Source organism: Muntiacus reevesi, chromosome X (assembly GCF_963930625.1).
Source record: "Muntiacus reevesi chromosome X, mMunRee1.1, whole genome shotgun sequence".
NCBI classification, from domain to species: domain Eukaryota; kingdom Metazoa; phylum Chordata; class Mammalia; order Artiodactyla; family Cervidae; genus Muntiacus; species Muntiacus reevesi.
The window spans coordinates 114658815-114730903 of NC_089271.1; the positions used below are offsets into that span (position 1 = coordinate 114658815).

A 72089-nucleotide genomic window follows, 5' to 3' on the forward strand; every position below is an offset into this window, starting at 1 on the left:
CTTTTTGAGACCCCATGGACTGTAGCCTGACAGGCTCCTCTGTCACAGGATTTCCCAGGCAAAAATACTGGAGTGGGTAGCCATTCCCTTCTCCAGGGGATCTTCCTGACTCAGGGATCAAACCCATGTCTCCTGCATTGCAAGCAGATTCTTTACTGTCTGAGTCACTAGGGAAGTCCACACCCCATTTTTATTTAAATCCTGTTTACTAACTGAGTGACCTTAGAAGAATTGCTTAAATTACCAGTACCTTGCTTTCCTCTTCACAGTACTTACCTCCTGGTGTTGCTGTGCGTTTTAAATGAGATATTGCATATAAAGTACCTAGCACAGTGCCTGACAGATAGAAATAGCAAAAGCTTAATAAATGGAAGCTGTTAGTTTTTTTTTCTTTTTAATTTATTTTTTTATTGAAGGAAAATTGATTTACAGAATTCTGTTTTTCTTTGTCAAACCTCAACATGAATCAGCCATAGGTATACATATATCACCTCCCTTTTGAACCTCCCTCCCATCTCCCTCCCCATCCCACCCTTCTAGGTTGATACAGAGCCCCTGTTTGAGTTTCCTGAGCCATACAGCAAATTCCCATTGGCTATCTATTTTACATATGGTAATGTAAGTTTCCATGTTACTCTTTCCATACATCCCACTCTCTCCTCCCCTCTCCCCGTGCCCATAAGTCTATTCCTTATGTCTGTTTCTCCACTGTTGCCCTGTAAATAAGTTCTTCAGTACCATTCTTCTAGATTCCATATATAAGTTAGAATATGATATTTTTTTTTTAGAATGCGATATTTATCTTTCTCTTTCTGACTCACTTCAGTCTGCATAATAGTCTAGATTCATCCACCTCATCAGAACTGACTCAAATGCATTCCTTTTTATGGCTGAGTAATACTCCATTATGTATATGCACCACAGTTTCTTTATCCATTCATCTGTCAATGGACATCTAGATTGCTTCCATGTTCTAGCTACTGTAAATAGTGCTGCAATGAACAATGGGATACATGTGTCTCTTTCAATTTTGGTTTCCTCAGGGTATATGCCTAGGAGTCAGATTGCTGGGTCATAAGGTGGTTTTATTCCTAGTTTTTTAAGGAATCCCCATACCATCTTCCATATTGGCTGTATCAATTTACCTTCCCACCAACATGAAAGAGGGTTCCCTTTTCTCCACACTCTCTCCAGCATTTATTGTTTATAGACTTTTGGATGATGGCCATTCTGACCAATGTGAGGTGATATCTCATTGTAGTTTTGATTTGCATTTCTCTAATAATGAGTGATGCTGACCATATTTTCATGTGTTTGTTAGTTATCTGTATGTCTTCTTTGCAGAAATGTCTATTTAGGTCTTTTTCCCATTTTTTGATTGGGTTGTTTTCTGGCATTGAGTTGTATGACCTGCTTGTATATTTTGGAAATTAATCCTTTGTCAGTTGTTTCATTTACTATTATTTTCTCCCATTCTGAGGGTTGTCCTTTCACCTTGCTTATAGTTTCCTTTGCTGTGCAAAAGCTTTTAAGTTTAATCAGATACCACTTGTTTACTTTTGTTTTAATTTCCATTACTCTAGGAGGTGGGTCATAAAGGACCTTGCTTTGATTTATGTCATCGAGTGTTCTGCCTTTGTTTTCCTCTAAGAGTTTTATAGTTTCTGGTCTTACATTTAGGTCTTTAATCCATTTTGAGTTTATCTTTGTGGATGGTGTTAGGAAGTGTTCTAATTTCATTCTTTTGCACGTAACTCTCCAGTTTTCCCAGCACCATTTATTGAAGAGGCTGTCTTTGCCCCATTGTATATTCTTGCCTCCTTTGTCAAAAATAAGGTACCCCTAGGTGCATGGGCTTTCTATCTTGTTCCATTGGTCTATATTTCTGTTTTTGTGCCAGTACCATACTGCCTTGATGACTGTACTATAATCTGAAGTCAGGAAGGTTGATTCCTCCAGCTCCATTCTTCTTTCTCAAGACTGCTTTGGCTATTTGGGGTCTTTTGTGTTTCCATAGGAATTGTGAAATTTTTTGTTATAGTTCTGTGAAAAATGTCATTGGTAATTTGAGAGGGATCTCATTGAATCTGTAGATTGTATTTGGTAGTATAGTCATTTTCACAATATTGATTGTTCCTACCCAGGAACATGGAACATCTCTCCATCTGTTTATGTCGTCTTTGATTTCTTTCATTAGTGTCTTATAATTTTCTGTGTACAGTTCTTTTGTCTCCTTAGGTAAGTTTATTCCTAGATATTTAATTCTTTAACAAATGGAAGCTATTAGTTTTTTAACTTAAGGAGAAACTTTTCTGTTCTGGGACGAATTTCAAATTTGTTTTATTATTATTTTTCTGTTTTTATCAAGCAAGAATATTAGTGTATGTATAAAGTGCTTCTGAATTTTAGCACAAAAGTTCCAATATGGCTTTAAACAGCCACATAATACTTATATACACCAGCACACATACAAATCCTATTGAATGTATGAATTTGAATTGTGTCAGATCAAAGGTATAAAGTCTGATTAGAGTAGGATTCTATTTTATTTGCATTCACTACTTTTCAAAGTATCAATTTTGGTGATAAACATTTATTTTTTTGATACTGGACATGCTTACTGGCATAATTATGCTAAACCTATTTAATTCTTATTTAGGATTTATTCATGCGTATGTTTTTTTTTAAGACAATAATTTTTTTAGCAAGCACAAAGTCCAAAGTAATTTAAAGAAGAAATATAGGCAATATGATGTTGATCTTCATGCTTCCAGAACACAACTGAGTAATAGTAATAATAAAAACTTGTATTTGAATATTGGTTTTATAATTTCCAAAGCGTTTTCACATAGCCTTTTTTGAAATTTAGTTAAATTTCTGTTTCAGTCTCAATAGTGAAAAATCTGATTCCACCTTAAAAATGAAATGAAAAATTAAATCTTTCATTTTTACACAATAGTATTTTTATTTTTACTAAAAGGGCTACACTTGTGTCATGGACAGAAAATTACCCACAATCTCAGTGGTATGACTCTTTTTTTCTCCACAAAATTAGATGGAGGACAGAATATCATTTTCACAGTAGGCATCACACAAATTAATATAAGAGAGAAGAAACAAACAGCTTATTTAAACTTTGAAGGTAATTTAAATACACTTAGTACTTTTACATTGGTAGACGCATTCAACAAACAATTGTTAAACGAATGGCAGGTGGCACTTTCTCATCAAATTAAAAGATTAATTGCAAGATGAAGAGAATATGAAATTTAATTTTTGCCAAACATTTATGAATATATTTCTCTTTCTGACTCAATACAACAGACTGATGCTCAGCTTTCAGCTTTTGCTGGCCAGCTCTTGCCTATCAAATAGGGTACACTTGCTTGCCATTTCACATTCTCCATTCTCAGACCCAGGCTGATCTCCTACCACTCTCCTGTTCAAATCCTTGACACCAGCCCACCTTGACTGTTTATTTTTCCATGGACACAGTGGTAAAGAATCTGCCTGCAATGCAGGAGATGCAAGAGATGAAGTTTCGATTCCTGGGTTGGGAAGATCCCCTGGAGAAGGAAATGACAACCCACTCCAGTATTCTTTCCTGGAAAATCCCATGGATGGAGGAAACTGGTGGGCTACAGTCCATGCAGTCACCAAGAATCGGACATGACTGAGCATACACATCTGACGTGGACACAGTCACACTCCCCCAGCTTAGGGCCTCCGTTCATGCATTTTCCTTTGCTAGGATATCTCCAGCATACTTGTGGAATCCTACCCAATTTGTGTGTGTGTGAAACAACCATTTATTTGTGTTCGTGAATTCTGAGTCAGAAATGCAGACAGGCACAGCAGACATGACTTATCTCGACTCCACCATGACAAGACCTTGGTTGGGAAAACTTGAATGGCTGGGGTGATTGAGTGATTCAGTGAAAGAAATGTCCAGGGATGTCTTCACTCACTGTAAATTGCCCTGCTGAAAATTTCACTCACATCTGATGCCTGGGCTGGGTTGATTGAAAAATACCACTCAACTTGGCTGTCAATAGAATCACCTAAACAGGTATGCCCCATGTGATCTTGGCTTCCCACAGCATGATAGCCTTGAGGCTCCAAAAGTGAGTATCTCAGTAAAAAAAAAAAAATCCCTACCCTTTCTTGAACACCCCTCTCAAATGCATTTCCTCCATATGAACCCTCTCCTTATTTCTCCCTTAACCAGATGTGTTTACTCTCTTTCGAATTTTCACTATAGTTTCTTTGTGCTTTTCCTTAAGCACTTTTCTTATTCTGCCTTGGTTTTAGAGCCATTTTAATATTTATTTTTATGGTCATCCTATGTTCCTTTGTGTTTCCTATGAAAACTTTGAGGGCAAGAACTAGGTTTTATTCATCTATGTATTCTCTAAAGCAACTAATAAGGTACCTTCCTAGCATATTATACATGCTTAACAAATATCTACTGAATCAAAAAGGAAAGAAAAGCTAGTTTCCTAATCCTCCATTAAGTATTCAATTTCTTCAATGTCCACTTTAAAAAAAAAACTCACACTTTTACTTGACATATATGTGTTTTAGAGTATCATGAATTATGTCAAGCCATAATAATCAAACAAACAGAAATACCATTTGGCAGTTGGCAAAAAGAAATCGGGTAACCATTGTGAAGTGGTTATTTCCAATCAACCATGCATCCATGGATGGTTTGTGAACCATGGTTAATTTAATATCCACACATGCTTATTAGAAGTATTCAGCCTCTTGCTATAATCAACTTGTTTATATATTTACAAGTAATGACTTTCTGGTTATTTTAATTAAGAAACCCTTCATTCATTAGAATTCTGTTGACTAACATAATCCCTTCCAATGGGGGAAACTAGTATTTATAGCTGTTGTAGGAAGAGCAGGTTGACAAATTGCCACAGACATCCATGATGAGGTCTTGATTAACCTGTTAATGGATGAATTAAAATAAGATAAACATTCTGGAGAGCAATTTTGCAATATATATCAACTGATATAAAATTGTGCATATCCTTTGACCCAGTGATTTCTCTTCTAGGAATCTATCCTTGACACTTGCACAAAGATAGGAGCATGATATTAATTGAAGCATTGGCTATAAGAACATATATTTGGCAACAACATAAACTTGTATCAATGGAGCATTGGTAAAATAAATGATGGTACAGCTATGAAGTGGATTGTTACATAGCTGTTAAAAAGACTGAGGAAAATCTATATGTAATAACACTGAAAGATATTCATATTTTATTGGTAATCAAAGGAATTTGCAGGACAATATGTATATTATGGTATTATTTCTGTTAAAAACAAGAATAGCAACATGTGCTTATAAATTACAGACATTTAACAGGACCAGAGTTATGGTGTTAAGGTGGGGAGGCGGAGAAAAAACGGAGGTAGAAGAGAAGGCTGGGTTATACTTAGTAGTTCTGAGAATCAAAAACATGTGTCATCAATCTTACTCAACAATATAATTCAAAAATATAAATCAAGGTGCTCCTCCCTTTTTCTGTCAGCCTATCTCCAAGTTGGTGGGCCTCAAATCTCCATTCTCTCTGAGTGACCTGTTTTTTTTGGCTGTACTACATGGCTTGTGGGATCTTAGTTCCCTGACCAGGGCTTGAACCCAGGCTTGGGCAGTGAGAGTGCCGAGTCCTAACCACTGGACCGCCTGGAAAGTCCCTAACTAACTTCTTTCTTGGCAGTCAGTCCAGAGCCAGTTTTCAGGCTATCGATGCTAACTAATCATGTCAACTCTGTCTCGACAACTTTGTCAATTTTCTCTTCCTCTCTTTTCCTTTCTATTTTCTCTACCTGGTAGCCCAAACCTTTATCACCTCACCCCTCAATTATTGCAGGTTCTCTCAGCCTGTTGTTTCTCTTCCCAGCCCACAAACCTTCCCTCTATCTTATACAGAGCTTTCCTAATCCCCAGCAGGGTGCCAGCCCAGTCTTCAGCACTTTCCACTGTTACATGTCCCAACTCCAGAGGATGACTGGGCAGTCGGTACCCTCCCACAGCCTAGCCCAGACTACAGTACCTGGTGTAACTTCCAGGACACCAAAAGATGACGGGCTGAACTTCCGTGATCACGAGGACCTCTCTCTGGAAGGTCCTGCCTGCCCTCCCAGCTCTGCATGCTACGGGTTCTTTAGCACCCACCAGCAGTATTGTGAGAACCCACTTATTTTTATGGGTCCCAGCAATGTCTTCCTCATCATTTTTCAGTAAGTCCCTAAGCTGTGTGGAAGTTCCCTAAGAGTGGAAACCGTTGTCTCTTACACTGATTAACTGATAACATAACCTGAATCTCCTTAGGCTTTGCCAGCCTATGGGTACACTGCTGCTGCTGCTAAGTTGCTTCAGTCGTGTCTGACTCTGTGCGACTCCTTAGACGGCAGCCCACCAGGCTCTGCTGTCCCTGGGATTCTCCAGGCATGAATACTGGAGTGGGCTGCCATTTCCTTCTCCAATGCATGAAAGTGAAAAGTGAAAGTGAAGTCGCTCAGTCGTGTCCGACTCTTCATGACCCCATGGACTGCAGCCCACCAGGCTCCTCCGCCCATGGGATTTTCCAGGCAAGAGTACTGGAGTGGGTTGCCATTGCCTTCTCCGATGGGTACACTAGGGTTCCAAAAATCTATACTTCCCTGACTTTTGTTCCTATCTGCTCATGTAGGACCCTGTCCTCCTCCAAAGTGCCCTTCAGGTATTTCTGGGAGTCTCCAGGTAGCATCTCACCTCACGATCAAGCCTCGGTCAGCTGTCCAGGTCTACTTCCAGGTGACACACACCATTCCGTTCTCCATTTCCTGCTCTCGACTCCTACAGGCACCAAGGCGCCCCACTGGGCACCATTGCTGCTTCCGCTGGATACCACCGTGTTCACTAGGCACTAGCCTCCTGCAGACACTCCTATAATTATATATTTCTTGCAATTGCCACACTGCTGGGAACCTAACAATCTCTCACAAACTTTAGCTGTGGAATGATATTCACTGGGATGTGCTTGGATTTGCTTTTCCAGTGGTGGAGACAGGGTGCACTGATTTAGCCTCACGTTCTCTCTCTCCAATTATCATCAGGACCAGACTGTAGGCATTTGTGAGGTGGTTTTTCAGGGCTCAGGATACACCATTCTGAGTTGTTGAGCAAAGTAACCCTACCTGTCAAGGTTGCCAGCCCAAATCAATGGATCCTGCTCTGATGTGTTTTGATCCTTATATGGAAACTTCCTATCTCTGGGCCTTCAAAGTTCAAATCCAAGTAGGAGTTGATCTCAAATTTCAAGAAAGGTCAGCTCGCACCTCAGACAGAGTTTCTTTGTGCTCATCTGCTCAGCCAAAGAGAGAGTTCCCTACTGCAGTTCTCACAAGGGGAGAATTGGGGAAGTAAAACAATCAAAGAAATGCTTTCTCCACAAAGAGTGGCACAGAGCAGTGCAGCTAGGAATGAATGGACAAATGCATTGCATGCAAGTGTGGTGAAAGGATGGTCAGTTTATGAGTTTGCTTCTTCATGCCTCACAGTCTTACCATGCAAATGGTTCTCAGAGGCTTTGAAGTTAAAGCTCCTGGGAAAGAAGTGTTCACACTTGGAGTTTCAATGCACTAGAGCCAAGGTCAAGTAAACCTGGTGGTGTGAAAGGCCACAGGGAGGCTCCAATGATAGGAAATACTCTATCCTTATAGAAGGCAAAAGGTGACTGCATATTCTTCAACAGTAAAAGACACACTTTCAAATCATATAAATTAGGTTAATTTCCTGTGACAGCATGTCAAGAAAAAAGAGACGATGGTCTGAAATATGTGGCATGCTAGTGGCAGATTGAACATTAGAAGTTTTCAAACTTTTTTACATAGACATCAAATTTTTTCAAGCGATTTTCATATAATTATTTTGGGAATCTCTAGGACACACTATGTAACATGGGTCTTGCTCAAGGGAAATACCATAAATAATTCTACACCTTTACAAAGGAGAAACAGAGAGTGATTATTTTCCTAATCAAAGGATCCTCATCCCCTTTAGAGTAATATGAGATTTAAGCTATGCAAATATATTTTCTCATAACTTTGCTTTTTGCTGCTTTTATTTTTATTTTTTAAAACCCACTTTTATGGATCCTTTTTGGATTAAAAAGTAATGCTCATCACTTAAGAGCACTTGAAAAAAAAAAAGAGCACTTGAGATTTGTATGACAGTTTGTGCTGGTCAAGACTTGCCCCTCTCCCATCCCTGCTTCATTTGGTTCTGGCAGCCCTGTGAGGGAGGTGGTCAGAGCAGGATTTCCCACCTCTATTTTTGTTTCATCTTTACTGTGTTTACTGGGCTTCCCTGGTGGTTCAGCTGCTAAAGAATCCACCTGTAATGCGGGAGACCTGGGTTCGATCCCTGGATTGGGAAGATCCCCTGGAGGAGGAAATGGCTACCCACTCCAGTATTCTGGCCTGGAGAATTCTATGGACTGTAGTCCATGGGGTCGCAAAGAGTCGGACACGACTGAGCGACTTTCAGTTGAATACTTTACTGTGTTAGGGGGTTTACTACACTGTGAACCTGTTCTTGCTGTAAAATGTCAAACTGATTTCAAATCTAACATGTAAAACTCTGTTACCTTGTACATGACACTCACAAGTTCTCTCCATCGAGTTGAATGTATTCTAACACTTCATAGAAAAACTCACCAAGGAGGGGTAGTATATCCTATTTTCAGCTTAGAGAAGTGAATCCCAAACCTCACTGGGCATCACAATCATCTGAATTTGCTAAAAATATGGATTACAGAACCCCACCCCAAACCTACTGAATCAGCATGTCTGACAGTGAGAAACCTTGGGAGAACCAATTTCAGATGGCAACCCAACTCCTGCCTCAAGGAGAGTGTTCTACTCTCTCCAATTCCTTCAGTTCAGGCTGTAATTAAAAAAAAAAAGATTATTGGAGTAGAATTGATTTAAAATGTTGTGTTACTTCAGGTGTACAATAAACTAAATCGGTTATACTTACAGGCTTCCCAGGTGTCTCTGTGGTAAAGAAACCACATTAGAGACCTGGGTTCAATCCCTGGGTGGGGAATATCCCCTGGAAGAGGGCAAGGCAACCCACTCCAGTATTCTTGCCTGGAGAATCCCATGGACAGAGGAGCCTGGTGCACTACAGTCCATGGGGTAGCAGATGTGTCAGACACAACTGAGTGACTGACCGCAACACATATATTCATTCTTTTTTAGATTTTTTTCCTATATAGGTCATTACACAGTATTGACTAGAGCTCCTTATGCTATACCGTCCTTGTTATTTATCTATTTTATATATGGTAGTGTGTATACGTCAAGCCCAGTCTCCCAATTTATCTCTCCTCCTCCCTTTCCCCCACCCCGATAACCATAAGTTTGTTTTCTACAACTGTGATTCTATTTCTGTTTTCTAAAGTAAGTCAGAGAAAGACAAACATCATATAATATCACTTATATGTGGAGTCTAAGAAAAAAGGCACAAATGAACTTATTTAGAGGCTGTAATTTTTAACAGAACTTGACTGAATGCTTGAAGGGTGACATAGAAATGACTGAGGTAGTTGCTTAGAGCTAGTAGTTTATAACTTACAATCCACATTCAATTTCTAGCCACTTACTGGCAGTATCTTCATAGAAGGTGCCAGCTCAAAATCCACGCCAACAGGAATCTTTAGGAATTCCCATGCCTAAGATTCCAGATCCAACTCCCCTTGTTGTCATTGTTGCTGTTGTTCAGTCACTAAGTTGTGTCCGACCCCATGAATTTCAGCACGCCCAGGCTTCCCTGTCCTTCATTATTTCCCAGAGTTTGCTCAAATTCATGTCCATTGAGTCGGTGATGCCATCCAATCAGCTCATCCTGGGTCGCCCTCTTCTCCTCCTGCCTTCAGTCTTTCCCAGCATCAGAATCTTTTCCAGTAAGTCAGCTCTTTGCATCAGGTGGCCAAAGTATTGGAACTTCAGCTGCAGCATCAGTCTTTCCAATGAATATTCAGGGTTGCTTTCCTTTAGGATTGAATGGTTTGACCTCCTTGCAATCCAAGGGACTCTCAAGAGTCTTCTTCAACACCACAGTTGAAAAGCATCAATTCTTCAGTGCCCAGCCTTCTATATCGTCCAACTCATACGCTCCAGCCAAAGGAGCAACTCCTCCTTTCCTGCCATCTAAGGTCATTGGTCCACTTTCCCACCCCAGAGTGGTTGATGCTGAGATTCTTCATTTCCTCTTGGGGAAATCCTAGTTCATGGTATCTCCAGATACCATAACCTAGATAGATGATAAGGAGTCCACCGTCCATTTCCCATAGGCTGGCACAGACACGTCTCTAGTGACACCAAGCGAGGCCACCTTTCACCTAGTCTAGCCCCAGGCTCAGCTCATCACAGCCTCCCCTCCAATTTAAGGCTAAAGAAAAATCAAACCTGCACACCTCCTTTGCTTCAAACTAATCTCAATTCCAAGTCTATTGTGAGAAAAACCTCAGTGCAAAAAAACCACACCTATCTGCAGGGGGGCAGGGAATCCAAGCTTAATCCAGCTTTAGAAAAAGGGAAATTGTCTAACTCTATTGGAGAGTAGTTTGTTTAAACCCAATTTACATCACCAAACAGATTGATTAGCATCACACTCTGAAGTAAGTTTCCTCCTAAACAAAGACTGAAGGCTTTTATGACAAAAGGAGCTCACTAAGGCTGAGTTCTCTCAAACAAAGCCAGAACCTGCTACCTTTGGAGTGCATCTTGTCCTCCAATCTAATACCTTATCAGCTCAAATCCCTCTTCTTCCAGGAAGCCCTCCCAGACCATTCTGGGCCACCTTGTTGTCTCCTTCTAATAAATCTCAACAGTTACTATCAATCTTATTTACCTGGCAATTGGTTATACATTGCATGATCTCTAGACCATTCTTGGGACTTCCCTGGTGGGTCAGAGGGTAAAGCATCTGCCTGCAATGAGGGAGACCTGGGTTCTCTATACAAGACTATTCTTGTAATTTTGCTTTGAACTTTTGAATTCTTTTACCATTTGAAGTGAAGTGAAGTGAAAGTCGCTTCAATCAGTTCAGTAACTCAGTCGCGTCCAACTCTGCCACCCCATGGACTGCAGCACACCATGCTTCCCTGTCTGTCCTTCACCATCTCCCAGAGCTTGCTCAAACTCATGTCCATTGAATCAGTGATGCCATCCAACCATCTGGTCTTCTGTTGTTCCCTTCTCCTCTTGCCCTCAATCTTTCCCAGCATCAAGGTCTTTTCCAATGAGTCAGCTCTTCACATCAGGTGGCCAAAGTATTGGAGCGTCAGCATCAGTCCTTCCAATAACTATTCAGGGTGGATTTCCTTTAGGATTGACTGGTTTGATTTCTTTGCTGTCCAAGGGACTCTCAAGAGTCTTCTCCAGCACCACAGTAAATTCTTTTGTGCTCAGACTTCTTTGTGGTCCAGTTCTCACATGCATACATGACTACTGGAAAAACCATAGCTTTGTCTAGAGGGACCTTTGTCGGCAGTCATAGCTTTTCTTCCAAGGAGCAAGCGTCTTTTAATTTCATGGCTGTAGTCACCATCTGCAGTGATTTTGGAGCCCAAGAAAATAAAGTCTGTCATTGTTTCCATTATTTCCCCATCTATTTGCCATGAAGTGATGGGACCAGATTCCATGATCTTCGTTTTTTAGTGTTGAGTTTTAAGCCAGCTTTTTCACTCTCCTCTTTTACCTTCTCCAAGAGGCTCTTTAGTTCCTCTTCACTTTCTGCCATAAGGGTGGTAACATCTGCTTATCTGAGGTTATTGATATTTCTCCCAGCAATCTTGATTCCAGCTTGTGCTTTATCCAGTCCAACATTTCTCATGATATAGTCTGGGCTTCCTAGGTGACACTAGTGGTAGAGAATGCGCCTGCCAATGCAGGAGACAAAAGACACTTGGGTTCAATCCCTGAATTGGGAAGATTCCCTGGGGAAGAAAATGGCAACCCACTCCAGTATTCTTGCCTGGAGAATCCCATGGATAGAGGAGCCTGGTGGGCTGCAGTCCAAGGGGTTGCAAAGAGGCAGACACAACTGAAGCAACTTAGCACTTAGCACACACACTCTGCATATAAGTTAAGCAATTAGGGTGACAATATACAGCCTTGACGTACTCCTTTCCCAATTTTGAACCAGTCCGTTTTTCATGTCCGGTTCTAACTATTGCTTCTTGACCTGCATACAGGTTTCTCAGGAGGCAGGTAAGGTGGTCTGGTATTCCCATGTCTTTAAGAATTTTCCACAGTTTGTTGTGATCCACAGAGTCATAGGCTTTGGCATGGTCAATCAAGCAGAAGTAGATATTTTTCTAGAATTCTCTTGCTTTTTCGATGATCCAACTGATGTTGGCAATTTGATCTCTGGCTCCTCTGCCTTTTCTAAATGCATCTTGTACATCTGGAAGTTCTTGGTTCACATACTGTTGAAGCCTAGCTTGGAGAATTTTGAGCATGACCTTGCTAGCATGGGAAATGAGTGCAGTTGTGCAGAAGTTTGACTGTTCTTTGGCATTTCCCCTCAATGGGATTGGAATGGAAACTGACCTTTTCCAGTCCTATGGCCACTGCTGAGTTTTCCAAATTTGCTGACATATTGAGTGCAGCACTTTAACAGCATCATCTTTTAGCATCCAGCTCAGCTGGAATTCCATCACCTCCATTGGCTTTGTTAATTGTGATGCTTCCTATGGCCCACTTGACTTTGGGCTCCAGGATGTCTGGCTCTAGGTGAGTGATCACACCATCGTGGTTATCTGGGTCATTAAGATCTTTTTTGTATAGTTCTTCTGTGTATTCTTGCTACCTCTTCTTAATATCTTCTGATTCTGTTAGTTGAGTGTTGAGTGGATGGCAATAATCTAAAATATCCTGTTGCTCCCCAAAAAGTCTTAAGTTTAGATCATTTGTTTGGTCCTCACAACAACCCTATACGGCAGGTGTTTGTATTATCCCCATCAACAAGGACACTGGAATTCAGAAAGGCAAGCAGATGCACTGAAGTCACACAGCTGGCTCAGACAGCAGCAATTCTGATCTGACTCCCCAAAATGTTCTCTTAACTATTATCTTAAACTACTTCCTCAGGAGTCTATTTTGACTGGACCATTGGATCTGTGGAAAGGTGTCCTGCAAAATAAGATCAGACCTAAGCGAGAAGGGCCTTATGTATCAAGCTACAAAATTTGTACTTAATTTGCCAAGCAATGGGGTGCCATTGAAGGCTCTGGAGCACAGAAATGACAGGATCAGTGTTAGGCGCTAGGAAGATGAATCTGACAGTAGGGTGTAAAACAAGAGTGGTGAGAGCCTGAAGGGGGTAGGGGAGTTGAGGAAGATCGTTGGTCAGGAAAGACAACAGTCCAGGTGAAACTGTCCTTAGAAATTGAAAGGAAGAGGCAGATTTGCAAGAAAGAAGAGGGTACTAGTCATGAAAAATCGAGAAGGAATGTCAACACAACTCTCCTCAGTCAATTTCTGGAAGGAAAGAAGTGAAGAAAAGGTTAATCTCTCAATATGATACAAAATGAACATAGTTTTAATTGGCACCCTCTTCCTCTCATTTCTTCTAATTCTTATTTCCTTTCTCCCCTTGTGACTGAGCTACAATCACCTTACATGGGACTCTTGCCTTAGGTGTCTCAGTTTTTCCTAAGGAACACAAACATTTAAAAGTGAGAACTGTGATTATTCCACCTTGGAGCAGAGCCAAGCAGAATTATATCTTCAGGGCTGAAATACAGTAAAACATGCCCAGTGTTTCTGCTTGGTTCAGACACTTCCGTTTGCATAATGCCTGGGACAAAAATATTGAAATTAAAGGCGATATCGTGTGAATCAGGAAACTCTTTTAAAGACAGTATGTTCCAGAAAAGAAGAGATATTTAATCAAGTCAGGAATTTGGACCTAACCTAGAAGTTTAAACAAAAAGAAAGAAAAGAATGGCATATGTTTCTATTTCCTAATGAGGACCTAATCACTAATTTGAAAGATAGCTAAATCCCCAAATTAAATTTTTTTTGGAAACCAGATGCAAACAGGAGCGTTTTCTCTCCTACTCACTCTCTGCTGTTTCCTATCAGCCCTCCTGCAACTGGGTTTTTCTCGATCTCCTTTGATTGTTTTTATTTCTATTTCTCTAGAAAAGTGCCTGGTTAGATGCTACTCAAACAAATGTTATCCTCTGACCCCTAGTGAGAAAGACCCACTGGGTACCATGTTTTTACACATCAAATACATTTCCATAGCTTCAAATACTTGGAATTACTAATGTTCCCATAATGCGTTAGAGACATTGTGGTGGTATTGAAACCACAAGAAAGGAATATTATTTTATTAAGACAGGATTGGAGATGTGCTCTTTTACTGAGGGAAGAAACCACCACAGTAAAAAGCACATATGCTCTGCTTCTCTGATACCAAGGAACCCCGAGGAAAGCTCTTCACACAAAATTTGCATAGAGCCTGGTTCCACAGCGTGCCCCTCCAAGCTCGCCCTTTCCCCATTTCAGGAGTCGAATGGTTAGTACCGAAAAGGTTTTACACAGAAATGGGAAGTTCTCCTATTTACTGCCTTCTGAGAGCCTTACTGTACCGTGCCTCTATTTGGTGTGCATAGGATAATAAAATCCATGTGTGAATGTTTATATTTTAAAGATGTTGTGCTCCAATATGTTCTGAGTTAGGGCTTTTGAAAATACGGTATAGATTCCACACAATGCTAACTGAAAGGCTAATCTTCCCATTGTTACACTTTAATTAGTGAGACCTGTCATTACAACTTTTTATGATGAAAAGTATCAGGCCTTTTATCTTACTTTTAAGCCCTATTCTGAAAACAGCAGAAAAGGAACTGAAAAGACAAAGGAAATTGCATTTTATGGAACAATAAGGAGAGTCTTTAAAAATTCAGGGAAGTTCACAAACTGCCAAGGAAAACTCATTGGAGGCAGCAGCGCTAAGAAGGGGGCCGTCAACTGAGTATGCAATATTAGCAGTCAGCTAACTCCCTAATCCTCTTCAGAATCCAAGGGACAAGAAAGAATAAGGACATTTCATAACAGCAGCCTGTAAGGGTGGCCTTTCAATTGCATCTCTGAGTACGTAGGAATTTAGAGATGAGTTCCAAAGCTATTAGAAAAGTCTTGGTTTGTCATACCTGTGTTCTCTTTAACATCAGGTTGGAATCAAATGACAAAAATTTATCACATCTTATTGACAATTTATTACATCTATTTCAGCATTTGCTAAGCTAAAAATTGTTCTGATAGCCCTAGTAGAAAATTTGGCATTGAAAAACACAAAAAGCAGTACTTTAATTTTTAAAAAGTCTAAGAAATTGGAAGATTCACGGAATTAGTTTAAAATTAGGAAGCACAGAGTTCTTAGGAAATGGTAACTTAAAAAAATAAAAATAAAAAAGCCAGAGCCCACAGACAAAAATAGAGCTTTCTTTCTGATTTTGTACAATTATTTTCTGCAAACCCTATTTACATAAACATGATTGTAATTTGTCCTCAAGATAGTAAATGTTTGGTAGGAATTAAGGTGCTGTTTTAAGAAAATGTGCATGTTTTGAAAGCACATGGGACAAAAAGACAAAGTTGGGAATGCACTTTCTGGTTTTCAGAGAGAAAAATAATTGGTTGCTGCCAAAATACTTTTCCTTCACTCTTTCAGTATTATCTACTTTGGGGTAGATTCAGTTGGTTTACTTTGTATCCGACTTGGAAACCAAAGCTTTAAACTGAGATAGGGAGAGGTTTTCTAAGTAGAATAGGAAAAAGAGCAGTAGGGTGGTTCTGAAAAGAGGGAAGATGCTGCCTTACCAGTTCCAACACTCATGCCAATTCATTCCCTTCATCCACTCCCTACCTGCTGGTAAAAGCTGGATCCTATTTCAGAAACCCAGTTCAGTGCACACTCCAATTCCAGAGCTCTTCTCAGTTATTTTACGACAGGAGGTCCCAGTAAGGAATACAGAACTAACAAGCCACCACCAAACCAGGAAAGGTCAAAAGAAGACACCACATGTCCAACCACCTCCCAGAATCCTCCTTGCTGGCATCCATCTTGACTGAGCAATGGCGAGCGACCAGGAAGGACCCCGAGTCAGAATGATTAGCCAGAGACAACCCCAAGGGGATGAGCAAAGATGGTAATACACCAGAGGAGAGGGTGGTCACTTCTTTTTCTGTTGCAGGAAGGGGGACCCCTCCCAGCGCCGGAGAGTGGGCTTTTGTCTAATACTCGAAAATGAATTGTCTGAGGAGACACAGGTGCTGAGAAAGCAAGAGACTTTATTGTGAAGGGGTGTCTGGGCAGAGAGGAAGAGGGTAAAGGGATCCAGGAGACCTGCTCTGCCAGGTGGCTCTCAGTCTTGGGTTTTATGGTAACAGGATTAGTTTCTGGGTTGTCTCTGGCTAACCATTCTAACTCAGGGTCCTTCCTGGTAGCTCACCATTGCTCAGTCAAGATGGATGCCAGCAAAGAGGATTCTGGGAGGTGGTCAGACACATGGTGTCTTCTTTCGACCTTTCCTGGTTGGTGGTGGCTTGTTAGTTCTGTCCCTTACCAGGACCTCCTGTCGTAAAACAACTCACGTAAATGGTTACTGTGATACCTGGCCAAGGTGGGCAGTTTTAGTCAGTGTGTTTCCCCTAACATTTCTACCTACACCATTACTGCCCCCATTTTGTCTAGGCAGCTGGGGAAGGAGAGCCAAGTCACACCTTCGACATCTGTACTTGGGTCACCAAACACTATGATGGTGCCATCAATTGACTACATTGTGGGTTAAAGTTCAAACAGAAGAATTTTAAAAGAATTTTAAAATTTTAAACTAATTTTAAAATAAATAAACTTTCAGTAAGGTAATCCAAGGACTCTATCACTGATTTCTAGAGAAAAATAAACTGTGATTTTAAAATAACCTAAAACTTCAAAGGTAAATTTTGGAACAGAACTCATTTCCAACTCATTTGTTGGAAGAGCCTGTCTGGAAAAGACACAGCAGAGATCACGTGATGGCTTAGAAAATGCCAACAAATGAAATATCTCGACTTGCCACATTCAAATGGGTATTTTCTTTAATATAACAGAAAAAAAAAAAAAAAACCCTTTAGCACCCATAATGCTACAAGTTAACTTTAGATTTGGTTTTTCCTTCCAGCTAAAGTTGTTGTAATGTCTGTCTAACAGAAGCATAGGGAAGGTGAAAGAATTATTGTTCCTACTCATTACAGAAAAAAGCAAGGGCATTATTTTCCGATTCAGGAAGTGCTAAATTCTTAAGACAGCACAGTATTTATAATGTTACCATTTTTAATATGTCATGATCATTGACACAGAAAGCTGCAGAAACCTGGAGGAGGACTTTTGGCATAATGAATGGGAAATGATCAGAAATACAAAAAGGCTTGGGTTTTGCATTTAAGTTAAATATTAAATCAAACAAACACATGCTGAGGAATCTACCCCCTGCTTGCAAATACCAATTTGTCCTCAGATCTACATCTATGTGTCTCTGAATGGTTGGCAATTCTACGTTGGCAAAATGAAGTAGAGAGAATCGAGACAATTGTCCACGCTGAGAATAATTTGTTGCCTTAGACAAAAATAATTTTGGAGTTTATTAATTAGGCAGGCCATTCTGATATACTGAATCTTAAAAAACCACTAGTGAACAAGTAAATAAATTGGTAGGAAAGAGTTTCAATAGTTTTGCTTTTTACCATTCTCTGGAAAACAATGGTTCTCACACTTTCATACATATCATATTCAGCTGCATTGAACACTTGTTTTATTTAAAAAAAAATTTTTGGCCACATCCTACAGCTTGTAGGATCTCAGTTCCCTGAACCAGGGGCCCTGTCAGTGAAAGTGACTTGACTGGACCAGCAGGTAAGTCCCTGAAACCACTTGTTTTAAAGGCATATCCCTAGGCCCTGACTCCGAGAACTTTGGTTTTGTTTATCTGACAGGGTCCAAGAAATTTTGATACAGGGGATCTGCAGGCCAAATAGCAGGCAGCCCCATGACCCTCAATTCTGTGGAAATACCTAAGTAAGCAAAACTAAAGTGTCAATTAAGTTACATAATATATTCCATGCAAACAAACTTTGAATTATCCATCCATTTAGTCAACATTCATTTACTGGTTGGACACGGTGTAAGCTGGGCACAGAATAGGTGCAAAATGCAGTTTCTTCAACACCCAGCTCTCTATACGACTTCCTGACACCCCACTTCACTTTGTCTGTATAAACACAGTTGTCCCTGTACAGTGCCAGAACATCCAGTAGATTTAATGAATCAACCAGGTAAAACACACAGTAACTTCCCAACTAACACTGAATGTTTTCTGAAGCAACAAAGTTTTGGCTTTGATTAGATGTAGCCACTCTCTGAGTTTTAGAATGCTTAAAATGCAAGGAGGAAGGTAGCGAAATCTTGCCTGAGAATATTCTTCAAAGCTTGAAGCATAAGAAAAAATGACTGTCTCTTGAAAGGGAAACAGGGGGACTGCGAATTGTTGATGGGCAAAGAACATTATTGTCACTGTATACCCTTCTGAATTTCTCATCATGTATGTGTATTATCTATTAAAAAATAAACATAAATCTTACATTTAAAAAAAGGCTTTATAACCTATTTTAGCTAAAGATGCTCTCTCCTGATTCTTCCAGGCACTTCAGCTTTGAACACCCGACAATGATAACACACACTTTTAATCTAAATGAATGCTATACGTGTGCACGCACAAGCCACAATTCCTTTATTAAACAACACATATGCACCAAGTAAGTTTCAATTAGCGCAGGCTACAGACTCCATCCTCTCCCACCCCAACAAAAAATGCCCCGGGCCATACATTTAAAGAAATGAATGCAAATTGAAAACAAATGCACAATTACCTTTTCAAAATGATTTAATTTTAATTAACATATTTATATTGCATGTGGATGTTCAATTTAAAACCCTTAAAGGAAGCAAATTTAGAAGATTTGATAAAATATTATGTATGAAGATTTTGCATTTATCAATTACTGATTCATTTTCTGATTTAGCATTTGCCCAAGAGAAAGCATTATTGGTTAATTTATAAATTCAAAGTTGTTTTTAGGTTTTTCTTTTCAAGTAGGGAAGCGATTATTGTCCTGCGTTCTGATTTTCAAGTACCATATTCCAACTATTCACTTATCCAAAGTGATTACAGTGCTAATAGAAGCATTTGGGTTTAAATTCAGTGTTCAAATAGCTGTATTATGCAATTAGTCAATATGCAATTACAGGGAATCTAATGGAGCCAGATGCATGCAGTCCAGACACATGCAAACTAGAGATTAAGACTTCCTCAGTTTTATGCATATAAGCAAATTATGCAGTTAAACAGGCCTCACTAAAGAATGAATTGCATCTGTTTTGAGCCAGCTGGACTATGTGAATTTTCATTTCACCAGTTCAGAGAAATGCCTTAAAACTCTGAAGATTTTCAATGCTGTAATAATGGTATGAAGTTTCAAGTACCCATAGCAAAGACAACAACAAAAAGGATGTCCTTAATGTTTTTTCTAAAGTAGAGCTTCTTTCCCCTCCCCCACTCAATTTCTTTCGTACGGATGTCTTATCAGAAAGTCCTGTGAAAACGCTTCCCTGCCGTCTCATTCACAAGATTAAATCTAGTGCCTTGAACATAAACGTTGTGTTTCACTGGAACATTCAATGGAAGAAGCAGCTTCATTTCATATCCTTGATATACCCGCAAATCAGGCTCAAAAATCATGGAAGGCTCAGAAATGATCAAGGAATAGACGCCTGATGGAACAGATGCACAGATGCTGTGCTGGAAGAAAAGACAAATGCTGAAGTGCATAATGATTTTGAAAAGATTTCTTTATCAAACATGTCATTTGTTTGAAAGACCAGAGTTGTTGGCATCAGATGTGGGGTATCAGCTTGTTAGCAAAGTGAAACATGATGGCTGCTAGATACTGGCGATTGATGAATCAATTGAAATCACTGATGTTGCTCAACTGAACATCTTCATTTAATATGTCAATGGTCAGACGTTAACGGAACACCTTCTGTATTGGGTTATCACCACAACCAATAAGACGTCACATCTCAGCGGATACCCTGACTAAATATTTTTGTAAAGAATAGTGAAATCTCTAAAGAAATCTTATCAGCTGGCCTAACCAATTACACATTCTGTGGATGATTAGCTGCAAAAATAGAATATGAGTGTAGCTTTTCTGTGTAAGATTCTGGCTGGGTAACATTAGTGAATCATTTGTAAACAATTTCCATGCACTGGATTTATATCAAGATGTTAAAATGCATTTATTTATCTGTACTACAAATAGGTTCCTATTATCGACTCTGGGACATTTACAGAGGGAATCTTTAGCAATAACATTTTTCTCATTTCTTTAGTGAGGTTTCTGATGACCCAATATTTTTTAAAAGGACTTTTAACCCAAAGTACCACAAAAAAAAAAAAAAAAAAGTAGGCACTTCAATTCTTCTCTAAGAAAAACCTAAGAGAGTGTTCTCCTGCCCCACCCCCCACCCCCCTTTCCTGTTCTATAGGAAAAGGCTGGGCTGACTGGATTTTTGGACTCCAGAGTGATCACACCTATAGGAGGGTCCATCCAGGGGAGGTGCCACAGCATTGCACTAGACATCAGTTTTCAAGTCGGTTCTTTAACATAACCTTGTTCTTACTCGGTGACAACAAACCAAAACTCAAAACAAGTTTACCACCACCTTGGACCTGCCCTTCTAATTGGGCGGGGTCAGGAAGAAAGATAGACAAAGGTGCTAAACCAATGAAGAAAGGAATAATGAAACGTCCCCCAGGCCTCTATACAAAAGCCATTATCATGCAGCAGTACAGACTCTCTGGGAAGCTCCAAGCCCCCAAAATCCGTGAGAAGGAAAGAAATACTCGCCCGTCAGTTCCTCTGGGAAGAGCTTCGTGTGTTGGTATTTCTGTCTTGTTTTACTGCATAGACATATGGCTGTGAAAAATACATTTCATAATGCTGTAATAGAGACTTTCTACATTTTCATTTAAGTCTCAATTTTATTAACATAAAATAATCAGAGTATCCTTTAAAAGCATAATAAAAAACAAAAGTATGGCTGTAATGACTGGTGGCTGGTGTTCGCTTTGTATCTGAAGTGAGGCCATCACCTAGGGAGTCCATAAACTCATTCTAAGGATCCTGACATTGGTCAAACATTTTGGGGACTCCTCTCTGGGAATTGCCTTCAGAGCAAGCTTCCAAGCCCCACAAGAAAATCAGCCTCATTACTCTATAGTCACACCCGCATAATACTAACATAAATTTAGTAGAGGGAAACTGAATAATTTAAGGCATCATAAGATTTAATCTTTTCCTTAAATGTGAATGCCAATTTTCGCATTGTAAAATTGTCATTTAAATATAATAAGAAGCTGTTGACTAAAGTAAAAAATTCTGTCAAATTAACCATTAAATTACAATGTTTACAGATTTTTTAAGTACACAACTTACTTTTAATCTAAGAGTTAAGTGTATTCGTTGGAAGATAATGAACAACAGGCATTTAATAACATTTTAATTTTGTGTTTAAATATTCATAGCTATGTTCATAAACTCACACGCCTGATCTAGTGATTATGCTTATGAAATGCAGTATTTCTTAGATGCCCTAAGTCTCCATTTATTTTCTGAAACTGCATTAATTTGCACCCCAGTACAAATCACTATGTTTTTAGTAAAATATTCCATAATATTAAAAGTACAAAACCACCCCAAAGCAATGAAACAATAGCTACTTGCAAGAGGAAAGGAAGCAAATTAACATTTGTCCAGGCCCTACTCTGTGCCAGGCTCTTTATGGACATTTTCTTGCTTAATCCTTAGAATAACCCTAGGAGGTATTATTATCACAGTGCAGTTGGCTCATGCACAACTTGGTAGTTTACCTTTCCAAGGGTTTTTTTAATAATCCCATTATAACACTCCACTGCCTGTCTGAAAGAACACAGTTCTTGTTCTTAAAAACAAAAACAAAACAAAAATTCCTACTAACATCTTTCTAGGGGGATAGAAGAATGTCAAGTTCTAGGGAGCTAAGAATCACAGTCTTTCCTGACTGGACTGTACACCTACTCTTGATGTAAATGAACAACAAAAATCAGAGGGAGAGGAGCAGTTTTTCCCTCTACTTAAAAAATTACAGTATCATCAGTCTACTTAACAGAAATTTTAATAAAATTGAACCTAAAGAACCAATAGCAATATACTCTATCAGGCTGCAATTTTACAATACCTCATCATGGCATAATCACGTCAAATAAATAGAATGATGGCCACTCAGAGATCACATTAGATTACAGATGTTAAATTTAAAATGAGAAATCAAGTATCTGGAGTTTGAAGAATTTCTCTGAAGTGTCTTCATCTTCTCTAACACTACAGTTAATTAACAACAACTTGTGTTTTAATAACACCTATATTGCATGATTCTGTAAGTGTTCTAATCAATGGTTGCCAAGTTGTCCACCCCAAGAACCACTTTGGAGCTTCTGAATTATATCCATATAATGTGCTATGCTGCAACGTCCCCTTTCCAGAGGCCCTCCTTTCTCTTTTAAGGTTATTTTCAGCTTTGTCTTTTCCTCTCTCATCCAGATAGTGGTGTTCAAATGCTCTTTTTTTTCCCCTCCAAACTCCTATCTCCAGTCCTTCCTTCTAATCATCCCAATCAATCCTTGACTCTGAATTTCTCCCCTCCCAGCACCTGGCCCTGAGTTCCTCCGGGAAAACACTGTGAGCTCAAAACGGTTGGGGTTTGTTCAGCAGGTTGGGTTTTTTCCCCAAGTTTATTGCTCAGTGAAAGCCAAGCTATATCATCAAAGATGTGAATAGAATATAAATTGTCCCAATTCAACAGGTTAATCAAGGTTATTTGATCACTGAGGATTTAGTTAGGGGCTATGGTTGTCACTGCAATAAAACAATAATCACAAAAAATAATTTAAATGGTTTTATTTAAGTCAATTGTAGAGATTCTGGATGCTGCTTTTTGAACACAAACAAGAAATTAACAAAACAAGCATTCATATTTCTAGTTTTAAACACTTTAGTTACACATGTGGAATGCAGATATTTGAAAGAGATTTTCAACAAGGTCAACACAATGCATGAGATAATACACACTGAATTAGGCTAGTCTTCACCTCCATCTTCTAGTTTATGATCCTAAATTGGTTGGAGGTGTGTGTGTGTGTGGGGTGCTTTTTTGCTTTTTCATTTCACAAATGATTGCTCAACACAGAATGAAATACACCAAAGAAGAAAATAGTCTTTTTATACCTAGGGAAGAAGCTACTACTCTTAAAATGATCATTTCAAGGTAACAGACATCCAAATTGATGTGGTTTTCTTTGAAACCTCATCAGTAAATCATTTCTTGCACAGTAGGTTCGGCATTAACCCTGCATTTAGGATAGGTAGTGTTATGGAGGGCTGGCTGCTGCATACCAACGTCAGTATCAAGTTCTTCGTCAGGAATTAGAGACTGTCCCGGATACCAAGCAGGACAACACTGGCAAAAAAACAAAAAGTGAACTGCAGATAGGTCAAAACAAGCTACATTTACTCTTAGAAAAACATCATAAAACATTACTGGATATGTTGTTTTAAATGCTAGCGTATAATAAAACACAATGGAATCTTCTATTTTTAACACCTTATGCTCAAATGGTCTTTACATAGGTTGTGTTTTAATAAAACACATTAGACAACATACACATTCTATCAGAGAACAAACATAGAAACTTGCCATTTGGTGAAGGCTATTCTTCCAGTTACTATAGGGCTCACATTTCTCTATTCATCAGATCAGTAAACAGGTTGGACTGTCATCACAGTAAAATATACAAAATTGTTTGCTCTATTAGACGATTTTTAAAGAAATGTTTTCTTTAGTTTCAACAGATTTTTGGCAATAAGAATCTTATTCAAAGAAGTTTTGCTCCTGTGTTATTATTAGTCCAAGTCCTCTGAACATTCCCCCCTTTAAAGGCTTCCTGCGAACTTAGTGTTTTTCAAGCTGTAAATTTCAATAGTGATGGTAGAAACCAAACCTCAGAGGGAAAAGCAGTGCCCTTTGGAGTTATCATTCAAACAAATATAAGAGTTCTACCAATCTGTCATTCGTCCAGTTTAGAAGAAATTCCATTCATGTAACTCTTAGGAAAATCAACCACAGTTTTACCATATCAAATGACCCAAAGAACACCGCAGGTATCCAGGGGAGATAGTTCACCAGTGCATCTTTAGCTTGATTCCAAAGTCAATCTTAGAGACGTTCTGAGCACTGCGGTTCTCAGAGAGACAAACCGCCTACCCATTGGCTAAAGATTTTTCAAGTTAATGAACTTTTCATTTTCCACACTTTTGGTACCAAGAGATTGAGCCAGAAAAAAGCTCAAATCTCAGGGTTCAAAATACAGCATGGAAAAAGAAAGTGTACAGCAAGCACCATATACCTCCTTTGCTCTCTCAAAGATGTCAATACTCTATTCCAGTCAGGGGGTGGGGTGAAGAGGCTGAACCCTGGAAGCAAACTTCACCCAAAGGGGTAAAAATTTGTTTGGTGGCTATTTCAAAACAAGTTTCCAAACTGCAGAAGGGACTCCAGCCCCTTTGACTTGCAGGAACCACACATAAGAAAAGGACAGAAAATACTACAAGGCAGGCTTATTTTAATTGCCCAGGGGTTTCCAATGCAAAGCACGACAACTTAAATGCATATTCCAAATTCTTGCTCCAAAGCCGTCTTCTTTGTGCACTGAAAAGGAGGAAAGACAACCCCATCAATTGTTCTCTGCAGATAAAGGCACTGTTTTGCAGATTTCCCCCCAGATCTGGGCCAGCTTTGCTAATGACCTGCCCACCCACCTGGGGCCCTTCTCAAGGTGGCCCTCAGGAGCTGGCCCACACCTTCAGGAGCCCAAATCCTTGCCAGTGGGCAGCCCAGAAGGCTATCTTTTCGTTTAGCTGTTGGCCTCCACGAAGACGCAACCTGAAAGAATGCGTGCCGCTTATTTTCCTAGAGGAGACGGGGGTCAATAACTACATTTTTAAAAGCCCACATTTTTTTCCCCTCACGAAAGACATCTGCTGCATTTTCCCTGCAGAGAAAACACGGACTCGAGATCCCAGAGCTACCAGGGGTTCTTTCACACGCCAGCATTAAGGCGGTTTAAGCAAAAGCTGAATGAAAGTTTTCGGAATCATGGCCTTCCCTCCCGCCCCTTTTTCCTAAGACCACCAGCTGTTAACAGCACACACAAAAGCTCACACAGTGCTATTTTTCATAGGCCCGCGTTTAAATGAGATATGCAGAAAACCGGGCCTGAGCAACGTGGAGGGTTCGAACTCGCAATGGCTTATCCGTGCGGCTAATCCAGGGCACCTGGTTTGGAAACGGTGCCTCCGTGCTCCGCTCACGCGCCCCGCCATTGTCCTGGAAGAGAACAGTGTCCACTCCTTGGCATTTTTCGCGACTCGAAGGTGCTGGGGGATCCCGACTCGGGCACGAAGCTCAAAACGGCATCCCCCACCCCCGACGCGCCGGGGGAGAAACGCTTTTAGTCGGGCCCGGAGGGTGGGGAGGCCTCGGGCAGATGTCAGGTCCAAGCCCCCCCCGCCTCCCCGGGAACCCCAGCCCCCAGAAGGCTCGCCAACTTCCCACGCCCAGGATGCCCTGGAAGAACTTCTCCGCTTCCGTTTTTGTTTTTTTTAACAATTTTGCGCTCGGCCGCCACGACCTACATTCTCCCGCGAGGCGCTCCGAGCCGAGGAATAAAAGGGAGTTGAAACCACACAACAGTTCGGCAGCCCGCCGTCAGCGCTTTGCTGCGCTCCGCGGGGGTTCGCATCCGGCCGCCATGTTTCCGACCCGAGAGCCGCCCCAAAACCAGCCCCCCTCCCCCCTCCGTCCGGCCCTCCGCCCCCCTTCCCGGCCCGGCCGAGGCCGCGGCGCCGCCGAGCCGCTTTCAACTCTCCCCCGCCGCCCCCTCGCAGCGAAATCTGACTCGACGGCTGCGGGTTGTGCGCCTGCGCGCAGCGCGGGCTCGGGGCGCGGGCGGCCGGCGGGCTCCCGGCCGTGGCTTGAAAAGGCCGGAGCGACGGGGCGCGGGGGAGGAGGGGGGCGGTCCGGGCCGGAGCCTCCGCTTTCCTCCCAGCGGGCCCCCGCTCCGGCCCCGGCGCTGCTCTCACACGTGTACGCTAAAAACCCACTTCAAAGTCTTGTTTTTGGCGCGGGGGCGGCCCCCTCTAGGCCAGCCCTTGGGCCCTCGCGCGGGCCGCGAACCGGGCCCCGAGCCCTGCCGGCCGTTCCCAAACCCTGGCGCGGCGATGAAACCGGGAGGGCCGGAGAGTGGGGACGCTCGCTGAACAGCCCTGGGCGCCGGGATCGGTCTTCGGGCGTGCGAGTACCTCCCCTCCCTCCCCCACCCCACCGCCACCGCCACCGCCTTCAGAAAATGAATGGAACACAAAGTTTGCGGCCAGCGCTGCGCTGTGGCCTTCGGAGCTCACCATTGTTTGGGCTCGTATTGACCCCAGGTCCGGATTAGGCAGCGGCTGATTCCTGCTTTACAGCCCCGTCGGCCTAATGAGGCCGGGAGGCGATGGGGCGCGAAGCGTCCTCGGAGCCCGGGCGACCGCCGGCTTACGGCCGCCAAGGGCCCTGTAGGTGGAGGTCAAAGGGTCAGCGGGCCGAGACCGCAAGAGAATTGACCCTAGGAAATGAGGTCCCCTCCCCCCAGCCCCAGCTTCGACCGGGCCTGGCAAGAACTTGCTGTGTGCATAGGGACCCCGGGCGCCCCCACGAGGGGCCTGAGGACCCCGAGCGGGAGCCCTGACTTCCGCGACGTCTCGTCCCGGGTCAGAGCCCGACTAGACTTGGGTCTCGAGGGGGAAAAGCAGCCCGGCTGCGGCGCTGAGATCCCGCGCTTCAGGAGATGGGCAGACCGGAGGCGACTTTCAGAAACTTAAGGGCCAAGGCCCTTAGGCATTTTTCGTTTGTTTTGGGGGCTTTATAAGGGGAGAAGGAGCCAGGGGCGAAGAGACAGCGGGCGGCGAGCAGGGTGGGAGGGGCGAGGAAGTCCTGAACACAACTTTCCTGGGAGGCTTTGTGAGCAGAGGTGGTCCCTGTTAGTTCTTCAACCTCCGCGGTAGTTAGGACCCAGCCCTGCTTAGCCTGGACCCTGATCTTTAACCTTCCAAACTGGATGAAGTCCAGGCTTCTGTCTGCGTGAAAATAGACACCTTCGTGGAAATCTTAAACTAAACCACCCATTTTGGAAAAGATAATGGACTTTTTAACAAAGGTCTTACCAGGTGCAAGAAGTAAAATAACCGTTCTCTTACTAAGAATCCAGTTGACATTCATGTTTTCCAGCTTATCTATCTTTAGGGTTGCAAAAGTTTTTGTTGTTGTTGTTGGGCGGGGGGTGGGTGTGGGTGTGCGTATTCTTTAAGAGACTTACTGAAAATTAAAGAATATGTACTCCCAGAGTCAGATTATAGAAAGAAAATCTGTCAAAAGTTTTCTACTAAAATTAAGTTTTCTTTGCAACAAATGACAAGGGCAGAGGGATAGACTATTTGCAAGATAACAATGCTACATCCATATTAAAGGATATCATGTAGAGGGGCAAAACTTTCACATTATCTTAATATTGGTTATCATCATTGTTAATTCACATCTTCCCCTCTTAGGACACAATGCTCTACTGTAAATTTTCATGGCAGAATAATTTCAAGCCTTGTAAAGAAAGATCAAACTCTTAATGTCTCCTAAGGAGATGTCTGTTTAATGTATTTAATGGGGGGTGGGAGAAGCAAGATTTTGAAATAATCTTGCATACAACCCATCACTTTACTGTCATTTAAGGTTAGGTTAAGTTGGGGGTGGAGAGAAAAATCATAGAGAAAACAGTAAACTGTGGAAGTTAAATGCACATTTCAGAAGAAAAACATTATTTAGACTTCGGTTGGAACACATGTAAAGTCAATTTTATGAGTACACACTTTGTGAAAACTTGCTGAGCATTTAAAATGCTTTCTGGTTTGAAGTGAAGGAAAACTCCTGAAATAGGAAATTGGTCCAGCACCCTCAATGTCAAGGTCAAGACTAGAATGTCTGGGGGTAGGAGCAGTAGACTGACCAGGTTACCTGCTCACACTTGTGAAGGCATCCCGATCATGGCATTCAGGCCTTTGCCTTGTCTACTGGTAGAGGAAAGTGGAAAAAAAAAAAAAAAAAAAAAAACCATTCTCCACAAACAAGAAATCACATCCAAAGCAATGTGCAATTAGAAACTGTCAATAACTAATTGTCTGTTGACAAAGATCAGTAGATAACTTAAAACAGACTGTTTCAACTGTATCCAAGGAATCAAAGTTTCTTTTAATCATCAGAACTTCTCTTTCAATTTAAGGTTGATTTATTTGAACATGGAAAAAAATCAGGCACCAAATACAAAAATGTTATAACATAAATAGATGTGCCAAGACTTTATTTCTTCAAAAAGAACAATAAACAAAATTCTAGAATTCAAAATGATTATGTATAATACCAAACTGACTGCCACCAAAAATCCTAGAGTACTGCTCCTTCAAGAGAGGGAGATACTTAAGCCTATTCATTACATTTCTAAATTCTTTACAATTCCTTATCTCCACCATTCTATTTGCTGATTTGCAAGTTGGTTATTCATGCAGAGATTGGGCTCTCAATATTAAACAGCACCCTAAATTAGTAAAAAAAAAAAAAAAAAGCCCTCAATACTCTACCCACTCCACCCCCCCCAAATAGTAATGTTTCTTTTTCATATAACAACTGTAAAAAAACTGTCTGTCCAAATGAGTTGCTTTACTTAAGATTAAATAGATTGTTAATATTTTATCACAAAGCAAACAACCATTTTTCATTGTTATTGATTTTAATGGAAACAATGCTCTTAACATCTTTGCCTACAAACCATGAACTTTTAAAAATACATATTTTGCAAATGTTTTTTCTTTCCATAATATTTCAGAACAGCTGCAGTTATTACACCGCTATAAAAATGTTATGAATAATTGTGATAATTACGAATTGAACTATATACAGCAAAACAAACCAACCTGTGCCTTCCAAAATTGTAAATGGACTATGGTTCTTTTAAGAAGCACTTTCATCATAAGTAAGCATGCCTCGACTGGCCTTACTCGTCATCACTGTTTCAGACATATGCTTACTTTTGAAAATATATATAGTTAGATTTGATAGGCAGATTAGATACGTCATAGATACAAACATATATAGGTATATGGGTGATCTCTCGATAGAATAGACAGACATGCATCCTGCCGCAGTGTTCATTTTTATGTAAGATAATAAAAAACTAAGGGACATAAAACTCATTAGGTTACCTTAGGTTTATATATGTAGGGCAGGGATGATTAAATCCAGCTTCTCAGTCTTTGAAGTACAAGATTGAGATGTCATGGCCACTAACTGAATTGATCAGTAATATTTGATTTGCATGCCGAAAATCCAGGACAAACACATTTAAACTCGCAGTTAAACAACCATCTGAGCTAAAGAAAGGAGGGTCTTCCCAGATGGAAACTGACACTGTAAAGAATCTATACTGCAATAGAAAAATAATTTAACAATTAAAAAAGGGATCTGAGTGAGTTATAAATACCAACAAACAAGATTTCATTTGTTCACGTCTCCTCTTTGTAGAAGGAGGCTGTTACAAAACAAGAGAAAGGAGTCAGTGGTTCAAAAATTGTAAATTGTGTTCTTCTTTCAAAACAATAAATTTTAATGCTAAAGCGGTTATAATCAAAAGCTGTACAGAATTTGTTAGAAAACATTTATCCATAAATATTGTTCAGTTCCCGGCATTTGTAGCAATAATTAAATTACAAACGATAAATATGGCATCAATGGATATGTATTTACAAAAAAGAAAGTTATTACAAAAGGCAATTGTATACTAAACGTCACAATTTGTGTAGAGTAACATCACATCCTCAGCCTGAAAAAATACTGAACAACAGTTTCGACCCCATTAGACAAAAATACATTCACAAGTGTAATGCTTTGAGGAAAAGTTCAAGACATAACAGGACTTTGGCACGGTTTAAGACTGTGAGAGTTTAAACAATCACCACTAAGGCGAAGATTTTTCCGTCAGTTTTAGCATCACCACCACCAATAAGCCTTCCATAACTTCCTCTCAAGAAACAGGACAAGAGTTAAAATGAACTGAAGGCATTTAGGGATGGGGTGAGCAGAGAGCAAGTGAAAGGGGAGGAAAAAGCAGTGAGATTTTTTTTTTTTTAATCCTTCAAATGCCAAAACATATTTTCTAATCCTGAGAAAAGGGCATGGCTACTTTTGGATCTTGCCCCAAAACCTTCCTGGACAATTGCAATTAACCAGATGTAGCCCTATATATGGTCTCTTGCCTTAAAACTCCATTTCCATCTGATTGGTCTCAGTTTTCTTTTTAAAATGCATTTGGTCCATTCTATGGTTAAACAGGGTTTGTGTTTGTCCTCAGACGTACCATTCGTTAAAATTGGGAGGAAGTCCAGGGTTGTGGCTGGTGCTAGTTTGAACTGCAGAAGGGGTTTTAGTGGTATCTTTACTGTTTGCAGAAGCTATAGCGGGTGGAGTGGAAGATTCATAGCCTGAACTGGCAGCAGGGGAGGAATCTGACCCTTGAGATTCATGAACCTAAAATTAACATGTATATATTATAATGAATATAATTCCAACTGGCATTGTGCAAGCAAAAACAAGAGCACTGTAAGAGCAAGACCGCCCAGTGACCCACTTAAAATACTGCTGATTTGAGGGTTTTGTTTTTAATTTCCACATTACCGATGTGTAAGAAAACCCCAAGACATTCGTCAAAAAACCAGTTTGAGTCCAAAGATTGGCATTGTGGAAAAGGAATAAAGTACTCTAGTTTATTCATGCCCCTTCAGAAATGTTTTCTCCGCGGCTGGAGCGGGGTAAGCTCGTAGTCTTTGGGGCCCTATAAAATACTCCGGGCCCAAGTCTCGCCAAGACCGCTCTGGCTTGGGAAAGCAGGTACAGAGAAAAGTGGCACGGGCGCCCTGGGCGCTGCGAGGGCTCTGACAATTGCGTGGGAATCCCCCCTCGCTCCTCGGCCCTATTGTTTTACCGGAAGCCGAAGAAGAACGGAGCCCCCAGCACCCCCGCCCCCCGGGTTCGGCGCGGGCACTCTCGGTTCTCAGCTCGGGTTGAGCCGGGGAGAGGCGGCCACTGCGACCTCCAGTCCCGGCGAGCTCGGTTAGAGCTTCCCAGTAAACAACTGATCTTTCCCTCCGCTTCCTCCTCCTCCCCACTGTGCTCCCGCTCCCCCCCCCCCACCCCGTCCTCCATCCCGGTCCCCCAAATGGGTTCAAGGTGTCAACACTGGAGCAAATCGGATTTAACGTGGAAGATACAGGGTTGGCAGCGCGGGCGCTTCCGTTCCGCGGCCCGATGTCGGGCAGAGTGTTTATAAACCGCCGACCGCTAATAAAGAGGTAATTACCTTCATGTGCTTGCGCAGGGAGCTCGGGTGCGTGTAGGACTTGTCGCACACTTTGCAGATATAGGGCTTGTCCGAGGTGTGCACATGCATGTGCTTCTTGCGGTCGCTGCTGTTGGCAAAGCGTCTGTCACAGCCTTCAAATTCACATTTAAAAGGTTTCTCACCTGCAAAAGGCAGAAATGCAAAGGGGGTGGGGGGAAATAGAGTCAGGGCCAGGAGCATCCTCCGGCCGAGCAGCGGGAGACAGAGCGCCCGGCGGTCTGCCCGGAGAGGGAGCGCCGACTGGGGGCGGCCGTGGCATCTCTTTTCCCTGGAGAAAAATGGAGAGCGCGGGTTGAGCCTGCTAGGGTGGGGAGTGGTGGTCGGGGGCGGGGGTGGGGCAGGGCCGGCCCAGAACCAGCCCGTCCCTTTGTTCTCCAGCCGGAGGGCAAGCCCCTGGCTCCTCCAAAGTTTCCCCCGAGTTGCGGTACCCCCCCCACCCGGCCCGGGGCCTCCGAGCGCTGCCACGTTCAGCCGGTATCTCGGCGTAGCAGCCAAGCCCGGGAGGGACAATGGACCGGGGACGGGACAATCCCTTTTAGTTCCTTCTTTGTACCTTTTAATTTGCCTCTTTCAAATGCATCGGTTTTGCTAAGCCCAGCATTAAAAAGCTGAGGTCGTCGTACTTAACGTTCGAAAAGAGAAAACTATATAAATCCAGGGGGCTCCGGACAGTTTTACAAGATGCTCTGAACAAGCCACGAAACTGGGATGCCTTTTCTACGTTAGCGTTCCTCCCGGAGGACTGAATTGAACCTGGAACTCCAAATAAAAATAGTTTGACAAAAGTACCAGTCATTTAATTAGGAGATGTGCCAATCAAGGGTAAAAAAGAGCGGAAGTAACCGAAAGTTAGTTTACATTAGCATTTCTATGGTTGCCTCCCCCGACTGGGTGCCGAGAGCTAAGTCGCTGGTGAGCAATTTCTCTGCACACGTTCGGAGTCCCTCCAGAGTAACCCAGAAAGAGACAAAAAGAGGCGGCGCCAGTGGGTTCCTGGGCGCGAGAAGGTTCCAATTAGTTCCTGAGACCGCAGAGCCGTCTGCCCGGGAAGTTAGAACTGGGCAAAAGCGCCGCGGGGCGGGGAGGGCGAGAGGTGGAGGGACCGTGACAGCGCTACTTCTTCCAACCGCCCCGGCGGGGCGCCGCCTCTCTCTACGGCCGCCAGCCCTCGCTCCCTCGCGGGGGAGGTCGGCTCGGCGGCGCGCGGCCGCGGCGGACCCAGCGCCCGCCCGCCCTCCTCCTTACCTGTGTGGGTCCTCTTGTGGATCTTGAGGTTCTCGGAGCGGGCGAAGATCTTCCCGCAGCCCGGGAAGGGGCACGGGAAGGGCTTCTCGCCCGTGTGCACCCGAATGTGATTGACCAGTTTGTACTTGGCCTTGAAGGACTTGCCCTCGCGGGGACACTCCTCCCAGTAGCAGACGTGGTTGTTCTGCTCTGGGCCCCCCACATGCTCCATGGTGACATGTGTCACCAGCTCGTGCATGGTGCTGAAGGTCCGGTCGCAGCTCTTCTTGGGCCGGCTCAGCTGAGCCTCGTCGATCCACTTGCACGACAGCTCCTGCTTGATCGGCTGTCGCATGTAACGGAAGAAGGCGCCGGGCCCGTGGTGGGCCGCCACGTTCACGCCCATGTTCATGTTCATGGGGCTGTAGTTCGGGAACTGCGCGCCGGCCGTGTAGGGGTCCGTGCGCGGGCTGGCCACCGGGCGGTACGGGTCAGCGCGGCCGAACAGCTCTCCGCGCAGCCCCAGATGGACCTGGTTGTTGTCCACGTGCCCGGTGGGCGACGGGTGCCCAGCGCCCTGGTCGTGCAGCCCAGGGAAGAGCAGGTAGCCGGGGGGCTCCGAGATGCCAGCCGGAGCGTGCAGGCTACTCGCCGAGCCGGCGAAGAGCCCGTGTTGCCCGCCACCCGAGGCCGCCTCGCCGAGCCCGGAGCCGCGCTGACGGAACAGAAAGTCGCGCGTGGAGTTGAAGGCGGCGGAGGCGGCTCCGCCGTAGCTGGGCACCTGGCTGGCGTGGTGATGGTGGTGATGGTGGTGGTGATGATGGCCCAGGGCGTTGGCGTAACCCGAACCCTGCGGCGTGAACGCCGAGCTCTGGCCAGAAGACAGATCGTGAGCCGCCGCGGGGCTCAGCTTGAAGGCGGCGGCGGCGGCGGCGGCGGCGTGGGGCGAGTCCCCGAAGGGAGTCAGCCCTATGCCCGCCGGCTCGCGGTTGGGCATCTCGTGGTGGCGCGGCGCGCCGAAGCTGCCCACTCCCAGCCCCGGGAACTGCGGGCCTCCGTCCAGGAGCATCGTCATGGGTGATTCTTTTTCGACACCAGCGATCTCGCAGATGTGATCGAGGGTGCTTAAGAAGGAGAGCTCCACAAAGTCGAAGTCGAAGAGGGGTGGCGACGGTTGGACACGGTGGTCGGGAGATCCCTCAGGCTGAAGCAGGGACTGCAACTTTCTGTCGCTGAGAGAGTCTCCTGCAGAGGGACAGGAGGGAGGAGGGGAAGTAGAAGGACCTGGAGGGGGGAGGAGGGGGGAGAAGGAGGGGGGAGAAGGGAGGAGAAAAGATTCTGGAACTAGATCTGGTTTAACAAACTAACAGACGCGCACAAAGAAAAATAAGCAAAATAATAAGTGGAGGGCGGAGTTTGCCAATCCTGTCCCGGGCACCCCACCTCTCCCCGAGAGCGCAGAGCCGCGGGACCAGGAGGCTCGTGCCTCCCGGCTAGGGTGCGCTTAGAAGCAGAGCCGGCTCGCGGCCGGCAGGCAGGAGGCAGGAGGCAGGCTCGGTGCTCGCCGCTCGCCGCGCCAGTCCCAGCCTCTTCGCCTCCAGAGTAGTGTCCTTGGACTGATAAAGTCAATCACTCACTCCTCTCACATAAACCGAGCGGGAGGCCGCGCGGCGCGCGCCAATGGGGAGCCAGCTGGCCCGCGGTCACCTGACCCCCGGCCCCGCAGCCCATTGGCCGTCGCCACGCTGATTGGCAGCGCGGAGCGGGGAACATGGCAGCCGCGGCCGAGCGGCCGCAGCTGATTGGGCCATGGCCGGGCGCCTGGCAGGTGAGGCGGCGGTGGCGGCCGGGAACCCGCGAGTGGGCTCCGCGAGGCTAGCGCTGCCATGGGGGAACTGGAGCCAGGCTCGAGCCGGCGAGCGGCAGGGCGGAGCCGGGGCCTCTCCCCGGCTGCCCCCTCGCCCGAAGCGGGCGAGCACCCCTCGCGCCCGCTTTACCCGCTTTGACCAAATGAATGATCCTTGCCTCGCCAGGATCGTTCCAACCGTCGGCTGGCCGCTGGACGTCCAGTCCTGCCTGGGCGCCCCCACCCGCCGCCTCACCACCCCGAGAACGTGCCCCCGGGCGCGGATCCCGGGGCTAGAACACCCGTTCCACTCTGGCGGCTCATTAGCCGCGTCCTCCCCACGCGCCGCTGTGGGTCCTGTTGACCCAAGAGGCCGGACCCAGGCCGGCTGGCTCGCCGTCTGTGAACCGAGCGCTACCGGCCGGCCGAGGCCCAAACGAGGAGCAATGGTTAGAATTAGAGCCATCTCCGTTACTTCCGTCTGAGCCAACCACTGGCTCTTCAGTGTGTGAGTGGTGGCTACAGGATACTGTCCTCGCCACTGTCCCCACCGTCCTCCCACATAACACACCAGACACAACACAGCAAACACATGTGACACAGTAAACTCGCACACACCACGCTGAACACGCTCTCAGCCAAACACAGCAGTAAGCAGGCACAACAAACTACACGCAAAAAGGGAAACACACACAGCAAATTAAACACACAACAGTATACACACACGCACGTATAACTGCAAACACACCGAAGCACAAACACTAAACAACGGACAGTTAGCCTGGCACGCCGAACACGCACACAGCATGAACTACACAGCAAACTCACTACACACACATTCACACACACATACACACACACCGGATCAGTGCCTGTTTTCAAACCACTGGGCTAATCAGCTTCGAACTCTCAACATTTTCAAATGCAAAAGTGGGGGCGGGAATGGGGCTTGTGAGGTGGAATTTTCTTCCCTCTGAACTGCCAGGGCTTTGCCCTCTTCTCCTCCTACCCGCAGAGGCATCCAGTCACCTCGGGAACTTCTTACCCTTAAAGATTGTCTTCCTAGGGTTGTGTGTGGGATCAGGGCCCCCTCTCCTGTCGGGTGCAAGGTCTTTCTGGACATAATGACCAGGTTCAGACAGGGCTATAAATCCACTCATTTTTTTGTTGTTGTTCGGCAGGGCATTTGCAAAGAATGTAAGAGAGCGAGAATGGCCAAAAAAAAAAAAAAGAGAGAGAGAGAGAGAGGTGGCTGTGATTGTCACACCCCGAGGAGCCGAGCCCCAAAGTCTGCGCCTTGAGGCAGCCTCACAGCCTGGCCGCCATCTCTCCGTAGGAAACAGAACATCTGATCAAGTTCAGAGACGCTTGGAGAGACCGCCTCAAGCAGCGCTTTATAAACTGCAGCCTTTCACTTCCTGCCCCCCATTCCTCCTGGCCTGGTCAAGACTTCACCTTCTTTCCTTGCCAGTTTGCTGGGGGGAAACCCTGCCGCTAGCGCACTTGCCGTAGTCACCCCCTCCCCTTCAAACTCGCCCCAATTCTCTCTCTACATCAGAGCTCTCTCCCCAGGTTGGAAGGTGAGTTCACTGCTGACTTAAATGATTACAGCTACTGAAAATAGGCTCGCCAAGACTGGTTGCAGAGTCGCTCAACAGCGGGTTTCTTGCGGGAAGGGTGGGGTGGGGTGGGGTGGAGGGGAAGGTTCAGAGAAGAACAAATAAGCCTAAATTATGCAAATGAATTCCCTGGAGTCAGCTTTACAAAAAGGGAGGATAGCTTTTCTTTCTCTTCCGCGTTTCTTCTCCCTTCCCCCTATATATCCTTCCTTCTTTCTATCTCTCTTCACTTCCCACCAGCCCCCACGGACCCTGGGCGCGCAGCTGGTCAGAAAAAGTTTGGATCTCCTCCGGCGCCAGCCCGGAGGAGAGCGGGGCTCGGGGGCTGCGGAGAGGTGGCTCTCGAGCCCTAGCCCGGCCAGCGCTGATGAGAGGGTTCCCGGGGAGCCCCGCCAGGTACCCCGAGAATCAGGGGCCTACGCGCGTTTGGGAGTCCGGGTCGGGGCTGCGGGGGCAAGGAGGAGCCGAGGAAGGAGGGCGGCCGAAGGCCCCTCGCCTGCCCCTTTGGGGGGAGGGGTCCCGAGCGCAGGGCGGGGGATGTTGCCGCCGCTGACCTACCCAGGGCCCACTGTCCGTCTTCATCTGACCACATTCCGATAATTAATTGCCTCCAGCACGTGCTCTGTAGTCCCTGGAACAAAAAGGCATAATTCAATTAGATCATCAACCGAGAAGTGGGGAGGGGGGATGCTTGTTAAGGGGCCGACCTGAGGCGGTTCAGCCAGGCCAGAACCCCGGGCGGTGGAGCCCTTCCTGGGGCAGCCCGGCCCAGCCCGAGTGTGCGACTCTTGAGGGGGTGTCGTTGCTTGGCGGGGCGCAGGGACCCCAGATACCCCCAAGAGGACGAGACTGGGGACTTTGTGAGCTGCAGGACAGAGGCAGGCCATTTCGAATTCTGTTTCGGTTGGTGTGGGTGGAGGTTTCCTTGGGCGGGGAGGGGGAACCCTGACCCTTGGAACACGTTAGAAAGCGAAATACCTCCAGATATAGCAAGTTACCGCCTAAGAAAACAACTAACGCGCCCCCCCACCCCCGAAGCAAACCACTCCTGTTAGGCAACAACAATAATAATAGGCAAGGTTCTCCTGATTACCTGCAGCACCAACCCCTCAACTCCCTTTTCGGAGGAGACCCTGGGGACAACTTCGGGGGACAGGGGGTTTTAGGGAGCTGAGTCTGAGAGGAGCGGAGTGGTGGCGGAAAGCAAGCGAAGAAAAGTTTTTTTCTGCACACAGGCTGGGGAAAGACAGAAGAGAGCTCTGGCTTCGTTTCTCAGGTGGAGTAAGGAAGCACTGGACAGGGCAGGGCGACTGGAACCCAGGGGTCGTGGTTCTTATTTTACGCTAGAACCGAGGCTCCCTCGGCAGCGTTGGCTTACTGGGGTTTACATGTGTATTAGGCGGCATAAATTAACCAATAAATCTCTTTTATGTGTCCCCCAGTTGTATGTGGTCTGGTCTAAATATCCACATGTCTGTATGGATAGGAAATATAATGGGATCCTTTCCCTCACACTGAGTTCAAACAGTAAATAGGAAAGAGATTTATTTTCATGCCCAAATCTGAAGCAATAAATAAAATCAGAGAAACTGATCATTGCTAAACGAGAAAAGCTTTTGAGCCAGAATTTTAGGATCCATCTTGGAGAAGCAAGAGGGAAATAGAACGTCCAGACGGGCCGTAGGGACAAACTGGTTTCTCCATAGAACCCAGAGCCCCACTTTGCAGCACTTTTCTCTTCGATCCAGCCTGCTAAAAAAACAAAACATGTACAGCAGTTGTGCTATGGGGCAGAATTTCCTCTTAAAACACAACCTCTGTGGCGGACATGAAATTATCCCAAGTCGGAGATGTAGCAGTTTTAAGTCCAAAGGAATCACTGCGGTCTTTTCTTCTGTTTTGTATTTAGAAAAGACTTGCAATCTAACACTCGGAACATTTTAAAGACCCTTTAAACCCAGCAAGCGGATTTCCGTTCTGCCAATTTATTTCAATAAATGAATCTTTGAATCCAGGAAGGGAATTATTCCAAGACACTGAATTTCGTGCCCCTGCCTCTTTCTAGCGAAGCACCAACTGTTTCTCGTTGAAACATGTCCTTGAAACTCACCATTACAACATTTTCCCCCCTGGTAAACGACACTTTCTTTACATCAATCCCACTCCCTCTTTAAAAAGAGTCCCAGGTTTTTTTAAAAGAAAAACTGCAAATCGCAATTTTTTTAAAAAAATGAAGGGAGAAGAAGGCTGGGAAGGGAAGTTTTTAACTCCTCTTTATTTTTATGCTAAGATAAAGCTCTTAATTGGCTTCAGGGGCCAAGCTAAACTATCGATCTCGGGAGCTCTGGGACTAGTGGACACTTTCAGCAACCGCTTATTTGAGGTCCAGATTTTATTGGCTACATCAGAGTTTGCACTACCCTCTCATCATTTCTCAAAAATTTTTTAAGTCCTAAATACCTTTAAAATTCAATGTAGAATGAACAAGTAGATATTGTTAACCAATCCTTTTAAAATATCTGTTTTGTCTTTGTCCTCTGCGGTCCACAGCATATCACTGCCCAGTGTAATGAAAGGCAAACCAGACAGGAATGAGACATTTTCATTCATCGTACTTGTCAATCATGGCTGTGCAGATAGATAGACAAATGATAGATATTTGAACTTCAGAGACACAGGCTTAAGTAAATAGGATTGAACTTGGAGGAAGGCAGGAAGTTGAGCTGGAGATATCAGAACCTAGTTTGAGATTATGAAGAGAGCCCTGAAAATACAGGAAATATAGTGAAAGCCTAGGCAGTGGGCAGTGCTCTGTCACCAGCTAAGTCTGAGTGTGAGGCTCATGGTGAGTCATGGTCCTGGCCCACCAGGTCATGCAGTCAATGAGTACCTTTACTGCCCAGGCTCTGAGGTACACTCTGGCTCTGGGTACCAGAAGGACAAGTCACACTGGAAGAAGACTTCCCCTTCCCCAAAGGGATCAGAATCATTTGTAGGTGGGAAGCACTGAAGCGAGTGGAGAGGGAGACCCAGGCAGGGGTAGAAATACACAATGATGCATTTGATTTATGATTCCAAGTCCGTCCCCAGTGAGCTGAAGAGATGGAGGAAGAAGAATGGATTGGGGGTGCAAAGCTTGCCTGACATTCTAGAGCTCTCATTTATGCAGGGCCCCAAGTTTCTTCTAGGTGCTAAATGCTCCGTTAGTTCTGGTAAATGACTTCAACTCCAGAACAAGTGGAAAGAAGCCTTGACTATCCTGGGGTATTTACTTATTTATGTCCCTGCTTTGAGACAGGGTCCTGCACTCATGGTGACGGGAAGGGTACCTCAGGACCACATTATGGTTTCTGGCACTGACTCTCATCCTTGGTGGTAGGTGTGGGGCCCCCACCTTCCTAGCTCCATTTCCCTAGTTCAGGCCTAGTCCACCATTCCCCCTTCCTCCTCCCCTTCTCCCTGGGGGGGCAGATGCTGCATTACCTCAGTTATCTTCCCTTTTGCCCAAATTGAGAGTGAGAGTTCCTGCCACCTAAAAAAAGGCTGTCCCGGCTTATTCAACTCCCAAGAAGTTTTATATAGTTCAGGAATGGCATTTGGTAAAATCGACTTGCTTGTGATTTTTGCATGATTTGGAGTCATTCATCTAGCCCTTTTCTAGTGAAGGGATAGGAGGAAAGGGCTTTGATAGTAAAACATGGGGGCCTCCCTTCTCCCCTTTTTCTTCCCCCCACCCCCAAGCAAGACAGAGTAAGGGTAAATTAGACTAACTTTTAGCTTGAATGTGGTTTGGCAACTTGCAAGCCAGATCTGGCCTGTTGTATTTGTATGGCCCCAGGAGCCAAGAATTTTTTTTTTTAATCTTTAGAGGGTTAGAAGTAGAAAAAAGAGGAGAGGGAAGAGGGTGGGGAGATTAAGCTACAGAGACCAAGTGTGGCTTGCAAAGCTAAAGTTGTTTCTATATGATGCTTTACAGAAAATGTTTGCTTTCCCCTAGACTAGAGGTTGGAGGTCGCCAGTGAAGAAGCTAAGTATTCTTAACGGGTGGGTTTTATCCACCATCACTCTCCTACTTTTCATTTTGCATGACATGATTTTTTTTTTTCAGTCTCATAACTCAATTATTTCCAGGTATAACTTTGGTTTTGGAGAAAGGCGAAAAGTAAAGAGTCAAGGGAGAATGAACCAGAAGGAAAAAGAGGAGACAAGAAGAGAGGAAAGAAAAAAAGAGTTGTGAATATCTCAATCTGTGACTGTGTGACCTGTGACCCTGAGGGTGGTTTTATTGTCTTTCTTCTTTGGCTAGAGATACATAGTTTATTGACCCTTTCCGCATGACTGAACCCTGAGGGGCAACTGTAGCTGTCAAACCCAGCGAGGCATGTGAATCCCGGCTAAGGCCGTTCCTTGAGCTGCCTGCCTTCAGGAAGCCCGATGGAAGTGAAGCCAGTTCCCCAGACCCCAGGGGCTCTGAGGAGGAGAGCTCAACTCTTCACCAATTCAACTGGCCCTCCTCAGCCAGGGCCTGGACTTCATCCCTCGCCTTTTTCTCTCCCAGAAATGCTCCTTCCAGTTCTCCCATGGACAAATGTCCTCAGCCACTACACTTGGGCAAGGATTTTAGCGCCACTTCCTTGAATGCCTCTCCTTTAAACTATAGGTTAATATAAAGATTACAGGATGCTCCCACAACCTTGTCTTCTTAAGTATGCCTCTCCCCTCCTCTTCTTTTCTCCCAGACTCTAGCACTATCAGAAATTTCTCTTCAAAGTTGCAGTTCCTCCCTGCCCTTAACCTTTGTCCTTTCAAACTCAGTTTTGGTAGATTACACTTCAGTTTTTGAACCTGGCACAGGCTGGCAGAGTCAACAGTTCCTCCAGACACAAGTAGTCACTGCACTCTGGTAGGGCTACTAGGTCTAGCAGAGAAATCTGGGACGCTCAGTTAAACCTGAATTTCAAATAAGCAGTTATTTATTTTTTTTAAGTATAAGTATGTCCCAAATACTGCATGGGAGATATTTACACTAAAATAATCATGGGTTTTTTTTTTTGGTCAGAAATTTGAATTTAACTGGACGACCTGTATCTAATCTGGTAATACTATGATTCAGGCATCTGACCTAGATGGACCTGAAAGTGAAAGTGAAAGTCTGTCATTCATGTCTGACTCTTTACGACCCCATGGACTACACAGTCCATGGAATTCTCCAGGCCAGAATACTGGAGTGGGTAGCCATTTCCTTCTCCAGAGGATCTTCCCAGCCCAGGAATCCAACCGGGTCTCCCGCATTGCAGGCAGATTCTTTACCAGCTGAGCCACAAAGGGAGACCAAGAATGCTGGAGTGGGTAGCCTATCCCTTTTTCCAGGGGATCTTCCCAACCCAGGAATCCAACCGGGATCTCCTGCATTGCAGGCAGATTCTTTACCAACTGAGCTATCAAGCAAGCCCTCTAGACGGGCCTAGATGACCTAAACTGTCTCAAGCCTGAGCTGTGGCCTGACCAGGTCTCATGTGCCTAGCAGAGTGGAGAAAGGACTTCCTTGCACCTAGGCTTTTCCACAGGCGCCATTTGTGGAAAATCAGCTTAGGAACCTCCTAACCCTAGCAAGCCCAAGAAAGGCTGGAGTGACATTCCTAGTTCAGTTAGGGTGCCATTTCTCTTTAATCGGGCCAGGAGCCATCTTAGTGAGGCTCTGTGCAGGGATTTGTATTTAAAATGAGCCCCCTCCTGGCCCTGCAGAGAGAAACCCTCAGCTCTCAGAAGGTGAGGGGTTGAGGTGGATGGAGGGAATGGGGGGAGCGAGGAGGGGAGGAGGAGGGAAGTGGTAAAGGAAGGGGGTACAGAGGAGGGGGAGGGGTGGGGAGGAGGGGAGAGCCGGACACTGGGACTAGAACCTTCCATGGCTGCTGCTCCCAAACTGCGCCCCCAGGGGCTCCTGCCTCCCTTCTCAGAAAAGTGAAAGTGAAGTCGTTCAGTCGTGTCCAACTCTTTGTGACCCCATGGACTGTAGCCTACCAGGTTCCTCCGTCCATGGGATTTTCCAGGCAAGAGTACCGGAGTGGTTTGCCATTTCCTTATCCAGGAGATCTTCCTGACCCAGGGATTGAAGCCGGGTCTCCCGCATTGTAGGCAGACGCTTTACCTGGGCCACGAGGGAAGTTCAGAACATGTCCTTATCCCCTCGAGGAAAACCCTGTGTACTACTGACCACCCAGCCCCAGATATAGTTCCATGTTACGGAAGGACCCGGAGGCACAAGGTGCCGCGAGCTGATCTCTCGCCATCCCAGCTGGACTGGAGGCCGCGGTCCACTGGTTCATCTTTTCCTAATTTCCTCTGCCTATGTGCACCCGAGGCCCCCTCCCCAGGGTCCAAGTTCCAAATCGACCTGGCCCCCAAAGTCCGCTGAGCCTTGCCCTCTCCCCACCCCCAATCGCCTGGCCAACACACACACACACACACACACACACACACACACGCTGGCGCATGCACTTTAGTCAACACCAGTGGTGCAGAAACCACTGTGCAGCCTTCCAGGGCAAAAGATCGAGTTTTCCTCAGACCAAGGCCCTTGAGAAGCACATTTTATCAGCAGACGGGTGCTTTCCTTCCCTGTTTCCCCACCCCACCCCATACTTCTTGATAGAGGTTCTTATCGATTTATGTATAAAGTGAAGCAGAATAAACATGGCTAGAACATTCTTTTCCTCACTACTGGTTCCACAGGCCGAATCTGTCCTCAGTTAAGTGGGCTTGAGAACATTCTAGAAGCCCCCCCAACACCTAAATATCCTTTTCCCACTTTACAAAAAGCTCAGTCATTCTTATTTCTTACATCTCCCTTCTTCAAGAAGTAGTTGTGACTCAAGACTGGCAAGCCTGCACTGACTTTTGATACAAACTTACCTTCTGGGTGGTTTATATAGCCTGTAGCACTGTGAGCATTAGCTCACACCAGCCTCCCCTCTCAGTTTCTAATACCCCTCTAGGAGGGCAGGGGACCTCTTTAGTTTATGCACCCAAAAGCTGTAACTCCAGCCTGATCTGTTACTTTTGTGGTTCTCTAAGAGTTACATTGCAGGTTCTAGTTATTTTTGCAGGCATCATATCCCCTTAAATTTGGAAGAGGCAGGAGTTGCCCACCCTCTGCCCCAGAAACAATAGAGTGGAGCCAGGATTCCCAGGATTGGAAACAGTGGCTCCACATTGGAATCTCCTGGGGATCTTTGAAATACTCAGATGCCCAGACCACCCCAGAACTTATGACTCAGTTTAGGGAGGTGTACTTCCTGGGCTTACTGGGCTTCCTAGGTGGGGCTACTGTTAAGAACCCTCCTGGGGACATAAGAAATGCAGGTTTGATCCCTGGGTGGGGAAGATCCTCTGGAGGAGGGCATGGCAACCCACCCCCAGTATTCTTGTCTGGAGAATTCCCATGGACACAGGAGCCTAGAGGGCTACAAATCCATAGTTCGAAAAGAGTCAAACATGACTGAAGTGACTTAGCAGGCATGAACCATAGTACTATGTTTTGAAGCTCCCCAGGTAACTCTAATGAGGGAGCCACTGAGCTGGAAGAAATCAAGACCATTTGATCAGGAATTTGTTTGCTTTGGGGCCTGCTCCCATTTATCCTATTGCAACCAAAGAGCTACACTTACATTGTCACAGAACAAAATTTCCACAGGAAGACAGTGAAGGATGGAGCTACTTGAATAACAGGGCTATTTGAATCCCACTTCTCTCCATCTTACCCAGTCCAGTCCTGACCTCCTTCCAGAAGAAACAAGGAGTAGCTGTGGATGGGGAGGTATTTCCTCTCACTTGGAATGTTTCCTCAGGAATAATTTCTTCGCTTCCCCCTGCTGCCCTAGGTGGACTCCCCACGACTGATGAGGGGAGCCTTATGGCTCTCAGGTTCTAAACAATTACAAGAAACTGAGCTGTGCAGGATTGTTCAGTTTGGTTCAGGGTCCAGGGACATCTCGCTGAAGTTGTAGAAGGCAGAAGGAGATGGGGGCAGGTGGATGAAGTTCAAATTGCAGAGTGATTTGAAACTTAACTTTTTTTTTTCTAAGAAAACTTTTTTTTAAAGTTCACACATGTAGCACATTAGCTGGTTTAGCTTCATATTCAAAAAAGTTACATATTTCCTGCTATATGCAAGACACTGTCTTAGGTGTTATGGGGGAGATAAGAGTAAATGATACTATGATACTGCATTGTGACTCTCTTGCACATGGACCAGCAAAGCATTTTAATACTCTAAAAACAAATGCTGGGATTTGAAGTTTTAGAAAAGGTATTTCATGATTACTATATTGATTGCTTGAAAGTTTGGGGGTAACTATTAGTGCTTCTTTATTATTTTTTTAAGCATAAAAAATATGTTTGGTTATATCTTTCCAACTCAGATACATTACTGGAGTTTGCTGGGATGAATACCCAAATGAAACTTTTATAGAAGTGCTTATCTTTTTGTGAGAAAAAAAAATGAAATCAGCTTTGAGTTTATTAGTTTAATTTGGGGAGTGGTTTCTTCCATTGTATTCTTTTGTCCTGTCCTGCAATATAAAGTCTTCAAGTTCAGAGACTTCATTTAATATTGTTTACCATTCTGGCACCTTTAAAACAATTTTAAAGACCACTTTGTAACAAATGGGGGCTTATTTTTATTATTATTAATTTTGCAATTCCATAACTCTGTGAAAGAGAGAGCGAAGGAGAGAAAGAGAGGGAGAGACTAGCTATAGGAAAGTGCTTTATAGCACAGTTCCATACATAAACTGCATTTCTTGAGCTATTTTGTTCTTCAACAGCTGTAATAGGTTCAAATCATTATTTTGAGTATAAGGTCTCAAAAAAATGGGGAGGCAGATGGCTCTGAAAGTGGGCTTGTCGCTACTTTGTCATTACACATGTCAGTTAATTTTTGTTGATTATTTTTTATAATGTAGACCCATCACAAGTAATTTAATGAAAGAAAGAACCTTCAGAGGATAATACAGTGGAGACAGCTTGTTGTGCATATGCTATGTAATATCAAATTTTCTGATTCATAGAAACCACATATTAATTATTTTGATGATTATCGAATGGTCTTTGCAGTTGTTTTTACATTTCCATCCAAACATCATACACTGTTTGTGTGTGCTAGTACTTGGAGAGAAAGTATATGATTTTAAAAGGAGTTTTTCCTGTTGAAGATCATGAATTTCAGATAGTTACACAAATCCAAATATTCAAACTCTAATACTGAAAAAAAAAAAATTGATGGGAGAAGTACCGGATCTTCCCCTTTCCCGAAGAAAGGCAACACTGCATACCCCCTTGAATAGGCAAACAGGCTACAGAGGTATTCAGTCACCTATGCTGGATTCTGTCTCATTTCATTGAGCAGAAAGAGGTGAGAAGGAAATTTTCCTCTAAGCCAAAGTGGAAAGGAGGCATCCCAGCCCTGTGGTGGCTCTCCTCATCCCAGTCCCTGCAGCCGGGATGAAAATCTTCCTAGTTTCAGTAGAAGGAACAAATCTGGTCAGGAGAGGAATTATTATGACCAGTTCATCAATTTAAGGGGTTGTGTTTGGGGTTTGTCTAGAGGGCCAGATCCACAGCTCTTCTACCCCCTCCCACTCCAAGGTGTACATTTTGAGTTTTCTGGTCTCCCGACAGAATGAACAAACAATGCCCTCCGAGTGTAAGGCTACCAACACGCCTACATGACTGCATCACAGCCAGAGCTGCAAATACTGGTGAGATTGCTGCACGGGCCTGCTCTGTGTTCAGCTCAAGGGCTGGGCTGAGGAAGAAGGTGGAGCTCAAGTCTGCAGAGCTTCCCAAGAAGTAAGCGAGTGTGTGTGTGTGTGTGTGTGTGTGTGTGTGTGTGTGTGTGTGTAAGAACATGCCTTGCTTAGCTTCCCAAGAAGTAAGCGCCAGGTGTGTGTGTGTGTGTGTGTGTGTGTAAGTGTGTGTAAGAACATGCCTTGCTTAGGCTCACAACACATCCTACCATTCGCTTCTCCGTCGCCTTTCTTGAGGCGCCACTTAGAACAGCGCCTGCGGCGCCCGCGCTTTCAGTGAGCAGGATGCTGGAGAAGTCCCCTCTTCCTGTTGGTCAGGACAGAGGATCCGCTACTTTGGGACCCAAGGAGGGCGGAGGAGCCGGAAGAAGGAGGCCGAAAGTCGGGAGTGGGCCGAGACCCCAGTGTTTCTCCTGGTGCCTATCGCTCCCCGCTACACCCGCCCAACCTGGAGACCCGGGAGGGCCTCGGAAGGGGGGACTTCGGCCCCTAGCAGGGGCAGGAGATAATGATGCGGGGAGACCTCGGGGGAGGGGGAGGAGGCTGGCGCAGAGCCCGAGCGACTTGGACGGCCTTCGCTCCATTCTGTTCCCCGGAGAGGGAAACCTCCTCCTCCCCTTCCTCTCCTCCCCTTCCCTTCCCTCCTCTCTGCCTCCGTGGGGCGCTCAGGTCCCGCTGCTTCCCTAAGCCCCAAAGCCTCAGCCGCCCAATGCCCCGGCCCAGAGGGCACAAGGGCCTGCGAGCCTGGTTCTGGGGCCGGCCGGCCCTTCCGTTTTTCCTACAGGGAAGCAAGGGGCGCAGCGCCTCGCCTCCCTTCCCTGCCTGCCGCCGCTCGAGAGGGGCTGTTTAATTAAAGGGGAACCCGCAATGTATATGTCTGATAAAAGCAACGCGCAGAATAAACTAATTAAAACATTGTGTTTGCAACACATTGTATTCCTCTCTCTGCCTTTTTTGATCTTCGCTGTGTTTTAAAGAAATGTCATCGCACCATAAAGCGAGCCGTGAAACGCTATTTCCTTATAGAGTGCGGCGCTTTTCAAAGGCTAGTGTGATATATTTTAGAAAAGGGATCCCGCTGTGAAAGCTTGCGTGTCTTCCCTTTACCAAACTAAGCTCTTGTCAATCACACCGAGCCCGGTCCAATCACCGAGATCCTTTTTGGAAAGCAGCTCATCCCGCTGTGCTTTTATACCGCGCTCCGCAGCCTGTTTTGATGCATTTTTACCAGCACGTCCAGGGAAATGAATGATGAGGCCGCGGACAGTGCAGGCCTGGCTCCCTGAGCGCCCGCCCGGCCCTAACGAGGCGCCGGCGCATTGTGCGTGGTCCGGGCTTTCTCACGTGGCGGCCACTGCGCGGGGCTGTCCCGACGTCAACTCGGGTCAATGCTGGGGACCCGGCTTGTCATGGCCGCGCGACAGCTTCCACCCGGCAGCCGCGGGCCTGGATCGGCGAGGCTCAGTAGCCGGCCTCCTGGCCCGTCTGGCCCGGGAAAGCAAGACCAGGCGCTGCCCCTCGACTTCGAGGAGTCCTGGGGCCCTGTTGATGCGCCTCCCCTGCAGAATGTGGGACCCAAGAGTGTGGGGCGGCGGAGGCACGGCCGGCCGCCCCCACGAAAGAGGTCTCTGGCTTTGTCCGGCTTTAGCATAGGACACTGGTTCCCAGCAAGCCTCGGGTTTCTCCTCTCTGTCCTCTTGCCCTGCACCATCACATCCAGAGGTTCCGGGGACTCCCGCAGCCCCCTTAGAAAGGCCGCTCCCGCCCCGGAGGGGACATCAATCCACTCGCGCCCCAGCAGCTCTCAGAGAACCCCAGCTCTGAAAGAGGGGCTCGTCTAGGGACGCCCACCAGTAGGACCGAATTGGTGGCCTCGGACCGGGCAGAGCCTACAGTGTCCAGTCGTGACGCTTACTCCCCAATGGACCACGGAGCCGCGGGGCTGGCGCGGATGGCCCCTAAAAAACAAATATAAACTACTAAACCACTGCCGAGAACCCACGAGGACAAGGGCCTCCGCCCGCGCCTTCCCTGGATGCCAGAAAGGGTTGGCAGGAGCCGCCCAGCTCCAGAGTCCCAGAGATTTCCCCCCGACCCCCCAGCATTTAGTCAGCCTCTGTCAGGGCTGGGGGCGCGCCCCGCCGGGGTGATGTGGAAGCTTTTGATCTTCACATTGGCTTTCCGGCTCCGGGAGGGGAGACGTGGGAGGAGGCTTTGTGGTCCTCCTTTCCGGCAGCGCCAGAATCGTTGCCTGCTTTTGTTTCCAGTTCCACTTCGAACTTGAACCAGGAGAGTGAGGTTTGGCTAAGGTCTCAGCGGATGAACAAGTGAAAACTGTTTGAGATTGTATGCATTTGTAGAATAGACCAAAGTCTACATTTCTAAATAGTCCAGTGTGAGTCCATTCGGCCTCTCTGTCTCTCGCTCGCTCTCACACTGATGCCGACCCGCCCTAGTCTCCGATTACAGGCGCCCTCGGTGCTCCTGTTCTATTTCCAGGGGACTGCGACCCTCCCCTCCCCAGCGCCCAGGCGCACCTCTTTCCACCACCTGCCAGTTTCTTTTGAACATTCCCCAAAGTGCTTATTTGTTCGAAGGGCCCTGGGTCCATCCGAGAGCCGAGGGCAAGGAGAGAGGTGCCCAGGTTCCCTGAATTTTTCCTCAACGCCCTGGCCACCAACGAGATCTCTCCTGTTGGAAGGGAAATCTCTGCTCACCCGGGTCCCTTCCCAGAGGTCTCCGTGATGCCCAGTTCCTCAGGCTGACTCTAAAACGAGGGGAAACGCCCTCAGCCCTCCCCGCCTCCCCCGCCACCAGCCCCCGAGCTGGGCCTCGGGTTCTACACGGAGGATGGGATGCAGATCAGCTGGAACCTGCCCGGCGCTCCGAGGCTCCCGGGGGTACCAATCATCGTCTCCCCGCGGCCCGCCCGGTGGAGTGCAGGCCCCGCAGGTCGGCAGCTTCTCCAGAGTTCCCTTCCCGGACTCCCGCAGGTGGGGCCGCCGTGCGGAAGAGGGACGGCCCCGTCCGGGTAAGGACGAAAGTTGGTGCTGCTTGCTGCCCTCCGGGAGGCCTGAGGAACCTGCCAGGAAACCTGTGTCTTACTTCGTAAGACAAAGCGTGGGGTTTTGCCACAGCCTTTGGTGAAGTTTGCAAGTGTGAAGGTGGCCCCAGTGCAGACGCCGCGGGCCGCAGAAAGCCTATGGACCGGGAAGGAGGCAGGGACCAGCGTTTCACCTGCCTCGGTTTAGCCAGGAGACAGGAGCTGGGGTTTTGCCGTGACTCCCGGTCCACTCCAGTCTGTCTCTGAGCTGCAGATCATCCTGAAATTTCTGAATGGCTTGATGAAATAGGGAGCGCCCATGAAATCTTGGTATAGATGTATATACAAAAAACAAAAGAAAATCCTGGAAATAATGGATTCTTTTGATGTGAAGAATTGCTTGTCTCCATTGAACCGGTTATTACCCTTCTTTTTTTTTTTTTTTAAAAAATTGCATCATGGCTCCAGGAATCTGGGGTGGACGTTTAGGTTTCTACTTCCAGGCATAAAGCAGTTCAAGAGTGAACTCTCGACGGCTGTTAACAGGCAGTTTGCCAACAGCCCCCGACAAGGAGATGAGGACTCCCACACAAGAAGGCAACAAACCGCAGTCCGCTGGGACTCCGGTGGCTTCCAGAACCCCAGCAGAAGAGCCTGAAGCAAAGCCGGCACCCAATGTGACTCGAGCTGCTATTGGCTGCCACCCTGGGCCCCGACTGACACCCACTCCCGCCCCCCACCCCGGCCTTGCGCGAGTCCCTCCCAGACTCTCTCCGTGGCTTGTTGGGTACCAGTCCTTGCTGAGGGTCCCAGGACCAAGCCAAGAAGTCCAGATGGAACACAGGACCTTGCAGATAGCATTTACCTCCGACAACGGCTCCCTCCCTGGCTCACAGAGCCCGACCCAGGCGACCCAGAGAATATGCTGTTGTCTTAGGGCAAACCCTGAGCAGCAACTGGCAATCAAGGTCCGAGGCCAAGGAGCTTCAAAGATTTACTGCCGCTAGAACAAGCGAGGTGGCCTCTGCCCTTTTAATTTAGTTCTTCCCTTGGAGGGTGGTGAAGGTGTAGGTGTGACAGGGTGTGTGATATCTACCTTTGAGAGAAGGGACAGTGTCCCACATCATTCAAGTTGGAATTACAACCTGGTTTCCAGTCTCAGCTGGGCGGCTCCTACAAGTTGGCTGACATGGGGACAACCCTGGCTCCTGTCCAGGCCTCCATTTCTTCCCTTATAAAAGGAAAGGTCCTTCTAGGGCATCCAACAGCCCCCGGCTACCCCCCATCTTGTGATAGACGCAGTCTCACCACTTGTTTGTTGGGCAAATGAATGGACTCCTGCCTCTCCCCTTTACCCACCTCTCACAAAGTCTCCTAAAAACTTCCTTTGAACCCATCTGTCCCCAAACGAATTTTATCTTCTACCACTTCGTCTGTCCCCTGAGCCCTGCCCACGCGGGAAGTTTTTCCCTGGAGCTGCCAGAGGTTGCTGGGGTCTTGGCGGTGCAGCGCCCCTCACCTCAGTCCCTGAGCCGCACGATCCCCAAGGACAGGGCTGGCCGACCAGCAGTAGCCAGGGTGGAGTGGGTGTGCATCCGCAGTCTGTCTTCCCTGGACTTCCACCTAAAGGGGCTGTCGGCGCGCCCTCTCTGGGGGCCAGAGGGGCCCTTTGATCCCGAACTGCCTCTTCAAAAGACGAGGGCTTTAAATGTGTAGGGATCCTAAAAATAAGGCTAATCAAGTTCCTGCTAAGAAGCCAAGGCCGTGCGAAGCGGTCCAGGACCGTGCAGACGCAGACCTCCGACTCGCTGTCCAGAGCTGGGTTGACATCGCTGTCTGGCTGTAAGCTCACGGGTGGAAAACACCAGACACAAATAGCTCCCTTCCCGCACCGCGTGACCATTTTCTAGGTTGGACTTCTTCTCTCCACAGGACACAGAGAGGCGATAGACGAAGATTCCGGGGTCGGCTGAGACCCCAGCGCGGCGAGATGCTGGTCCGCAGCTCGGGGCCCCCCACCACTCGGGCTGTTCCGCCGCTGGCCCGGCCGCCGCTCTCCAGCCCGGCTTCCCCTGCCCCAGCGCCGCGCGTTGCATCCACAGCCGAGAGGCAGGTGTGTGGAACGTGTCCTTTGCTCTCTCGGGGTTGAGAAGTAGGAACCCGCACGCCTGGGGCAAACACTTGGTGCTCTGCAGGGAGGCCTGAGAACCCTCAAAGGTCCCGGCACGACCGCTCCTCCCACCAACCCCAATCTGGCTCCTTTCTGCTAAAGTCTGGTCACAAAAGAAAGAAAAAGCCATCCACTGGCTCAGTTCTGTTAGCCCAGTGCACCGACTGGCCCTTCTGCCCTTTGCGCTTATAATTTTTTTTTTAGACTCCATCCGTGTGAACTGGTTACCCCCCACTAACACCTGCTGCCAGCCAGTTCAAAATTGTCTCCTCTTTCAGCTTTCCCACCTCACCTCAGACTTTCCAGTCCTTTAAGAAAATGACTTCGCAACTTTGAAAGACATGGTGTTCGGAGTGCTCCGGGAGAGCAGGGAAACAACGATTTATTTAGCACTTACCTTGGGACTTCCCTCGTATCTCAGTTGGTAAAGAATCTGCCTGCAATGCAAAAGACCAGGGTTCGATTCCTGGGTTGGGAAGATTCCCTGGAGAAGGAAATGGGCACCCACTCCAGTATTCTTGCCTGGAGAATCCCATGGACGGAGGAGCCTGGCAGGCTACTATCCATGGGGTCGCAAAGAGTCGGACAGCATTTAGCGACTAGACCACCACTAAATAAAAGGCGTTGAAGGTAAATCTTGTCAAGAAATTGCCTCCATAACCCTCCGAAGTTGGTACTATTATCCCCCATTTTACATATAAGGAAGCTGAAGCACAGGGCCGAAGGGAATTGCTTCCAAGTGTTTAGAATCTAATAGACCCCTCCCCCATCGAACTTGACCCAACTGTGAAGCCTTTCTTAACTGGCTTTAGTGGTCCCTAACCTGGGCTTTTCCTCCTGAGCCTGGAAGGGAAGTGCCAAAGTTAAAGAGGCTTTGGGTGGGAGCCACAACTGCCCACCGAGTCTGCCCTCAGCAACTGCCTGGGACGAGGTACAAGATTTATTGCCCAGTTTAGCCAGCTGTTTAGCAGCCCTGGGCCTTGGGGGAATCCGTCCACCTCTCGGTTTCTCCCTCATTTGTAAATTGGGATTCATGATAATCACCGACCCCTTCAATTGGGTCGACGTCAGAATCCAGGGAGTATGGCTGCGATACGATCAAGTGCCAACGCACGGCTACCATGATCCGACGCAGGGAGCTGGGCCGGACGCCAGGCCGCGCCCAGGAGGCGGAGTTGCGAGGACTTCGGCTGGAGGGTCCCCCGACCTCCCCTGGAGCCACCTCTGGGGCAGGACTCGGTCCCAGCTGTCCCGGGCCGGGTCCGCACGGAGTCTCGGGGGAAGTTTCGGGGCGCACCTGGCAGCCTGAGACTCGCCGCCCCCGGGGGGCCGAGGCTGAGTTCGGAAAATGCTTTGCGGCCCAGAGCGCCCAGCTGGCTATTTCGAACTCACTCGGAGCCACACCCGGCTTGGGTCTGCGAAGTTCGGGGTCAAGTGTAAACGGAAGTGCTGACCCTCGGCTCCGGGAGAACAGTCCAGAAAACTTGTGCGCAGGTAGGGACTTCGGGTGTGCAGGCTCGCGCCCCTGCGGGGCTGGAGCTCTCCGCTGGAGCAGCCGGCTTGAGGGCCCCGACTCCGGGTTGGGGGGTAGGCACTGCATTTGGATTTTGGAAAGATTAAACTAGGAAAAGCCCCGGTGGTGCTGTTTTGCTCACTGAACTATCTTAGGATGAAGGGCATGGGGTGAGGGGAGAACTAGTGACTGAGGGAATAAATACTGCTCTGCTGTTGACAAGCCTGCCAACCGCAGGCCCTGAGGGGATTTGGGACAAGACCTCAAGGGCGCCCTGGGAGCAGCAGTGGCCTTGGCTGTTAGTCTTCTTGGTTTGGGGGACAGTGGCCCATCCTGCTGTACCTCAAAATGTCCCAATCCTTACAAAGTTTTAAGTGATTCCCACCTTCTGGGCAAGCTGAAATTATGGGGAATCCTGTCTAATCTCTCCACCCCCACAGCAGACAACACAGCTCTCACTCTCGCTCGCTCTCTAACTCTCCGGGTCTCTCTCTCTCTCTCACTGTTTCTCTCACACACTTCACTCATTTAGTCTCTTTCACAGAAGTCCTGTAATCAGTGCACAGACTTTAGTCAAGTAGTTTTAGAAAGGTTTGATTCTCTATGTCTTGCCATTAACTAACTTTTTGAACTCGATTCTCTATTTCTTGCCATTAACTAGCTTTCTGAACTCGGACAAGTGATTTAAGACCCCAGAACCATGTCAATGTATGGCAAAAATCATTAAAATATTGTAATTAGCCTCCAATTAAAATAAATTAATTTTTAAAAAAGACCTCTGAACCTGAGTTTCCACATCTGTGAAAGAAGATTAATAAAGGTGCCCATTTTTATGGTCTTCAGGTAAATTAAATGAAATAGAGCCACATAATAGTGACCACTCAGTGATAGCTCTGTGTGTGTGTGTGTGTGTGTGTGTGTGTGTGCGCGCGCGCGCACTCGGGCGCGCTGTGCTTAGTCGTGTCTGATTATTTGCAACCCCATGGACTGTAGCCTGCCAGGCTCCTCTGTCCATAGGATTCTCCAGGGAAAAATACTGGTGTGGGTTGCCATTTCCTTCTCCAGGGGATCTTCCCATCCCAGGGATCGAACCCACCTCTCCTGCCTGCATCTCCTGCATTGGCAGTCGGATTCTTTATCACTTGAGCCACCTGGGAGGCCAGGTGTAAGCTACTAACCTAAATAAAGTAATCTCTACAGTAGCTCCCCCTGTAATGTGTTGAAGCAGGCAGAGTGGCTAGAAGGAGTTAATGAGCTTCATCATCTTTGTGGGGTGTTGGAGATAATGGTGTGTTGTAGGAACTTACTTTTAAAATCTCTTCCAAACATGAATCTACGACTATAGCCCCTATCCTGCCTGCCATCATACCAACTTAGGACAGATGCTTTTGTCTCTCAGATCCCCACAGAGCAATTTCATTGCCAGCTGGAGATGCCCCAACTGAGCCTCTGTCTGTTCAGACTTAGCCAGGGCCAAACTGGCACCCTCCCTTTATATGCTAGGGCAAGTCTCATCTCTACCCAGGGCAGCCAAAGACCCTGACCCAAGGCGATCTGGACCAGCAGAAAGACTCTGCCCCTCCCTTCATTTCCATCCCAGTGTGTTTCCAGGTGAATGAAGATAAGAGGATTATCGGTAGCAGTCTAAAATGTGTGGGAGGAGCCACAAAATGCAACCTAAGTAATTGGAAGTACCAGGTGGAGAAGGAGAACCCATTGGGCAGGCCTTGAGCGACAAGCACGGTGGAGTTGGGAGAATGTGCGGAACTCCTACAACTCCATCCTTAATCATTGCCCAGTTCTTCTCAATAGCTCAACTCAACTTTCACCCTAACAAGGTGCCCAGAAGAATGACAATAATTCAGAATGTCTAGTCAGTCCTGGGCCTCAACTCAGCCAGGAGCAGAGTTCTAGAAATGTGATCTCAAGACAAAGAAGGTGGTTAAGTGGAAACACAGTGGGCACCCAGATGGAGTGACCTTGGACAATTTACTTAAGCTATCTGGGTTTCTACTGAGCTCATGTATAATCTGAGTCAGCTGGACGAGATGATCTCGACAAGCCCTTCCATTCCTAAGAATCTATGACCATAGATTAAGTCAAGATCAAGTCTGTAAAAAGTCAAGATCAAGTTTGACAGCATTGAGAGAATAACAGCATTGAGTGGCGCTAGGAGGGGGCCTGGGGGAGAGTGGATATAGCCTTTCTAAGCCCTTTTGATTATATTTGAGCAGAGGTTTCCTAAGAAAGAGATGAAAACTCTCCATGATCCATTACTTCAAGAATCCAGATCAAGAGGAGGTGCGGCCAGGGACTTCCCTGGTGGTCCAGTGGCTAAGACTCCACACTCCCAATGCAGGGGGCCTGGGTTCAGTCCCTTGTCCAGGAACTAGGTCCCACATGCTGCAACTAAGGGTTTGCATGCTGCAGCTAATGATCATTCTGCAACGAAGATCAACGGTCCTGTGTGCCACAACTAAGACCTGGTGCGGCCAAACCAACAAATATATATATATATATATATTTTAAGTTTTATAAAATTTTTTAAAAGCAATTCAACCTGACAAAGAAAGTAGAAGCAGGTCACTGTGGCCTGAGAAGAATGTCCTGACTTCTTTCCTGGGGTCACAATGATCCCAGGTTCCAGCTGAATGTGTCAACTGGAGTCAAAGAGTCTACATACCTTAACTGCACCTGTATGGACAGCATTTTATGCCTCTGGGAAATTATTCTAAACTCCAGTGGTTTTGCTCGGCCTTGGTTAACCTAATTGCACAGAGTGGTGTTGGTCCCCCAGGGAGTTCACTGGTTAAAAAATCAGGTGGGATCTTTTCTCTCCGTCCTTTCCAAAGGAGGGCACATCTGTCTCCCAGACCTTCCATCAGTGCCCAGGTTAGCATTTGTAGCCAACTGATTCATTACAATGAGCATAATGTCAGAATTACATTCATTTTCACTTATGAACCATATGCTAAGTAACTCTGGAGTCCCCAAAGGCCTCCCGACATAACAAAATTCAAACACAAGGAGTATTATGACAATTAAGAATAATCTCTCAACATGAAAGTAACGAGACTGTAAAAGATTTCTCAGTTAAGAAAAAGATTTTGGTGTAGTTCTTGCATTTGGATTTGGTTTGCACCATTTAGGTTCTCATTAAATCTCTGTAACACTCAGTTTAAATAGCTCATTCTTTAATCAGTGACTCTAAGCGACTTGAATCACAGCATATTTTCAGTTGCATTTTAATAGCTGCTACATTTCCTTGTGTCAAAAAGTCTGAACATGTGTGTGAAGAAAGGAAAGAGAATTGTAAACTGTTTTGGCACTAGGTGATTGTAGTTTGGCTTATATCTCTGTTAGACTGAACAGTAGGGTATTTAGACAGGCAGCCTTGTTGGATTCAGGAAGAATATATCCACACGTGGGTTCTCCTCTGCTTCTGACTTTCTGAGGACAAGAAGAAACAGTGTGGTTAGGGTAAAAGGCTCTAAAAATATCCTGGCTTTGCCCTGGCTACTAAGTAGAATTATGTGGCTTCGGCCTTGTGAGTTTAGTGTTCATGGCTTTGCATGTTTTATGCTCAGATAGTTGCTTTGAATGTAATTTTAGAGAAGTGCACTTTGCTGAGAACATTCTCTTTCTGTCTGGCTTGGAGGAGCAGCAAGCTTCTTTAGACTTCCAGGGTCAAGATTTACAATCATTGACACATGGGACAATCTATCAGATTTATAAAAAATGAGACTTTTGGTGGATATAGGAGTAAGTGATCTTCTTCTCATTTTTCAGTTGTTTCTGACTTGACTTTTCTCTGTGATTTAATTTCCTGTGTGCTTTTCTACCTCATTTCAACCACACCTGAATACCAGCTACAACATATTTCCTTAGGTAGAATGCCATTCAAATTCCAATTCGGGATGTTCTGCCTCAGTTATTGAAAGACAAATAGCCATTTGTAATTATGTTAACTCAATACTTATGTACAAGAGACAGCCTTATATACTCCTAAGAAGTGGAGAATGTTCTTAGCTCTGCCCTTACTAGCTGTGTGACTTTGGCAAGTTATTTAAACTGTCCAAGCCACAGTTTCCCCACTTATAAAAAGAATTATGTTGATGATTAAAGGGTTAGTACAGTGTCTGTACTTGTTAGTGTTGAGTAGATGCTGTAAATTTTTAAAAAAATCTCTTTCTGTGTCTATAAAAGCACTCCTGAGACCTGAAAAATTAAGAGCTTAAAAGCACAGAGAAAGCTTTAGTTTCAATTACTACTGAGTTGGGAGCCTAATACAATTTTAAGAAATAGTGCAGAGTAGATACACAAATCAAAAGAAGGCTAGAGTTTGGATTTTGTTATTAGCTTGGTTGTGTATCTGAAAATAAATCAATGAGTAGTTTCAAGTATCTACTGTGTGCCCCTTGCTGCACCATGAATCACAACAGATCAGAATCACTTGATTCCCTTCTTCATTAGCTTGTAAACTCCTCAAGGAAGGATCAGAACCATGCCCTTCTCCTCACTATATCCTCAAAATGGAGCCAAGTGTGTGTCCTGCGCTTGTGATATGACGGTTATTCTTATTGGAAAAATAGATTGTTTCTAGGTGCTAATGACACATGATGTCATAATATAACATGGGAATTCTGAGTGGCCATCACTCAAGCAGTCCTGAAACACACTATGGATGGGGCACATCTAGATGTGAAGGAATTTTCAGATTGCCTTTCCTCTGAAACTGCAAAGGAAATTGGAAAGGGCTACCTAGAGATAAGAAGAGGTTGTGCTGTGAGATATACTGGTGTATCATCTGTACCATTTCTTTGTAACTCCCCAAAAGGTTTTTCACATTATTGTCTTGTTGGCACATTCAACAAATTGAAACCTAGTTTGCCTTTGGAGATACTTAGTCTTTTTCTTTGTGCAAGTAGAGTCATTCCACTTTTGTGTATCTGAACACTACCTTTGTTAACATATCTTTAAAAATGGAAGAACTTCTTCAAAGTGAAAGCCTGAGTAAGTAGCCCTCTTCAGACATTCAGGTCCAGAAAGGAAGTGCAGCAGGACCTCCAAATGATGCAGGTCAGCTTGTGTTAGGAGAAATGCCATCACACATACTGAAAAACTTCGTATAGCGGGAAGTCCCACTGATGGCAGGATTTCAAGTGCTATTTGTTATGGCTGAGTTCCTCTATAGCAAAGAAATTTGACACCAGGCTGCACAGTTTGTTCTAGCAAGATTTAACCTGTCACTGGAGCTAAAATCTGGGTCCCTGTGAACCCTGATTGGACCATGGCTGGAGTACAGGATGAGCCATGGAGAATGGATGCCACCCGGGGCTGGTTGCACGCCCAGCTGACAGCCCTATGTCACCAGGCGCTGAAGGTTTGGGCTGATTCACAATAAGGCTGGCAGTAACTGTTCCCTGGTTAGACCACACATTGGTGTATTTGCTGCGGATGGTGAAGAGCCATCATTAACATGTATTCCAGGATGGAGTGACTCATTGCTCCTGATGATAAAGCATTTCCTACCGTGAAAATTCACTCTAGGCAATCTTGCAATGACATTTAAAAAGAAAGTCAGAAGATCTCAATATAGAACTCAGAAGTCAGGGACAATTATGCAAAATGGAGTCAAGTCACTAGACTGTTTTTAACCTAGACTCCCCAAACTGAAAATAGTGAGAGGATGTGAACTAGCCAGTAAACTCAAAAACATGTTTTAAGGGCTTGCAGCAGCGGGAGACCGCAGGAGACAGCGAAAGCAGCATTAAAAGAAGACACTACTATCATTCTAAATAAAAATAATGCTCTATGAATTTCTTCCCTCTAGATTGCAGAGTGCAAACATCCATAAGCTTTCACTCTTTGACATTTCTGATTTTTTTCTTTCTCTTCTCCTTTGTCTGCTATTTTAACATCCTTCAGATGGAAAATTCTTGAACTTTTATTTTCTCTGTTGTACCCCTTCAATTAGTTACCGTCTCCTACTTCCTCCCCTCTAAAACCCTGAAAACATGGACAGACTCCCATTTATTTGTATAAACCTAACTTCTTGATGAGCAGGAGATCATTTAAATATGCCTAAAGGATGTTGAGTAAGGAATGTTTTACTATGTCCCTCTTCTCAGGGAAAGAAAAGCCCAAACCTAACATTGACCCATAAGGTTCATTGATTCATTCATTCAAGAGTGTTGACTGTGCCAGGACTGCTCCCTCCCCTATGTAAGAATTCTTCAGTAAAGTGCGAACATATGATCCAATTCTGTTCTGTTTCTTTCATGCATTGTACATGCACTGAGCACCCACCAGTGTGTTACCAGTTGTGTTCTAGATGCTGGAACACAAAAGAGGAAGGAAGGACAGTTTCTTATCTCCAGGTGCTCAGTCTGAAGGAGAAGCAAACAAGGAAACAAGCAAATACCATGTAACTTTCTACACAGCTACATTCTAATCAGGATGTGTGAACAAGGAAATGCCATTCCTTGTTCAAAATAATCAGAAGACCTCCCAAGTTTTTAGAATGCTACAAAAATTCCAGATAGATGGAAGTGGTCACACAAGCAGTTCTTATCTTCTCCTTCTTTATTTTTCCTCCCTCTCCTTTGGGATTCTCTCACTTGGTTTCCCAATGCACCTAGTTCCTGATTCATTCATTTTTTGATTCAATAAATATGTATTGATTTTTTTTTTACTGTGTACCAAGTACTATACAACATGCTTCAGGTACTGAGATAAACACTGTTTCAGCCCTTGAGGAACTCCCAGTCTAGTGGGGAGACAAACAAGAAAAGAGCCCATTACAAGTGACAATTACAGCGTGGTTAAAGCAGATACCCTGCAACTTACCAATCACTAGTCAATCATGTGTTAGGCCTATGTTAGGTGTTAGGTAAAATAATTATTGAAGAAGGAAATGGCAACCCACTCCAGTATTCTTGCCTGGAGAATTCCATGGACAGAGGAGCCTGGTGGACTACAGTCCGTGGGGTCACCAAAGTTGGACACAACTGAGCGACTATCACTCACACTCACAAAATAATTATAAAAGAAATTATTATATTGATTAAAATTTAAAATTTTTTTACATTAAGCATCATCCAGTTTATTTATTTGTCTATGCCAGGTCTTAGTTGTGGCATGTGGGATCTAGTTCCCCAACCAAGGATCGAACCAGGGCCCCCTGCACTAGGAGCATGGAGCCTTAGCCACTGGACCACCAGGGAATCCCTAAACATCATCTAGTTTTAATGGCTAAAATTAATGTTGTTACTGAAACTAAGATGTTTTGAATGCTTATGATTCCAGGCACTTTAAACGTATCACTTCATTTCAAACAGTCTCCAGTTTGCAGGTTAGAAAGCACAGTCACAGAGAGCTTCAAGAACTAGCTTAAGGCCCCCTGGTTAGTTAGTGGCGGGTCTGGAGTTGGACTGTAAAGCCTATCTGAATCCAAAGCTCACATTTCCATCCAGCCCTCTATCATAAAGAAAAGCTAGCCTCTGCCCTCAAGATGCTCACAACAGTGGGAAAGATGGAGAAGGAAACAAGACAGTTATAACACCATGGGACACTGGGATGAAAGTGGAGAAACATGTCTTTGCTGAGGGTATTAATTAGAAAAAGGAATGAGAGTGGATGAGTCTGCCTTTTTTTTAAATCAGGAAATCTCTTTTAGTATTTTTACAATTTAAATTATTTTAAAAACTGAATTATAGTTGATAGACAATATTATATTAGTTTCAGGTCAAGTTTCTAAAAATTGCATTATTGCATGCATAGGATATTATCATTTTAACCATTTTAAGTGTGCAATTTAGTGGCATTCAGCACATTCACAGTGCCGTGCAACCATCCATCTCCAGAGCTTTTTCATTTTCCCAAACTGAAACTCTGTACCCATTAAACAAATAATTTCCCTTTTCCCATTCCCCCATGTCACTGGTAACCACTATTCTACTTTCTATCTCTATGAATTTGAGAATTCTATGTACCTTATGTAAGTGGCATCATATATTTGTCCTTTTGTGTCTTGCTTATTTTACTAAGCATAATGTTTCAAGGGTCATCCATGTTGTAGCAAGGTAACAAATTTCATTCCTTTCTACGGCTGAATAACATCGCACTGTATGTATATATCATATTTTATTATCACATTTAAGCATTTTGTTTATCTATTTATCTGTTGATAGACATTGGATTCTTTCCACCTTTTGGCTGTTGTGAATGCCTTATTGGATATATAATGCTGCTATGTACAAATATTTATTTGAGCCCCTGCTTCAAATTCTTTTGAAGTGGAATTGTTGGGTCGCCAGGCTCCCCTGTCCTTCGCCATCTCCTGGAGTTGGTCATATGGTAGTTTATGTTTTACCTTCTGAGAAACCACCAACCCGTTTTTCACAGTGGTTGCACCATTTAACATTCCCACCAGCAATGCATGAAGGTTCCAATTTCTTTACATCCTCACCAACATTTGTTTTCTATTTTTAAAAAAATTATAGCCATCCTAGTAGGTGTAAAGTGGCAGCTTATTGTGGTTCTAATTTGTATTTCCATGCAGATGACACCACCCTTATGGCAGAAAGTGAGGAGGAACTAAAAATCCTCTTGATGAAAGTGAAAGAGGAGAGAGAAAAGGTTGGCTTAAAGCTCAACACTCAGAAAACTAAGATCATGGCATCTGGTCCCATCACTTCATGGCAAATAGATGGGGAAACAGTGGAAACAATGTCAGACTTTATTTTTGGGGGCTCCAAAATCACTACAGACGGTGACTGCAGCCATGAAATTAAAAGATGCTTACTCCTTGGAAGGAAAGTTATGACCAACCTAGATAGCATATTAAAAAAAGCAGAGACATTACTTTGCCAACAAAGGTCCATCTAGTCAAGGCTATGGTTTTTCCAGTAGTCATGTATGGATGTGAGAGTTGGACTGTGAAGAAAGCTAAGTGCCAAAAAATTGATGCTTTTGAACTGTGGTGTTGGAGAAGACTCTTGAGAATCCCTTGGAGGGCAAGGAGATCCAACAAGTCCATCCTAAAGGAGATCAGTCCTGGGTGTTCATTGGAAGGACTGATGCTGAAGTTGAAGCTCCAATACTTTGGCCACCTGATGTGAAGAGTTGACTCACTGGAAAAGACCCTGATGCTGGGAGGGACTGGGGGCAGGAGGTGAAGGGGACGACAAAGGATGAGATGGCTGGATGGCATCACCGACTCGATGGACATGGGTTTGAATAAACTCCGGGAGTTGGTGATGGACAGGGAGGCCTGGCGTGCTGTGATTCATGGGGTCGCAAAGAGTCAGACACGACTGAGTGACTGAACTGAACTGAACTGAATGAGTAATGATGTTGAACATCTTTTTATATGCTTATTGGCCATTTGCATATCTATTTTGGAAATATGTCTGTTCAATCCTTTGCCCATTTTTGAATTAGGTTGTTTGTTTTTGTTGTTGAATTATAGGAGTTCTTTATGTATTCTGGATATGAGTGCTTTATCAGATATATGATTTGCAAGTATTTTTCCCCATTCAGTAGGCTGTCCTTTTGCCTTCTTGATAGTTTCCTTTAATGAATAAAATTTCTTAATTTTGATGAACTTTTCTATTTATCTACTTTTTTTTCCTTTTTTTGCCTGTGCTTTTGGTGTCATATCCATGAAGTCATTGCCAGATCATATGTCATAAAGATTTCCTCCAATATTTTCTTCTAAGAGGTTTAAAATTTTAGGTCTTACTTTTAGGTCTTTGATGAATTTTGAGTTCATTTTTGTATATTAAGTAAGGTGAAGGTCCAGTTTTCTTCTTTTGCCTGTGGGTGTCCAGTTGCCCCAGCATGGTTTGATGAAAAACAAACAAACAAACAAACAAATTCTCCTTTCCCCACTGAACAATTTTGGCGTCCTTGTCAAAAATCTATTGACTATATATGTGAGGGTTAGTTCTGTTTTGAGTGTGATCTTATCTCATGGTCACAAACTAACTCCTGAGTTTAATTGACTGGGGAGAAAGAAATCATGCCCCTAAAGGCTTAAGATTGCTTTACAAAGCTTAAACAGGAGAGCATTACCTCTCATCTCAATGTTGAGGACAGTATGATTCCAAAAACTTATTCTACAGGGAGCAGTTACATTCATGAGCTTTGCCTTCTATATTGTGGGTGTTGAAATAACTATTTGTTAAACAAATATTAAAGCACTTTATTCACTTAATATAATACAATGCAATTTCTATATTTAAAGATGTCTTAGTTCCTATAAAAGCAAATGAAATTCCCCTCAAATTAGAATCTGTGACATTTTCAAATATTCTGATGACTTCTTCACTTTAAAGGAGTTTTCAGAGTTTGAAAAAGTTCAAAGAGTTCTTTGATTATTACTCTCTCACTCTCTTTCCCCCTGGCCTTTATGTTATACAACACAGTACAGATCCAGATCTCCCTTTGATAAAGATGCTATTAATCTTTCTCACACCTAGGAAGCAAGTACATAATGACACAGAGTAAACAGATTTCTTTGCATTTACACTTCCTAAACATGCACCAGTAAGAGACTAAGCTGTTCATTCTTTCTCCATGCCTGTAAGATGGTAAACACGGCACAAGCGTAATGCTGTCTTTCAATCATGTTGCATTCCACACCAGCTCGGTGACAAGATTCTCAGGTGCTCAAGGAAATAGATATATTTCAAGCAATAGTGAGGCAGAGTCTTCCCTATCGCCAAGTGTAGCCTAGTTCTTTCCATTGTGAACCTGATGTCATTTTTAAGAACTCTTGAGGTTGGCGACTCAGTGATTTCCTATGGACAGATAGCCTAACAGGGCCTATTTTGTGACTGACTGCCGAGCCTCCATCAGAGAAGATCGATAGTTGGCATGGCAACGAGCTCGTTTCTCCAGAAATGAGCTCCTTTTATTAAATTTTGCCAGCTATTGATCAATTCCTGATCCACATATCAAAACATGACAAGCAGTTAATGAATCACAGAACTGGTTGAGTTAAACAACAACAACAAATATTCGAAAGAGTTAGGGCTGAATCTTTCTCTGCAAATTTGGTCCAGGGAGTCTGACGTGAATAGTGACTAGAATAGCATGAATCCATTTGTAAGGATATAGGTGTTCCAACACAGGAAAGTGCAGTGACTAAAATACACTTTCACAATGACTATAAGATTGCAATTTGGCCTTTTTTCCTCTTTAGATACTTTGAGACAAAACTGTATTTCATACCATGCATGCCCTTATTTTCCAAGTTTTATGCTGAAAGAATATCTGGCTCATCTGGGGACAGGGCTGGACATTTCTTTCCTTTAGCTATTAATGGTACCACCTTTCTACTTCCTGCAATTTTAGGCTCTCAGGCTCTGTGTGTCAAAGGAGGAGCTTGGAGAAGAGAAAGATTCCATTGTGAAGAATGGGCCAGACCATGGAGGTGGCTTTGACTCATCCCCTTCCCATTTTCCATTCTTCAACTTCCTTTCCATTTCCTGGCCACTCCAACCCAAAAAGAAGGCTGATTTATCCTGTAAGTAATGCTTTTTAGTTGAGGATCCTCAGGGGTTCATCTTATTTCTTCCATTAACCAAGCTCATGTCACTTTAAAGAGCGAAAATAGTGGAACATGCTAGAGTATCCAAACTGCAGATTAAAACCACACAAAGGGCCTTAATGATGCCAGACAAGCCACATCCTATCCGTCAAGAAAAAAATCACGCCTTAAAAAAAAAAAAAGATGTGTTGCAATCCTGATTTACATTAGACATAATAACAGTTCTGCCCTCAGTTTCTTCCTATATGATTTAATAAGATTCCATTTAATTTAAATTCTTATTGCAATGATAGATTATCAAGGACCCAGGAGTCACCTTCATAACCCCCATAAGTATGCTTGGTGTAGTTTAGAAACTGCCAGCTTCTTATTTTTTCATATAATATGGGCAGTACAATAATACCTCATGACAACAGTTGGGAAGGACTAGCTGGGGTTCTGTGTCATTGTGTGAGATCTGTTTGTATAATAATTTATTATCATAAAAATAAACTTTCTTCAATAATGACCCTATAGAAAGAGCAGCGTCAAGAGCTCTGGCAGGGATTCCAAACCTGAATTAAAATGGACTATTTTGCGTAGGGAAATTAGACCCACGTTACTGATAAGTGATTTCATTTTGTCTGATATTATCAAAATGACTACTGCAAGAATTAAAAGTGATTAGCTACGGAGTACAAGTGGTGCCTATCTGCTTCCTGAAACATTCGAGAACTTTAAATAATGTAATTGACTAAAGCAGACTGAAGTAATCTAGGACTAATAGCTATCTTATGTATGTGTATATGGGTGTGTATCTGTGTCTTTGAAAGTTTACTGGATAGTTCTATAATAGTGGAGCTCTAAGTATCACTTATAGTAAAACAGCATTTCTTAGACATTAAAAAAACATTGAGTAATTCAATCCAACTTAAATCTCTCTTTGGTCCCTGTTGTGAATAAGGCAAACGGTACTAGGTCTGACAAGGCAAAGGTAGGCTAGCTTTCAGTTTCAGAATCTAAAAAATTGTTGAACTAAACAATAATGCTGCAGACTAGTAACAGCCTCACGCCCTTACCAAAATTATGCCTTGTTAGACTAATCAGATGCCCTTTTGTGACTGAGGGCTCAGCCTGTTAGGACAAGTGGCTATTGTGGCCATCATCTAGCCTGGATGTCTCCCAGCTTTTGATTTGGTTTGTGAGGTCACCTCATGTCAGTTGGGAAGAGAGGTTCTAACCCGCCCTTCTTTGTTGGCTGCACTGTGAACTAACACCTCAAGGACACAAACCACTGCTATTTATTCTGGAGCTCCTCCCAAAGTACAGCATAATGCCTAGCACCCAGTAATCACACAATGTATGTATTTGGAGTTGAAAGAGAGTTTCTAAATCAAGAGGAGTTTATCAGTGAGCCTGGGGTAAAGGCAGAATATGTGGAGTGGCAGGGGACGGTCTGATAGTTGAAGTCTCCACTTGGTGCTATCTGCAGTCTTCCTCAGTGACCCAGAGGCTAGAATTGAGGGCTCACCTCTGTTCTCTGGAGTCACCAGGCTGGCTGGGTGAAGCAATAGGCCAATATCCACGTCTGTGTGTATTTCGCTCTCCTGCATCTGGGCAGAGGATGGGACCTGCTTGAGCTGTTAATGATAAAATGAAGCAGAGATGACACTGTGCCAGTTCTGGGTCTTATGATCTGGCAGTTTTTGTGCTCTTGGGAGCTTGGAGCTACCATGTCAAAAGCCCAGCTACCCTGTTGCAGAAAACATGTGGAGTCCACATGGAGAAAGAGAAGTTCTCAGACTATATGGAGAGCAGCAGAGTTCCGGCCATCCTGATGTGTGAGCTGAGCCTAGTCTGTAGTGACCCTGACAGCCGAATGCAGCCACACAAGAGACCCCCTGGCAAGAACAGAAGAAGAGCTACCTACCCAGATGAACCCAGCCTAAACTGAAAAATCAAGGGCAAATAAAGTGGGCATTGTTGTAAGCCACCAAATCTTGAGTCACTTTGTTAACATAGCAACAGGTAACAAAAACATTTCACAAACAATATCAGGAGGACTGGGCTGTGTACAGTTGGAACCATTTTAGAGTAGATCGTGACTTTCCATCTGCAGGAAGGCTGAAAAATAAACGTGGTGTAAATTATAGAGTGAGGATTTTTGTTTTGTTAGCTCTAAGAGACAAACTTTCTTAGAGTAGAGAGGAGAGAAGCTGCAAAGGATGAGAATGAATAAAGTGGGCTCAGGCTTGAGTCTTGAGTTACCACCAAGGGATATATACAAAGACTTATACCTGTAATTTAAAGCCTGAAATGGGGAGGTTGGGGCAGCTGTGTGTGCTATGGTGACAAAATTTACATTTATAAAGCACTTGCTAGGTGTCAAACACTATGCTGAATATTTTCAAGCTATAACCTCATTTAAACCTTACAGCAATACCATGAGGTAGGCATTTAAAACCTTATTTAGATACCAAGACCATATGATAATTCACAACTGTGTATCTATCATCCAGCTCAAGAAATTAAGCAGGAGAAATATAGTTAAAGGCCACTGTGTACTTCTCTGGTTGGTGGACATTTTCTCTCCAGTTCTTTGCTATTGCAATGTTGTATTTTTTTTTTAATTATTTTTAAATAACTGGTGTCTTCAGTAGCCTATTAGCTTGCTTCCACAGAGATGTTTCTCCACAGAGTGAAAGTGAAGTCACTCAGTCGTGTCTGATTCTTTGCGACCCTGTGGACCCACCAGGCTCCTCTGTCCATGGGATTCTCCAGGCAAGAATACTGGAGTGGGCTGCCATTTCCTTCTCCAGGGCAATGTTGTATTTGACAACATTGTATATGTCTTCTTGTCAATATCAAGAAGTGGGATTCCTGGATCATACAGTATGAACATCTACTAGTAGAATTGTTAAAACCATATAAGCCCCTTTGTAATATATGAAATATCTCTGCTTTTTAATATGCTGTCTAGGTTTGTCATAACTTTTCTTCCAAGGAGCAAGCGTCTTTTAATTTCATGGCTGCAGTCACCATCTGCAGTGATTTTGGAGGCCCCCCAAAATAAAGTCTCTCACTGTTTCCATTATTTCCCCGTCTATTTGCCTCAAAGTGGTGGTACCGGATGCCATGATCTTCGTTTTTTGAATGTTGAGTTTTAAGCCAGCTTTTTCACTCTCCTCATTCACTTTCATCAAGAGGCTCTTTAGTTCCTTTCCGCTTTCTGCCATAAGGGTGGTGTCATCTGCATATCTGAGGTTCTTGATATTTCTCCCTGCATTCCTGATTCTAGTTTGTGCTTCATCCAGCTGGCATTTCTCATGTTGTACTCTGCATATAAGTTAAATAAGCAAGGTGACAATATACTGCCTTGATGTACTCCTTTCCCAATTTAGAACCAGTCCATTGTTCCATGTCTGGTTCTAACTGTTGCAGAAATCTGCATACAGATTTCTCAGGAGGCAGGTAAGGTGGTTTGATATTCCCATCTCTTTAAGAATTTTCCAGTTTGTTGTGATGCATAGTCAAATGCTTTACCGTATTCAGTGAAGCAGAAGTAGATGTTATTCTGGAATTCTTAATTCTCTTGCTTTTTCTATGATCCATCTAGTCAAAGCTATGATTTCTCCAGTAGTCATGTATGGATGTGAGAGCTGGACCATGAAGAAAGCTGTGTGCTGAAGAATTGATGCTTTAGAACTGTGGTGTCGGTGAAGACTCTTGAGAGTCCCTTGGACAGCAAGGAGATCCAACCAGTCCATCCTAAAGGAAATCAGTCCTGGATATTCATTGGAGGGAGTGATGCTAAAGCTGAAGCTCCAATACTCTGACCACCTGATGTGAAGAACTGACTCATTGGAAAAGCCCTAATACTTGGGAAGATTGAAGGAAGGAGGAGAAGGGGATGACAGAGGATGAGATGGTTGGATGGCATCACTGACTCAATGGACATGAGTTTGAGCAAGCTCTGGGAGTTGGTCATGAACAGGGAAACCTGGCATGCTGCAGTCCATGAGGCCGCAAAGTCAAACAAGACTGAGTGACTGAACTGAGCTGAATTTTTTTTTTGAGCTGAATTTGTAATGTATGAAAGGATCTATTTCTCTATCTTCTTGAGATATTTTACATTGCTAGACTCTAATAGTTTTTCATGTTAATAATTTGCTCCTTTAAAAATATTTTTAATTTATTCTTATTTATTTGGCTGTGCTGGGTCTAATTTGCAACACAAGGGATCTTCGAGCTTTGTTGTGACATGTGAACTCTTAGTTGCCACATATGGAATCTAGTTCCCTGACCAAGGATTGAACCTGGACCCTCTGCATTGGGATTGCAGTGTCTTAGTCATTGGACCACCAGGGAAATCCTTAGACTCTAATATTTTTATCAATTGGATTGTGTGCAATAATTTTTCTTTTGTGGTCTGAATTTTTATTTCCATGGTAACTAGGGAGAGTTGACATTGTTTTATATATTTAGTCACCATTCGGGGGTTTTATCTTCTGTGAACTGCTTCATCATATACTCGGCCATTTTCCTTTTGGGTTATTAGTTTTCTTTTCATTGATTTAAAGGTGCTCTTTATATATTGTAGATCCTAATCTTTGTTAGTCCTATATATTGGTACAAATAACATATTTCCCTATTTCCTATAGGGAAAGTGAGTTTGTCAATCTTAAATAGCTAGTGATTAGCAAAGTTTGGATCTGACTACTATCTGAACATAAAATGCAGGGGCTGCATTCCATCCACCTACATTTAGCCTTTATTAGTAAGAAATCTTTCAAATATGCACTTCTGAGATCATCAGAATTGCTCTTCTTAGAATCTATTAATTTTGCATGGTTCAACTTAATAGCTTCAAATAAAAGAAAGAGCAAGAGAGAAATTCAAACATCTTTTATTCTCAAGTCCATACAACTCCTTTGCTTGTAGTTTTCATAATTCTTAAAAGCAACTCACACATCTATTCAGTAATAACATACCCACACACAATTAAACATTTCCTGTTACCAAATAATAGAACCTAGAAGATTATTGATACTACTAAAGAGCAGTTAATATTGAAATGATATATTTGCAAAAAGAATGTTTATGCTGTAGCATAGCTGATCAGATTGATTGTGCTATTAAAGTCAGATGAAAAAAGTGAAAGCAAGAATCCACTGAGTACCTAAAACTGTGCATTTAAGACAAACATAGTGACTGAAAGGCAAAACAACAGCCAAGAAGAAGTGTCTGGCTTGAAGTATATGGAATTTTGGAAGAAGAATTTTTCCCAAGGAACAATTGTCTGGTTTGTAATAATTAAAAAAAAAAAACTGAAAAAAGAAAACTGAAAGCAATGAGAGGTCAAATTTTTGTAGAAATGCTAAAAGAAATTGATTCAAGGATGTTCATTTATTCATCTATTCTATTTCTTTTTCAGCAGATACTTATTGAGGACCTTCTGTGGCCCAGATGTCATCTCTGCCCTCCTGGAGATTAGTTGTAAAGAGGAATACTCATTAAACAACTAATTCTGTAGTCATATATACTATGAAGGAGAATTATAGAATACATCAATGAAGTGAAAAAAAACAATGTTTTCCAGGAGAATTAAATGTCTGATGTCCGTTTGGCCCAGTAGGGGGAAAATCCATAAGAGAGAGATGGAAAGCAAAGAGTTACTAAACAGGGGAAAAGAGAATGAAGACATGATGTACTCTCTAAGCCACAGAGTCAGTGAAGTATAAAACAAGTCAGGAAAGAAGACTGAAAGGGTTATTATAGATTTGCTTACTTCCCTTACTCTAAGAGAGGTATTAGTTACTGAAGAAGCCAAAAAGGTCACTAAAGAAGAAAGGGAGGTTTCTAAGAGGTGGCAATCACAGCCCTAAAACGGGCAAGAACAGAACAGTGAGCAGCAGGCTGTAAAAGGATGGATCAGATGCAGACAGGAGGAAGAAGCACCCATTTTCTTAGGAGGGGCCCTGGGGAAGCAGGGATTGGATTCAGGCAGGTCACCCTGTGTGTGGCAGTATGAAAAGGTGAAGGCCAGTTGTGGCCAGAAAAGAGGAGGAGCCTTAGCATGAACGGAGCCCACAGCTAAATGGGAAAGAGGAGCACAAACTCATATATGTGTTTAATGGAAGAGTCAAAAATGCTCCGGGGGAGGAGAAACTAAGAGGCCCTAGGACAATGAAGTGTGCGTTTGACTTGAGCCCGAATAAACTCGCCAAGTTTCTTGATTCACAGGGGGCACAGCTTTCTCATTTTCGTGCCAAAAGACCATCTCCTAGGATATGGAGACCATCTGTGTCAAGGAGCAAAGCCCTTAAAGATGATTTCAATGTAAAATGTGGCGTGACGGGGGCCATATTGTCTGACACTGTCCAACCCCTTTCGTATTTCAACAAGTTAAGCACAAAGGAAGTAAAAAACTGCCAGCAACAATGAACCAGAATTCCCAGACAGCTCCAGGGGAGAGGGAGAAGGCTTTGACAGAATTAAGACAAGTCAGCCTGGATGTGCACAAAGGTGTCTAAAATTACTAAGTATGGGGTTTGCAACAAGCAAAGAAAGATGGCCAGCTCAGTGAGACGCCACAGCCATGGGCCCCATGCTGGCCTAGCTCCTTGCCACCGAGGATCTCAGTGGGAAGAAGAGACTTCTTTCCCCTCTCACACACAGGCTACCAGTCTGCACAAGCCCCTGTCCTGCAAGCCTCCGCACTTGCCCAAATTAATTCTGCTCAGGTCTTGTCCGTTTCCAGCAGTTGCTCAGCTGGACACAGTGATACCAAAATCTTTTCCCAGTTTTATTGAGAAATAATTGACATACATCACTGTATAAGTTTAAGGTATACAGCATCAAATTCTGGATAAACAAACCCTTGCTTTTCATGGTGAAATAGAGTTGAAAAGACCCGTCTGAGGCTTGCTTCAAAATAATCCGAGATTGAGGTGGTAAGAGTGAGGAAGGGTAGAGATGAAACAGGGTTGACTATGAGTTCATCACTGCTGCAGCGGAGAAGGTCATCTGGAAGTTCCCACTTTTTTATATGTGGGAAATTTTCCATTAAAACAGAGAAGAAGAAAACTCTTGTCAGGTCACCTGTCTATGTCAAGGACTTTCCTGATTGCTTCACACCCTTTCCTTTCTCCCCAAGGAGTACTGTCTCTAATTTTCTCCTTTGTTGGCTTTTCATTCAACAAGCAACTCCAGACATGGCTGTGAGGGTGGGGGGGTACACTGTACTGGGCACCCACGGGCAGGCAGATTGATGGATTTTAGTTCTTAGTTCACACTCTCATGGGGAACACAGATAGAGCTTAGAAAGTGTGGCCAGGCAAACTGGGAGAAAGACTGGCACCAAAGGAGAGAGGGAAAACAGTTCTGGTTTGTGCCCTTTGGAACAGATTTCTGGAAGAAGTGGTATTTGAGCTGATACCCTAAAGGAAGAGTACAGTGGTGCCTGGTGTATATATCCTGCCTCTGACAAGAGTTACCTGGGACAAATGAGCACACTGGCTAATAAAATATAGTCTATCTTAAATCCTGACACACATACATTTATAATAATCT

General features: G+C 44.6%; 1 protein-coding gene across 2 annotated transcripts; it reads right to left on the bottom strand.

The window, feature by feature from the left end:
* Nucleotides 1–23533: 23533 nt before the first annotated feature.
* Nucleotides 23534–34059, bottom strand: ZIC3 (Zic family member 3). 2 transcript variants are annotated; one of them, XM_065916494.1, is made up of 3 exons: nucleotides 33006–34059; nucleotides 31719–31882; nucleotides 23534–23683 (listed from the first exon to the last, which is right to left on the bottom strand). In XM_065916494.1, the coding sequence occupies exons 1-3, from the start codon at nucleotides 34057–34059 to the stop codon at nucleotides 23534–23536; spliced, it is 1368 nt and encodes a 455-aa protein (XP_065772566.1). The 2 variants fall into 2 exon arrangements, with proteins under 2 accessions (XP_065772566.1, XP_065772564.1); XM_065916492.1 differs by lacking the exon at nucleotides 23534–23683 and adding an exon at nucleotides 30710–30889.
* Between the last annotated feature and the right edge of the window lie 38030 nt (nucleotides 34060–72089).

Excerpts from the sequence above, each read along its gene's own strand:
- ZIC3 (XM_065916492.1), bottom strand. The coding sequence starts at position 34,059 with ATGACGATGCTCCTGGACGGAGGCCCGCAGTTCCCGGGGCTGGGAGTG. Across the intron at positions 31,883-33,005 it reads CCACAAGAGGACCCACACAG|GTGAGAAACCTTTTAAATGT; the intron begins GTAAGGAGGAGG and ends TGCCTTTTGCAG. Across the intron at positions 30,890-31,718 it reads CCCTGCGCAAGCACATGAAG|GTTCATGAATCTCAAGGGTC; the intron begins GTAATTACCTCT and ends TGTTAATTTTAG.